This window comes from Triticum aestivum, chromosome 2A, assembly GCF_018294505.1.
Source record: "Triticum aestivum cultivar Chinese Spring chromosome 2A, IWGSC CS RefSeq v2.1, whole genome shotgun sequence".
Lineage (NCBI taxonomy): Eukaryota > Viridiplantae > Streptophyta > Magnoliopsida > Poales > Poaceae > Triticum > Triticum aestivum.
In genome coordinates, this window is record NC_057797.1 from 611,793,292 (window position 1) to 611,865,380 (window position 72,089).

Below are 72,089 nucleotides of genomic sequence, written 5' to 3' on the forward strand. Positions count from 1 at the left end.
TACCTCTCGTGGCGATCTTGGACACGTCGTCTACCCAGGCCCACGCGCAACAGCAGTCTGACTCCTGGTCAGTGAACAGCTCCTCGTCGATGGATTCGACAATGGCCGTGGGCAGCAGCAGTTGCTTGACATCGGCGATGGACCAGGCGTGCCTTGGGGCGCCCTCTAGGCAGACCCGAACCTTGTAGGGCAGGCGGACCACACCGGCCTGTAGTGCCCTGAGACCGATGCGCCAGGTGTCTTCCAGTTATTCGTCGTCGTTGCCATGTCATTTGCTTGAGTGTTGCATCGTGTCATGTCATCATGTGCATTGCATCATCATGTTTCAAAACCTGCATCCGTCCGGGTCTTTCGGTTCTCTCCGTTGTCCGTTCTGAGCCCAGACACACTTGCACGCGCCCGCGACATGTCCGAAATATTATTTTATAAGTGGCAGGAAAATGTTCTCGGAATGGGATGAAAGTTGGCATGCGGTGTTTTTATGTTGTAGGTAGGCCGCCTGCCAAGTTTCATCGCGTTCGGAGTCCGTTTGACGCCCCAACGGATAACTATAGCGGCAGTATAGCCGGTCTAACGTCGGACGTTTTCGGTCTCCGAAAACTGTTGCCGGGCTTTCCCTCTCTTTCCTCTCTAGACCGTCTACACAGCCCACTACCTACCGTTAGGTCCAACCTAACCTCTCTTGTCAGCCCACAGCCCTCCTCGCGCGCGTCCGAAAGCTGCCCCGGACCCGAACCGGACTTTCGTCGCTGTTGTGTCCAGATCATCCCCAAACATCTACAAAACGTCTCCGTTTTGTTAATTGGACTTCCTAGTCTATTTTTTTCCCGACCCTCCGATTACGATCATAGGGACGGATTAGTCCCTAAATGTCTCCCTCTTTCTTTATATATATATATATATATATATATATATATATACTCTCTAGTCTAAATCTAGACCAAACCCTAACTTCTAGGCGCTCGTCCCTACCGCCGCCGCCACACTTATTCCCCAAATCCCCATCGGGATCTCACCCACAGCCAACCACAAACCTCCCCTGGTCTCCTCCTTGTTGTCCCATCGAACCAATCCCACCGCACCAGCTCCTCCCGATCCATCGAGCACCTCCTCCTCCCCGTTCAATCCAGAGGAGTGGAGCTCCTCCGCGCCCACGCCTCCTCGCACCTTCCTTCCCTACTCCCAAAGACAGCCACGAGCGAGCGCCCGAGCCCCTGTCGAGCTCTTCCTCTGCTCGTGCAACAGCATCTCATCTTCGTCACCATGAGCCGCCAGGACCGGCCTCGTCCCTCTCCCTCCCTTCGTTCTCCTCCTCCCGTGGTCTCTCTCTCTAAGTACTCTCTCTCTCTCTCAGGTGCCCGTAGCCGCCGCCTAGGGAGTTCGCCGTTGACCCCGTCTTCGCCAGATCCGGCTGGGATCCACCGGATCCGGGGCCCTGCGAATTGTTCCCGGCCTCACCAGCGTCACCGGACCCGTAGTCGCCGGAGCTTCGTCGTGCCGCCGCTTCCTTCCTCCTGCTGCTGTGTTTTCTTCTTGAGGAAGACCAGCACCCCGACCTAAAGCCCGTGTCCCTGCCTCGCGTGGACCTCGCCCTGCCTCCGCTCGATCTGCCTATGAGGCCCAGCTCCCTCCTTCGCGCGAAGCCTAGTTACAGCAACGCCCTGCCTCCTTTCGCCTGGGCCGGCCTCGCCTCGGCCTGCTTCGGCTCCCAATGGACCTCCACGTCGCCCGCGCCTGGGCCTCCTTGCGCAAGGCCCAGGGCGCTAGCACCCCTCCGCAGCCTGCTCCTTTGACCGGGCCGAAGCTCATGGGGGAGGCCACCCACAGAGCCCCTCCTTTGTTGTATTTCTACCGTTGGGCCAGACTACAGTTTTGGCCCGAGATGTGTTTTTTTCCGCAGAACGTTTTAGCTAATTTTCCCGAGAACGTAGATACAGAAAAGCCCTTGCACTTCATGCATTTAATAACTCACCAACCGTGCATCGGATTAAAACAATTTATATATGAAACTTGCTTAGAAATTCATCTAGTTTCATAATATGTCACTCTCATCCATGTTTAACATGTTTAAAATGTTGTTTGTTTAAATTTGCTTAATAACTTGCTAAAATGATTTATTTCATAACTAAATAACCGTAACTCAGTTTGTAACAAACTTTATATGTAAATGGGGTAGAAAAATGTCTAGTTTAACATGGTGGCTTTACTTTGCATGTTTAAAAACTCTAAAATTGTGTTTAGGGCAGAACAGTACCAAACCTAATATATGCATATGAGGATTTACTAGAACTGTTGTTCGTTGCTTCCGGCCTCATTTCAGCTTGCCTAGATAGGTAGTTTTATTATGTTTCACCCTCTTGCCATGTTTAATAACATTTAATATTGTTGGGTACATAAACAAGTTCGAACCAAATAAGTCACGTGGTGTTTCGTCAATATGCAACGGAGTTGCATATTGAGCTCCACTTAATTTGTAGTATTGTTTGTGCATATTGCCATGCCATGCTTCATTAAACCGGACATGCATCATACTTGATTGTGCATCATGCCATGTTCATGTGTTGGTTGTTTACTATGTTGTTTGCTCCTTTTTCGGTGTTGCTTCTTCGGGTTGGTTCCGATAAAGTCGTGTTGTGAGGATCCGTTCATCTACGTCCATTTGTCTTCTTCATGGACTCGTTTTTCTTCCTTGCGGGATCTCAGGCAAGATGATCATACCCTCGAAATCACTTCTATCTTTCCTTGCTAGTTGCTCGCTCTTTTGCTATGCCTATGCTGCGATACCTACCACTTGCTTATCATGCCTCCCATATTGTTGAACCAAGCCTCTAACCCACCTTGTCCTAGCAAACCGTTGTTTGGCTATGTTACCGCTTTGCTCAGCCCCTCTTATAGCGTTGTTAGTTGGAGGTGAAGATTGAAGTTTGTTCCTTGTTGGAACATGGAGATCGTTCCTTGTTGGAACATTGTTTTGCTCGTTGGGATATCACAATATCTCTTATTTAATTAATGCATCTATATACTTGGTAAAGGGTGGAAGGCTCGGCCTTATGCCTGGTGTTTTGTTCCACTCTTGCCGCCCTAGTTTCCGTCATATCGGTGTTATGTTCCGGATTTTGCGTTCCTTACGCGGTTGGGTAATAATGGGAACCCCTTGACAGTTCGCCTTGAATAAAACTCTTCCAGCAATGCCCAACATTGGTTTTACTATTCGCCACCTAGACTTTTCTTTTCCCTTGGGGGTCGCACGCCCAAGGGTCATCATTATTTTAACCCCCCGGGCTAGTGCTCCTCTGAGTGTTGGTCCGACCGAGCAGATTGCGGGGCCACCTCGGGGCAACTTGAGGTTTGGTTTTACTCGTAGGATGTCTCATCTGAGTGTGCCCTGAGAACGAGATATGTGCAGCTCCTATCGGGATTTGTCGGCACATTCGGGCGGTGTTGCTGGACTTGTTTTACCATTGTCAAAATGTCTTGTAACCGGGATTCCGAATCTGATCGGGTCTTCCCGCTAGAAGGAATATCCTTCGTTGACCGTGATTGCTTGTAATGGGGTAAGTTGGGACACCCCTGCAGGGATTTGAACTTTCGAAAGCCGTGCCCGCGGTTATGGGCACATGGGAATTTGTTAACGTACGGTTGTAGAAAACTTGAAGTTGACCTTAATTAAAATGCATCAACCGTGTGTGGAACCGTGATGGTCTCTTCTCGGCGGAGTCCGGGAAGTGAACACGGTGTTGGAGTTATGTTTGACGTAGGTTGTTCTAGGATCACTTCTTGATCATAGTTTCTCGATCGTGCTTTGCCTTCTCTTCTCGCTCTCATTTGCGTATGTTTAGCCACCATATATGCTAGTTGCTTGCTGCAGCTCCACCTCATACCTTTTAATCTTCCTATAAGCTTAAATAGTCTTGATCGCGAGGGTGTGAGATTGCTGAGTCCCCGTGACTCACAGATACTTCCAGAACCAGTTTGCAGGTGCCGATGTTACAGAGCAGGTGACGCAACCAAGCTCAAGGAGGAGCTCGTTGAAGATCTTGTCCTTTGTGTTGTTCCGTTCTAGTTGATCAGTAGTGGAGCCCAGTTGGGGTCGATCGGGGGACCTTGTCGCTTTTGGGGTTCTTCTTTTATTTTGGCTCCGTAGTCGGGCCCTGATTGTATTTGGATGATGTAATGCTTTATTCATGTATTTGTGTGAAGTGGCGATTGTAAGCCAACTATGTATCTCTTTCCCTTATGTATTACATGGGTTGTGTGAAGATTACCTCACTTGCGACATTGCTTTCAATGCGGTTATGTCTCTAAGTCGTGCTTCGACACGTGGGAGATATAGCCGCATCGAGGGCATTACAAGTTGGTAATCAGAGCCTTCCCCGACCTTAGGAGCCCCACTGCTTGATCGAATTAGCTGATGAGTTGAGTGTAGAAAAATGTTTTGAGTCATTTAGGAATTATATATCGGAGAGTTTAGGAATTATTTTTACTCCCCAGTCCCCTCATCGCTCTGGTAAGGCATCCTGACGTAGAGTTTTGACTCTTCTCTTCTCAAATTTCACTAAAAAAAATTTAGGATCACGCGGGTATCTTGGAATCGTTCTGATGGTTTTGTGACGAGAACATTGTTCTTGGTGCCTCCTGTCATTTAGGGGTTGTGGCAGTGTCCCAGGGAGTTGAGCTCCGAGGTGTTGTCGTCACAATTTTATCGTTGCAGTTCTGGAATACCTGAGTTTAGTACGCCGACATCGAAAATCTCTTTTATGCAGTTGTTGGTGAAATAACCTCGACGTCACCCAGTACTGGGGCGGGAGTTCGGGAGTATTGCCATAACTCGTATAACGGATGCTTTTCGAAGATTGAGGTAGACGATTTCCGAAGGTTTCTTGGTTATGTGTTGAAGGATGGATACAACTGTGTAGGATTTGCTAGTTTGGGTGAGATATTATGCTTCCCCTGTATCCCCAACACCTGATTGCATAACCGGAAAGGTTCGGGAGTTTCATAGGTGGGAATTCAAGTAGCTCTTAGAATATCTTTTCGACAGATGTATGATATGAAATTGGGGTTCGACGTCTAGTGGTCCGCCTATTCACGGTTGGTTTTACAGTGGTCTCGTTGTGTCTTAAAGAGTCCTTGGCTATGCCGACTCGGGGACGCTTCGTATGTCATGTGCACTGCCTTGTACATGATGGTGCTGTACGATCAAGCCCGTGTAGGCCCCACCATGAAAACTTCGGACGAAATCTCTATCATATGTTTGTTCCGGCTTACTCTACAAGCCAATCCTTTGTTTTGTTTTGAGTTATGGTATTCGAGTTGCTTCAAAGTCAAATGTTGATTCCATACTTTTCCTAAGCGGTGTTCTCATACTCCAATGTGAACACTAATCCTTCATGATAATCAGGATTGACATGTCAATCCTTTTTCAACCGGCGTGTCTCTCTTCAAGTGGATCCGATCATTTCAACATCAGCAAGATCAATTACCATTTCTTCTCAACGGTGTTTGTTTTCATCCGTCTCCAAGTTGCCTTTGTTTTTCCCTCCCTCCCACCCTTGTTTCTTCGAGGACTCAGATTTCTTAATCAAGTACCCATTTTATTCATGTGAATTTTCTCCATTCCTTTTCGTTAATGTTCTTACCCGGTGGTTCTCATGTAGATGCTCTACTAGTTCAATATTCTCCATTATTTTCTTCTCCGGTGGATTCAATTCAAGCTTTTGGTGTCGATCACATCCTTTTCCTCGTTTCAAATATGTTCTTATGCCGGTGCACCTCTTAATCTTCCCCGCTTGCTATTCTATTGTTCCGGAGTGCTCAAGATATCTCAATAGGCTTGTCTTGTCATTCAAGATCCGTCCAACCTATTTCGAGGTTGTTATTTCAATTCAAGCCATTTAATTCAACTGGTGCAATCTTTCTTTTAAATCGTTCAACGGTGTATCTTTTGAGTGGGCCCTAACCCATAGGTTTTTTTTCAGGATCTTACCTGACTCTTCTTATTCTTCCGGAGTTATTCTCAAATTCATTTCAAAGTTTAACATAAGAATGAGTTATCATCAGTTAAATGCTTTTCTCCAAGATCATTCTTTTCTTTCATCGTTGGTTCAACCGTTCTAATTTTTCATCCCGGGGTATCTCAACAATTTAGTGGTGTTTCTCATCGTCATTCTCAGATTTTGGAAGACCGAAGAAGATTCTTCTTTCAATCTTGCTCTTTTCTCTTCAAGATTCGTGATTCTAGCTTTATGCCATTCTCTCATAATTATTTTCGGTTGTGAGAATTCTTTTCACCCTTCCGGAGCAATTCAGGAGCCTTTTCAGTTTGATTATCTGGAGCCCATCATCTCAAAGTTATTCGTTCTCAGCCTTTCAGCTATCATTCTCCAAATCTTACCGATGCATCATTCAATATTCTCTAATCAGTTCGTGATCCCTTCGTTCACTTGTATATAAATTCTCTAAAGTATCCTCGTTCATTTCATAATTCTTCCTGGTGTTCCTCTGTCTTTCCTTTGGTCATTTTAATTCTAACGATGGTTCGTTCAAGAGTTCCCGTCAGTCGTTATCATATTAATTGTTTCGTTGTTTCATTCCACCGGTGTTTCGTTGAAGGCATTCTCTAGTTTGCGCAATATCTACCTTAATCCTTTCTAAGAGAGTAAGTAGTATGCCAAATCCATTGCTTGTCATCAATTTAATTGGTGAAGGATATGCATAACATAATTCTTATTCTTGTTCATCCAAGTGATTAATTCCTTTTTCCGGAGTGGTTCATCATATCATATTCTCAGTTCGAGATGCTTTATCTTTTCTGTCCAGGAGTTCCAAGCTCTAATTATCACGGAGATCCATCTAAATCATGGCAAGGATTCACCTTGTGTTTTCAATTTCTCTTTCTTTTTATTCTTTTGTTACCGGAATTCTTCATGAACATTCTACATGATGGTTGATCAAGGATTTAATTCTTTCTTGAAGTGCTCATCAACATTCTTTTCTAAGGAGCTCAAGTATTCTTCTTGTTGCTATCCGGAGTGCAATTCTTTCTTCCGAATCATCGGAGGTGGTATTATGTCATTATTGATAATTTGAGTCATGTTTCATGATTCACATGTTATTAAGAATGAGGTATTTTAAATCCATCAATCTCGTCATTGGAGTTACCTTGGGTTATATTTCACCTAAAGCTTTCCCTAAGGATTGTTGCTATCTATGGTGCTAATAAATGATCCAATTTCTTCATTTGTCCTTTCCGGTGCGGCATACTTTCTCGTCAATTTGTTCATATCAATCCAATTCTTTTCCCGTGAGTGGCAGTTTGTCACCTCATAATTTGACATGTATTCCATAAGACCATATCAAGCTTATCTTTTCGTTGTTGTGTTTCCAACAACTCCGTTCGACCTTTCTCCTAAGGATACCTTTTCAAACTCTTTTGTGGCAGAAGTTGGCATTTTCTTCTCCATTCTTTTATTTCAATTATCTATATTCTATTCTTTCGTTCCGGAGGCATTGTGTTGTTGCTCTTTTCAACCAATCATCTCATTTTGTCAAAGATCATGCTCTTTTCATGCCTATCCATTTAACCGGAGTGTTGTGCCGTTTTTGCTCAAGTATCTTCTCATCTTATCAAGTTCTTATTCAATCCCTTCCCTCTTCAATCGAAGTTCTGCCCGAAGTTGTTCTTCCTTGTTCCTCTTTCTTAACGGAGTGCTTTCAACTTCATTCATCTCCGTTGTATTCTTTTCTCTAAATGGCTTAACCTTTTCAAGGTTCTTTGGTTTCACTCGTCTGTCAAAGGAGCAACTTAGTTTTACCTCTTCTCTTTCTCTTTCGTTGTCCCTCCGGTGCCATTCTAGATCTCGGGACGAGATCCTCTCGTAGTGGTGGAGTGTTGTAGCGCCCCGAGACCGATGTGCCAGGTGTCTTCCAGTTATTCATTGTCGTTGCCATGTCATTTGCTTGCGTGTTGCATTGTGTCATGTCATCATGTGCATTGCATCATCATGTTTCAAAACCTGCATCCGTTCGGGTCTTCCGGTTCTCTCCGTTGTCCGTTCTGAGCCCAGACACACTTGCACGCGCCCGCGGCATGTCCGAAATATTATTTTATAAGTGGCCGGAAAATGTTCTCGGAATGGGATGAAACTTGGCATGCGGTGTTTTTATGTTGTAGGTAGGCCGCCTGCCAAGTTTCATCGCGTTCGGAGTCCGTTTGACGCCCCAACGGATAACTATAGCGGCAGTATAGCCGGTCTAACGTCGGACGTTTTCGGTCTCTGAAAACTGTTGCCGGGCTTTCCCTCTCTTTCCTCTCTAGACCGTCTACACAGCCCACTACCTACCGTTAGGTCCAACCTAACCTCTCTTGTCAGCCCGCGGCCCTCCTCGCGCGCGTCCGAAAGCTGCCCCGGACCCGAACCGGACTTTCGTCGCTGTTGTGTCCAGATCATCCCCAAACATCTACAAAACGTCTCCGTTTTGTTAATTGGACTTCCTAGTCTATTTTTTTCCCGACCCTCCGATTATGATCGTAGGGACGGATTAGTCCCTAAATGTCTCCCTCTTTCCTTATATATATATATATATATATATATATATATATATATATATATATATATATACTCTCTAGTCTAAATCTAGACCAAACCCTAACTTCTAGGCGCTTGTCCCTACTGCCGCCGCCACACTTATTCCCCAAATCCCCATCGGGATCTCACCCACAGCCAACCACAAACCTCCCCTGGTCTCCTCCTCGTTGTCCCATCGAACCAATCCCATCGCACTAGCTCCTCCCGATCCATCGAGCGCCTCCTCCTCCCTGTTCAATCCAAAGGAGTGGAGCTCCTCCGCGCCCACGCCTCCTCGCACCTTCCTTCCCTACTCCCAAAGACAGCCACGAGCGAGCGCCCGAGCCCCTGTCGAGCTCTTCTTCTGCTCGCGCAACAGCATCTCGTCTTTGTCACCATGAGCCGCCAGGACCGGCCTCGTCCCTCTCCCTCCCTTCGTTCTCCTCCTCCCATCGTCTCTCTCTCTAAGTACTCTCTATCTCTCTCTCTCTCAGGTGTCTATAGCCGCCGCCCAGGGAGTTCGCCTTTGACCCCGTCTTCGCCAGATCCGGCCGGGATCCACCGGATCCGGGGCCCTGCGAATCATTCCCGGCCTCACCAGCATCACCGGACCCGTAGTCGCCGGAGCTTCATCACGCCGCCGCTTCCTTCCTCCTGAAGGAAATATGCCCTAGAGGCAATAATAAAGTTATTATTTATTTCCTTATATCATGATAAATGTTTATTATTCATGCTAAAATTGTATTAACCGGAAACATAATACATGTGTGAAGACATAGACAAACAAAGTGTCACTAGTATGCCTCTACTTGACTAGCTCGTTAATCAAAGATGGTTATGTTTCCTAACCATGAACAATGAGTTGTTATTTGATTAACGGGATCACACCATTAAGTGAATGATCTGATTGACATGACCCATTCCATTAGCTTAGCACCCGATCGTTTAGTATGTTGCTATTGCTTTCTTCATGACTTATACATGTTCCTATAACTATGAGATTATGCAACTCCCGTTTACCGAAGGAACACTTTGGGTGCTACCAAATGTCACAACGTAACTGGGTGATTATAAAGGAGTACTACAGGTGTCTCCAAAGGTACATGTTGGGTTGGCGTATTTCGAGATTAGGTTTTGTCACTCTGATTGTCGGAGAGGTATCTCTGGGCCCTCTCGGTAATGCACATCACTTAAGCCTTGCAAGCATTGCAACTAATGAGTTAGTTGCGGGATGTTGTATTACAGAACGAGTAAAGAGACTTGCCGGCAACGAGATTGAACTAGGTATTGGAATACCGACGATCGAATCTCGGGCAAGTAACATACCGATGACAAAGGGAACGACGTATGTTGTTATGCGGTCTGACCGATAAAGATATTCGTAGAATATGTAGGAGCCAATATGTGCATCCAGGTCCCGCTATTGGTTATTGACCGGAGACGTGTCTCGGTCATGTCTACATTGTTCTCGAACCCGTAGGGTCCGCACGCTTAAGGTTACGATGACAGTTATATTATGAGTTTATGCATTTTGATGTACCGAAGGTTGTTGAGAGTCCCCGGATGTGATCACGAACATGACGAGGAGTCTCAAAATGGTCGAGACATAAAGATTGATATATTGGAAGTCTATGTTTGGATACCGGAAGTGTTTCGGGTGAAATCGGGATTTTACCGGAGTACCGGGAGGTTACCGGAACCCCCCGGGAGCTATATGGGCCATGATGGGCCTTAGTGGAAAAGAGAAGAGGCAGCCCCTCATGGGCCGCGCGCCCCTCCCCTCCCTTGGCCCGAATAGGACAAGGAGAGGGGGCCGGCCCCTCTCTCTCTTTTTCCCCCTCCGCGAATCCTATTCCAACTAGGATTGGGGGGGGGGATCCTACTCCCAGAGGGAGTAGGACTCTCCTGGCGCGCCCTCCTTGGCCGGCCAGCCTCCCCCCTTTAGTCCTTTATATACGGAGGCAGGGGCACCCCAGAGACACACAAGTTGATCCACGTGATCTTTTCCTTAGCCGTGTGCGGCGCCCCAGCCACCATAGTCCTCGATAATATTGTAGCGGAGTTTAGGCGAAGCCCTGCTGCAGTAGTACATCAAGATCGTCACCACGCCGTCGTGCTGACAGAACTCTTCCCCGACACTTTGCTGGATCGGAGTCCGGGGATCGTCATCGAGCTGAACGTGTGCTAAAACTCGGAGGTGCCGTAGTTTCGGTGCTTGATCGGTCGGGCCGTGAAGACGTACGACTACATCAACCAAACGCTTCCGTTGTCGATCTACTAGGTATGTAGATCACACTCCCCCCTCTCGTTGCTATGCATCACATGATCTTGCGTGTGCGTAGGAATTTTTTTGAAATTACTACGTTCCCCAACAGTGGCATCCGAGCCTAGGTTTTATATGTTGATGTTATATGCACGAGTAGAACACAAGTGAGTTGTGGGCGATATAAGTCATACTGCTTACCAGCATGTCATACTTTGGTTCGGCGGTATTGTTGTATGAAGCGGCCCAGACCGACATTACGCGTACGCTTACGCGAGACCGGTTCTCCCGACATGCTTTGCACATAGGTGGCTTGTGGGTGATAGTTTCTCCAACTTTAGTTGAACTGAGTGTGGCTACGCCCGGTCCTTGCGAAGGTTAAAACAGCACCAACTTGACAAACTATCGTTGTGGTTTTGATGCGTAGGTAAGATTGGTTCTTGCTTAAGCCCGTAGCAGCCACGTAAAACTTGCATCAACAAAGTAGAGGACGTCTAACTTGTTTTTGCAGGGCATGTTGTGATGTGATATGGTCAAGACATGATGTTGATTTTTATTGTATGAGATGATCATGTTTTGTAACCAAGTTATCGGCAACTGGCAGGAGCCATATGGTTGTCGCTTTATTGTATGCAATGCAATCGCGATGTAATGCTTTACTTTATCACTAAACGGTAGCGATAGTCGTGGAAGCACAAGCTTGGTGAGACGACAACGACGCTACGATGGAGATCAAGGTGTCACGCCGGTGACGATGGTGATCATGACGATGCTTCGGAGATGGAGATCACAAGCACAAGATGATGATGGCCATATCATATCACTTATATTGATTGCATGTGATGTTTATCTTTTATGCATCTTATCTTGCTTTGTTTGACGGTAGCATTATAAGATGATCTCTCACTAATTATCAAGAAGTGTTCTCCCTGAGTATGCACCATTGCGAAAGTTCTTCGTGCTGAGACACCACGTGATGATCGGGTGTGATAGGTTCTACGTTCAAATACAACGGGTGCAAAACAGTTGCACACGCGGAATACTCAGGTTATACTTGACGATCCAAGCATATACAGATATGGCCTCGGAACACGGAGACCGAAAGGTCGAGCGTGAATCATATAGTAGATATGATCAACATAATGATGTTCACCAATGAAACTACTCCATCTCACGTGATGATCGGACATGGTTTAGTTGATTTGGATCACGTAATCACTTAGAGGATTAGAGGGATGTCTATCTAAGTGGGAGTTCTTTAAGTAAATTAACTGAACTTAAATTTATCATGAAACTTAGTACCTGATAAGTATCTTGCTTGTTTATGCTTGTTTGTAGATAGATGGCTCGTGATGTTGTTCCGTTGAATTTTAATGCGTTCCTTGAGAAAGCAAAGTTGAAAGATGATGGTAGCAATTACACGGACTGGGTCCGTAACTTGAGGATTATCCTCATTGCTGCACAGAAGAATTACGTCCTGGAAGCACCGTTGGGTGCCAGGCCTGCTGTAGGAGCAACGCCGGATGTTATGAACGTCTGGCAGAGCAAAGCTGATGACTACTCGATAGTTCAGTGTGCCATGCTTTACGGCTTAGAATCGGGACTTCAACGACGTTTTGAACGTCATGGAGCATATGAGATGTTCCAGGAGTTGAAGTTAATATTTCAAGCAAATGCCCGGATTGAGAGATATGAAGTCTCCAATAAGTTCTATAGCTGCAAGATGGAGGAGAACAGTTCTGTTAGTGAGCATATACTCAAAATGTCTGGGTATAATAATCACTTGATTCAATTGGGAGTTAATCTTCCAGATGATTACGTCATTGACAGAATTCTCCAATCATTGCCACCAAGCTACAAGAGCTTCGTGATGAACTATAATATGCAAGGGATGAATACGACTATTCCCGAGCTCTTCGCGATGCTGAAAGCTGCGGAGGTAGAAATCAAGAAGGAGCATCAAGTGTTGATGGTCAACAAGACCACTAGTTTCAAGAAAAAGGGCAAAGGAAAGAAGAAGGGGAACTTCAAAAAGAACGGCAAGCAAGTTGCTACTCAAGAGAAGAAACCCAAACCTGGACCTAAGCCTGAAACTGAGTGCTTCTATTACAAGCAGACTGGTCACTGGAAGCGGAACTGCCCCAAGTATTTGGCGGATAAGAAGGATGGCAAGGTGAACAAAGGTATATGTGATATACATGTTATTGATGTGTACCTTACTAATGCTCGCAGTAGCACCTGGGTATTTGATACTGGTTCTGTTGCTAATATTTGCAACTCGAAACAGGGACTATGGATTAAGCAAAGATTGGCTAAGGACGAGGTGATGATGCGCGTGGGAAACGGTTCCAAAGTCGATGTGATCGCAGTCGGCACGCTACCTCTACATCTACCTTCGGGATTAATATTAGACCTAAATAATTGTTATTTGGTGCCAGCGTTAAGCATGAACAATATTTCTGGATCTTGTTTGATGTGAGACGGTTATTCATTTAAATCAGAGAATAATGGTTGTTCTATTTATATGAGTAATATCTTTTATGGTCATGCACCCTTGAAGAGTGGTCTATTCTTGTTGAATCTCGATAGTAGTAACACACATATTCATAATGTTGAAGCCAAAAGATGCAGAGTTGATAATGATAGTGCAACTTATTTGTGGCACTGCCGTTTAGGTCATATCGGTGTAAAGCGCATGAAGAAACTCCATACTAATGGACTTTTGGAACCACTTGATTATGAATCACTTGGTACTTGCGAACCGTGCCTCATGGGCAAGATGACTAAAACGCCGTTCTCCGGTACTATGGAGAGAGCAACAGATTTGTTGGAAATCATACATACAGATGTATGTGGTCCGATGAATATTGAGGCTCGTGGCGGATATCGTTATTTTCTCACCTTCACAGATGATTTAAGCAGATATGGGTATACCTACTTAATGAAACATAAGTCCGAAATGTTTGAAAAGTTCAAGGAATTTCAGAGTGAAGTTGAAAATCATCGTAACAAGAAAATAAAGTTTCTACGATCTAATCGTGGAGGAGAATATTTGAGTTACGAGTTTAGTGTACATTTGAAAAATTGTGGAATAGTTTCGCAACTCACGCCACCCGGAACACCACAACGTAATGGTGTGTCCAAACGTCGTAATCGTACTTTACTAGATATGGTGCGATCTATGATGTCTCTTACTGATTTACCGCTATCGTTTTGGGGGTACGCTCTAGAGACGGCCGCATTCACGTTAAATAGGGCACCATCAAAATCCGTTGAGACGACGCCTTATGAACTGTGGTTTGGCAAGAAACCAAAGTTGTCGTTTCTGAAAGTTTGGGGCTGCGATGCTTATGTGAAAAATCTTCAACCTGATAAGCTCGAACCCAAATCGGAGAAATGTGTCTTCATAGGATATCCAAAGGAGACTATTGGATACACCTTCTATCACAGATCCGAAGGCAAGACTTTTGTTGCTAAATTCGGAAACTTTCTAGAGAAGGAGTTTCTCTCGAAAGAAGTGAGTGGGAGGAAAGTAGAACTTGACGAGGTAACTGTACCTACTCCCTTATTGGAAAGTAGTACATCATAGAAAACTGTTTCTGTGACACCTACACCAGTTAGTGAGGAAGCTAATGATGATGATCATGAAACTTCAGAACAAGATACTACTGAACCTGGTAGATCAACCAGAGTAAGATCCGCACCAGAGTGGTACGGTAATCCCGTTCTGGAAGTCATGCTACTAGATCATGATGAACCTATGAACTATGAAGAAGCGATGGTGAGCCCAGATTCCGCAAAGTGGCTTGAAGCCATGAAATCTGAGATGGGATCCATGTATGAGAAAAAAGTATGGAATTTGGTTGACTTGCCCGATGATCGGCGAGCAATTGAAAATAAATGGATCTTCAAGAAGAAGACTGACGCTGACGGTAATATTACTGTCTACAAAGCTCGACTTGTCGCAAAAGGTTTTTGGCAAGTTCAAGGGATTGACTACGATGAAACCTTCTCACCCGTAGTGATGCTTAAGTCTGTCCGAATCATGTTAGCAATTGCCGCATTTTATGATTATGAAATTTGGCAGATGGATGTCAAAACTGCATTCCTGAATGGATTTCTGGAAGAAGAGTTGTATATGATGCAACCAGAAGGTTTTGTCAATCCAAAGGGAGCTAACAAAGTGTGCAAGCTCCAGCGATCCATTTATGGACTGGTGCAAGCCTCTCGGAGTTGGAATAAACGTTTTGATAGTGTGATTAAAGCATTTGGTTTTATACAGACTTTTGGAGAAGCCTGTATTTACAAGAAAGTGAGTGGGAGCTTTGTAGCATTTCTGATATTATATGTGGATGACATATTACTAATTGGAAATGATGTAGAATTTCTGGATAGCATAAAGGGATACTTGAATAAGAGTTTTCCAATGAAAGACCTCGGTGAAGCTGCTTACATATTAGGCATTAAGATCTATAGAGATAGATCAAGACGCTTAATTGGACTTTCACAAACCACATACCTTGACAAAGTTTTGAAGAAGTTCAAAATGGATCAAGCAAAGAAAGGGTTCTTGCCTGTGTTACAAGGTGTGAAGTTGAGTAAGACTCAATGCCCGACCACTGCAGAAGATAGAGAGAATATGAAAGATGTTCCCTATGCATCAGCCATAGGATCTATCATGTATGCAATGCTGTGTACCAGACCTGATGTGTGCCTTGCTATAAGTCTAGCAGGGAGGTACCAAAGTAATCCAGGAGTGGATCACTGGACAGCGGTCAAGAACATCCTGAAATACCTGAAAAGGACTAAGGATATGCTTCGCGTATATGGAGGTGACAAAGAGATCATCGTAAAAGGTTACGTTGATGCAAGCTTTGACACTGATCCGGATGATTCTAAATCGCAAACCGGATACGTGTTTACATTAAACGGTGGGGCTGTAAGTTGGTGCAGTTCTAAACAAAGCGTTGTAGCGGGAGCTACATGTGAAGCGGAGTACATAGCTGCTTCGGAAGCAGCAAATGAAGGAGTCCGGATGAAGGAGTTCATATCCGATCTAGGTGTCATACCTAGTGCATCGGGTCCAATGAAAATCTTTTGTGACAATACTGGCGCAATTGCCTTGGCAAAGGAATCCATATTTCACAAGAGAACCAAGCACATCAAGAGATGCTTCAATTCCATCTGGGATCTAGTCCAGGTGGGAGACATAGAGATTTGCAAGATACATACGGATCTGAATGTTGCAGACCCGTTGACTAAGCCTCTTCCACGAGCAAAACATGATCAACACCAAGGCTCCATGGGTGTGAGAATCATTACTGTGTAATCTAGATTATTGACTCTAGTGCAAGTGGGAGACTGAAGGAAATATGCCCTAGAGGCAATAATAAAGTTATTATTTATTTCCTTATATCATGATAAATGTTTACTATTCATGCTAAAATTGTATTAACCGGAAACATAATACATGTGTGAATACATAGACAAACAAAGTGTCACTAGTATGCCTCTACTTGACTAGCTCGTTAATCAAAGATGGTTATGTTTCCTAACCATGAACAATGATTCGTTATTTGATTAACGGGATCACATCATTAAGTGAATGATCTAATTGACATGACCCATTCCATTAGCTTAGCACCCGATCGTTTAGTATGTTGCTATTGCTTTCTTCATGACTTATACATGTTCCTATAACTATGAGATTATGCAACTCCCGTTTACCGGAGGAACACTTTGGGTGCTACCAAACGTCACAACATAACTGGGTGATTATAAAGGAGTACTACAGGTGTCTCCAAAGGTACATGTTGGGTTGGCGTATTTCGAGATTAGGTTTTGTCACTCCGATTGTCGGAGAGGTATCTCTGGGCCCTCTCGGTAATGCACATCACTTAAGCCTTGCAAGCATTGTAACTAATGAGTTAGTTGCGGGATGATGTATTATAGAACGAGTAAAGAGACTTGCCGGCAACGAGATTGAACTAGGTATTGGAATACCGACGATCGAATCTTGGGCAAGTAACATACCGATGACAAAGGGAACGACGTATGTTGTTATGCGGTCTGACCGATAAAGATATTCGTAGAATATGTAGGAGCCAATATGGGCATCCAGGTCCCGCTATTGGTTATTGACCAGAGACGTGTCTCGGTCATGTCTACATTGTTCTCGAACCCGTAGGGTCCGCACGCTTAAGGTTACGATGACAGTTATATTATGAGTTTATGCATTTTGATGTACCGAAGGTTGTTCAGAGTCCCCGGATGTGATCACGGACATGACGAGGAGTCTCGAAATGGTCGAGACATAAAGATTGATATATTGGAAGCCTATGTTTGGATATCAGAAGTGTTCCGGGTGAAATCGGGATTTTACCGGAGTACCGGGAGGTTACCGGAACCCCCCGGGAGCTATATGGGCCATGATGGGCCTTAGTGGAAAATAGAAGAGGCAGCCCCTCATGGGCCGTGCGCCCCTCCCCTCCCTTGGTCCGAATAGGACAAGGAGAGGGGGCCGGCCCCTCTCTCTCTTTTCCCCCCTCCGCGAATCCTATTCCAACTAGGATTGGGGGGGGATCCTACTCCCAGAGGGGGTAGGACTTTCCTGGGGCGCCCTCCTTGGCCGGCCAGACTCCCCCCTTTAGTCCTTTATATACGGAGGCAGGGGCACCCCAGAGACACACAAGTTGATCCACGTGATCTTTTCCTTAGCCGTGTGCGGTGCCCCAGCCACCATAGTCCTCGATAATATTGTAGCGGAGTTTAGGCGAAGCCCTGCTGCAGTAGTACATCAAGATCGTCACCACGCCGTCGTGTTGACGGAACTCTTCCCCGACACTTTGCTGGATCGGAGTCTGGGGATCGTCATCGAGCTGAACGTGTGCTAAAACTCGGAGGTGCCATAGTTTCGGTGCTTGATCGGTCGGGCCATGAAGACGTACGACTACATCAACCAAACGCTTCCGTTGTCGATCTACTAGGTATGTAGATCACACTCCCCCCTCTCGTTGCTATGCATCACATGATCTTGCGTGTGCGTAGGAAATTTTTTGAAATTACTACGTTCCCCAACACCTCCTACTGCTGCGTTTTCTTCTTGAGGGAGACCAGCGCCCCAACCTGAAGCCCGTGTCCCTGCCTCGCGTGGACCTCGCCCTGCCTCCGCTCGATCTGCCTACGAGGCCCAGCTCCCTCCTTCGCGCGAAGCCCAGTTACAACAGCGCCCTGCCTCCTTTCGCCTGGGCCGGCCTCGCCTCGGCCTGCTTCGGCTCCCAATGGACCTCCACGTCGCCCGCGCCTGGGCCTCCTTGCGCAAGGCCCAGCGCGCCAGCACCCCTCCACAGCCTACTCCTTTGACCGGGCCGAAGCCCATGGGTGAGGCTACCCACAGAGCCCCTCCTTTGTCTTATTTCTACCGTGGGCCAGACTGCAGTTTTGGCCTGAGATGTGTTTTTTTTTCGCAGAACGTTTTAGCTAATTTTCCCGAGAACGCAGATTTACAGAAAAGCCCTTGCACTTCATGCATTTAATAACTCACCAATCGTGCATCGGATTAAAACAATTTATATATGAAACTTGCTTAGAAATTCATCTAGTTACATAATATGTCACTCTCATCCATGTTTAACATGTTTAAAATGTTGTTTGTTTAAATTTGCTTAATAACTTGCTAAAATGATTTATTTCATAACTAAATAACCGTAACTTGGTTTGTAACAAACTTTATATGTAAATGGGGTAGAAAAATGTCTAGTTTAACATGGTGGCTTTACTTTGCATGTTTAAAAACTCTAAAATTGTGTTTAGGGCAGAACAGTACCAAACCTAATATATGCATATGAGGATTTACCGGAACTGTTGTTCGTTGCTTTCGGCCTCATTTAAGCTTGCCTAGATAGGTAGTTTTATTATGTTTCACCCTCTTGCCATGTTTAACAACATTTAATATTGTTGGGTACATAAACAAGTTCGAACCAAATAAGTCACGTGGTGTTTCGTCAATATGCAACGGAGTTGCATATTGAGCTCCACTTAATTTGTAGTATTGTTTGTGCATATTGCCATGCCATGCTTCATTAAACCGGACATGCATCATACTTGATTGTGCATCATGCCATGTTCATGTGTTGGTTGTTTACTATGTTGTTTGCTCCTTTTCCGATGTTGCTTCTTCGGGTTGGTTCCGATAACGTCGTGTTGTGAGGATCCGTTCATCTACGTCCGTTTGTCTTCTTCATGGACTCGTTCTTCTTCCTTGCGGGATCTCAGGCAAGATGATCATACCCTCGAAATCACTTCTATCTTTGCTTGCTAGTTGCTTGCTCTTTTGTTATGCCTATGCTGCGATACCTACCACTTGCTTATCATGCCTCCCATATTGTTGAACCAAGCCTCTAACCCACCTTGTCCTAGCAAACCGTAGTTTGGCTATGTTACCACTTTGCTCAGCCCCTCTTATAGTGTTGTTAGTTGCAGGTGAAGATTGAAGTTTGTTCCTTGTTGGAACATGGAGATCGTTCCTTGTTGGAACATTGTTTTGCTTGTTGGGATATCACAATATCTCTTATTTAATTAATGCATCTATATACTTGGTAAAGGTTGGAAGGCTCGGCCTTATGCCTGGTGTTTTGTTCCACTCTTGCCGCCCTAGTTTCCGTCATATCGGTGTTATGTTCCCGGATTTTGCGTTCCTTACGCGGTTGGGTAATAAAGGGAACCCCTTGACAGTTCGCCTTGAATAAAACTCTTCCAGCAATGCCCAACATTGGTTTTACCATTCGCCACCTAGCCTTTTCTTTCCCTTGGGGGTCGCACACCCAAGGGTCATCATTATTTTAACCCCCTTGGGCCAGTGCTCCTCTAAGTGTTGGTCCGACCGAGCAGACTGCGGGGCCACCTCGGGGCAACTTGAGGTTTGGTTTTACTCGTAGGATGTCTCATCTGAGTGTGCCCTGATTTGTCGGCACATTCGGGCGGTGTTGCTGGACTTGTTTTACCATTGTCGAAATGTCTTGTAACCGGGATTCCGAGTCTGATCGGGTCTTCCCGCTAGAAGGAATATCCTTCGTTGACCGTGATTGCTTGTAATGGGCTAAGTTGGGACACCCCTGCAGGGATTTGAACTTTCAAAAGCCGTGCCCGCGGTTATGGGCAGATGGTAATTTGTTAATGTACGGTTGTAGAAAACCTGAAGTTGACCTTAATTAAAATGCATCAACCGTGTGTGTAACCGTGATGGTCTCTTCTCGGCGGAGTCCGGGAAGTGAACACGGTGTTGGAGTTATATTTGACGTATGTTGTTCTAGGATCACTTCTTGATCATAGTTTCTCGATCGTGCTTTGCCTTCTCTTCTCGCTCTCATTTGCGTATGTTTAGCCACCATATATGCTAGTTGCTTGCTGCAGCTCCACCTCATACCTTTTAACCTTCCTATAAGCTTAAATAGTCTTGATCGCGAGGGTGTGAGATTGCTGAGTCCCCGTGACTCACAGATACTTCCAAAACCAGTTTGCAGGTGCCGATGTTACAGAGCAGGTGACGCAACCAAGCTCAAGGAGGAGCTCGTTGAAGATCTTGTCCTTTGTGTTGTTCTGTTTTAGTTGATCAGTAGTGGAGCCCAGTTGGGTTCGATCGGGGGACCTTGTCGCTTTTGGGGTTCTTCTTTTATTTTGGCTCCGTAGTCGGGCCCTGATTGTATTTGGATGATGTAATGCTTTATTCATGTATTTGTGTGAAGTGGCGATTGTAAGCCAACTATGTATCTCTTTCCCTTATGTATTACATGGGTTGTGTGAAGATTACCTCACTTGCGACATTGCTTTCAATGCGGTTATGCCTCTAAGTCGTGCTTCGATTCGTGGGAGATATAAACGCATCGAGGGCGTTACACGGCCCCAGCGCGGCGAGACCAGGCGGCAAGGCGCAGGGTGGCACCGCCGATCCATAGTAGTCCCGGGTTGCGCAGGGCCTTGCTCTTGAAACGGGGGTCGGAGAACCTGATGAGGAAGTCGCCAGGGGAGAAGAGCGAAACGTGCATCTGTGTTCGCGGGAGGCCGAACTGGAGGGAAGCAGCCATGGATATGTCATGGACGGTGAACTCTGGGCGGTTGCCCAGCACCGTCGCGATGACAGCATGCCGCTCGAGGTCGGACTCCGCCGCAGCCCGAGCCGGTGTCCAGGGGACAGAGGCCGTGACCATGGTGGGGCGGCAACGAGCGTCAGCGGCCGGTGCCTCCATCGGGGTGACGACAGTCGTTGTCTGACCGGAAGTAGGGGGTGACGGGGGTAAGGGTGGCGGGGGGGATGAGGGGATGGGTGGTGGAGATGGTGATGGGAGGGGTGGAAGGGGAGGGGCGGCGCTGCCATTGGGGGTCTTGCAGCTGTGAGAGGTGTGGCCGGAGCGGGAGCACAAGAGGCAGGTGGGTGGGTTGGAGCAGGAAGCGACGCGGTGGTGCGGGGAGAGGCAGCGGAAACAACAGCGAGCAGCCTTGGTCTTAAAGAGGTGCTGAATGCGTGTCAATAGGAGCTGTGGAGGAGCACGCGGGTTCCTACCATTATGGCGCGGCAGGGCATGGCGGTCTTCTCTCCACCAATACGGCTTGCGAACCTGCTGCCACCCATCCCCGCATTGAAGCTCGGCAGCAGCAGGGCGGCCGCAGGGTGTGGGTGCGACATTAACCGCATCTAGCAGCGGCCCAACCACCACCGAGCGGAGGCGAGGCGTAGTCGAGGGCGGCGGTGCAGGGGATGAGAGCAGCGCGTCGATGAAGGAGGCGCAGCGAGCTGCTGACGGTGGCGGGAGGCCTGGCGGCGGCGGGGGTAGGAAGCAGGAGGAGGAAGGAGGGGTCGGCAAGAGGCCGGCCATGGTTCCGCAAGCACTTCCCTCAGTCAACCAAAGATGGGATAAACGACAAGATTTCACAAGGGTAGATGGAGGCATGGAGCTGAAAGCTCTTCAAAGCGAAAATAGGCGCAAAAGAGCAAACAAAACAGAAGATAACTGTTGAGTGTATGTTGTCCAATGCATGTGTATAGGACTTGGGTCTGTATTTATACCGTTGTATCTCCACCCCCCTCCCCCCCATTGTATATTTGTACATCTTGAAAGACAAGTAGAGGCTGGTCCACCCTGTACCTATATATGTGCATCATGCACATGGTCAATGATTTATCGATGCATGCAATCTCCTCCTTCCAACTAACAATAACAAAAGGATCCGGAAACGGGGAGGAGGAAAAATAAAAACCCACGGCATATCATGCAAGCGGTAGTTTGACTTGTCCTCCTTTTCCATAATGGAGAAAAATCCATGGCGATGTTATTAGTCTAGTCTATCAAACACTCCACCATCGTCCAGTTGGCTGGCACTGGCAGGCAGAGGCAAGTGCAACGGCAAGCCGCTCATGCTTTCGGAGTCTGCTGCCCTCCGTTTGAGAACGGACTAACTTCCTGGCGTGGAAGACCGATCATGCTGTTGGAGTGTGCAGTGCTCATGCGCCAAGCAGCCTCACCCTAACGCGTTTCCCGTCACGTCATCCATCCTTGCACCGACGGAATAAGCAATGCCGGTTGAGGAAACGGGGGAGGTCGATCCGGTGGTTGGGACCCGGTTAAGTTGCCCGATGCAGGTGAACCACCACCGAGTTACATCGTCACACACTCACACTCACACCAATTTCATGCAGCTGTTGGGTCGTCTGCTTCAGCGCGCTCAACCAACAGAAATACTCCCTCCGTTCCTAAATATAAGTTTTTTAGAGATTCCAATAAAGAACTATATATGGAGTAAAATAAGTGACTCTGCACTGTAAAATATGTTTATATACATCCGTATGTACTCTCTCCGGTCCTTTTTACTCTGCATATTAGAATTCTGTAAAGTCAAACTTCACAAAGTTTGACCGTATTTATATGAAAAAATATCAACATCTGCCATACTAAAGTTATAAAATATGAAATTTTAAGGCATGACACATCCATTGATATTGATTTCAGATTGTTAATGTTGGTACTTTTTTTCTATAAAGTTGGTCAAGTTTTACGAGGCTTGACTTCAGTCAAATCTTATATGCGAACTAAAAAGGACCGGAGGGAGTAGTTCATTGTGAAATGTTTAAAAAACTTATATTTAGAAACGGAAGGAGTATAATAATAATTATTCATCGAATGCATGCATGCGCTACTCGATTCAAGGCACATAGTACATCCACGCTTATTATAGTTTGATGAAAGGACTCGTAGGGGGACGTACGTGATGTATCGGGGAAAAATAATGGTGCACCTGCTGCGTTGACGAGCGGATTTTTTTAGGGTGGTTCTGCAGAGCGAAGCACGCAGTGCACCTTCATCCGCGACCAAGAGTACCAGTAGTAAATGCTAGCAGCCTGCTGCCCTTTTCACGCTGTAAATTTCATTTCAGCCGTAACCGTAAAGCGGGCATGATATCTCTTTGGTGCTGGTAGAAAGAAAGAAAGCTTGGTAATGGTAAACTTACGGGCTGCGGAAAGGCGCGTCCCGTCCCAAAAGGCGACCACCGCCACACGCACACCTTTGGCAAATTGCGTCCGAAAAGCATTGGACTTTATGGCATGCACGCACGCACCCACGCACTTGCTAACACAGAAAGAAAGACCCAGATCAATCGGCTGGCGCTGCCACCTTCCTCCGGCCCGGCCGGCTATAACTGCGCCATGAGCGGCCGGTTCACGGGCGGTGCCGGCGCGAATCATGCACGCAGCTGACTGATGAATCGTGCATAAACCCACCCCCTAGGCTAGGCTAGGGGCCCGGCTGGAGCACTGCTGGCTGCTGCCTTTGTAAACGGTGGAGCAGAGCCTGGTGCGGCGGAGGAGCAAAGCAGGCAGCGTGATGGCGAGCCATGTCGCTGTCCCTCCGGGACGGGACGGGGCAAAAGTCCACTCCGGTGTGTGTCATCATTGCACGAGCTCCATGGCCCACGGGCCGCATCACCCGCGCGCAGCAGTGCCGGGCAACAACATTATCAGACTTCAGAAAGCTGCAGGGGACGGCGACGGTCGCGCACTGCACCTGCACGTCCAGCGCCGCCAACCTGGCGGCCATCAGCACCGTCTCCATCTCGGGCCCTGCTCCAGCAGTGACCGTCGTGAGTCGTAACGCTCGCTGGACAAACGTTTCGCTTCTCCGCCTGCAGTCCTACGCCTGTGCAAAGCATTACTACTCGACGTCAAGGTCAAGCATGGCCTCCAGGGGAAATACGGTGAGCCCTTGCACTGTCAACCAACAAGACGATGCAATTGCCAGTCCCCATGCCGTGCGGGCCACCGACCACATCACGGAGAAGGTTTTAGAAACTTATTGGCAACGATTCGTGTATCACATCACAAAAAGGAAACAATTTCAAATTCAGTATGCACCATGTCAAAACAATTCAAATGCAAATTCGATCCATAATGGCAAACCAAAGAATAATACACTAGTTGAACGCTTCTTTCTACTGGGCTGATTCTCACACGGCACAACGGCTTGTTTTTCTGCGCAAAAATGGCAGATCTCATGTATCTCACCTAGAAGAAAGCTGTTTCTATGCAAGTTGCCCCCGCGGTGGCATGCCAAGCAAACACACAGGCGAAGACACTGAAGAAAATAACATATATTGATCTTGCTTCAGAAAAAACAGCAAGAGCTACCAGGTTTCCATTCTTCACGTCGTACATTCCTCAAGTCTCTTCTCAACGCAACGCTCTACTCTCAGCACCTCCACCTCTAACTGCATCAATAGCTTAACTAGCTAGCACAATCTAACAAGAGGTGCCAACAAAAGGATGCCAGGTGTTATCTGTACACCGTTCGATTGTCCAGCAATACTGTCATCAACGTCAGGGCACCAGAAAGCTTACAACAATGCGTAGCTCCGACTCAAAAAAAAGGATCAACACCTGAACAATGCACATGATGGCGGCGTCTCTACCGAGATGAACTGCACTGACTCTCGCAACCGGGGCAGTTATGCAAGCTCTCATGGATGTAAATATCACAGTCGAAGCAGAAGTGGTGCTTGCATTTTGGACAGCAGACATGGATATTAGACTGGCCACCTGCAATGTTCACGGAGGTATAGTCAATGAACCTGATGATTACAGCGCATAAGAATATATAGGATACTCATACTAGCGTAACATAGAACAAAAACATAAATGAGATTGTCAAGAAAAGGGAATCATGTGAATTCAGAAGGATAATAATTTCCCCCACTCTCAAAACTGCAGAACTAAGTTATGTTCCATTGACAGTTCGCTTCTAAATGCTGAAAGAATTTAAGGCTGGTTTTCACATATGTTGCCCTCTATGCTATGCAACTTTGGTCGTGGGGTTAAGTTGATGATCCACACTTCACTCTCAAGTGACAATAGCATGGATAAAGAAAGCACCCCATGGTATACACAATAACAACCACTAAATGTTAGGACAGAAAATAAATAAGGCAACAAAGACTGGAAACTGCTTCATTATGATAATTCCTCCTTTTTCTAACACAGAGACCAAGGACATTAAAGATATATTTCCTCATTTGAAGAAAATTAACCGAAGCAAGACAGCATATTTGGGCGGAGATGTGTTTAAGCATACCGGTGTTAATGAGACTCTGCTGGCAGCCAAAACAATTTTGTCCTCCCTTTTGACCTAATTTGAACGTCACCTCATCAAATGGCGCTACAGGGAAGAGATGGTGATAGGATCGTGCCAGATGTGGAGAACTAACAAGTGTTAGACCACATGTTCGGCACTCCGTCGGAAGCTCACAGACATTAACTTTGCATCTGGGACATATGTAACCTTCAGCACCAGATTTAATTTTCTTATGACAAGAGCAGATGGAGATAAGATCCTCTGCTCCCCTCTGTGGAAAACCCATCTTAATCAAATTAGCTGCAGCATACTCTGCAATGGCAGGTGGTGGAGGAGCATGTTCAAGCAGCAATTCCTTGAAGTGGGACTGCCAAAAGAAAGAAACATTATTTCATCATCACAGGATTTGAATATCAAGAGTAAAAGCTACAAACACAAACATATTTTAGCACCTCGTCTAGTGCAACCGTATATGATCCACCAGTCTCTTCACAGAGATGCTTGCAAATGAAAATTTCTGCAGCAAGCCCAATAACCGAACATCTAACTTTGGATTTCTTGCATTTTTCTATTGTCTCCATGATATCACCAGGATCACATGTATTCAGTGCGGAGTACAAAAATAATACTTCCTTGTGACCATAGGAAGGAATCTGGTTCAAGTAACCATTGACAAGTTCTAGAGCATTCTGCAGAGATGAATCACCAGAACACTCAAGCTTGCCCATCAATGCGTTAATCTGTGACTCTGGACTCCCTCCAATCTCCGTAAGTCGATGAGAAATGCCATCTTTAATTGTCACTAACCCAACATGGCTCAAGGGATTCTGATCGAAGAATTCCCTTATGAATGCCTCAGCACACTTAGCAACAACAGCCATTCGACTAGGGCGATAATCCATTTCTGAAGCTGCCTAAATGAGCAAAATACAACCAGACAAAAGGTGATTACAAGAGAATGAAAAGAAGAAACGTAAGTTGTGAACAGTATAAAATGCAACGCACACAAATTACCAACAACAGATTTTGAGGACAACTAAATTCCTAATTGTTCAAACTAGACAATATATGCTGCTCAAATATTATGTTATCAGCTACACTGCAAGAGCGAAAGGAAATAGTGATGAAGAGAAAACAACATGAACATTTTCTAAAAGAATACATGCACAAGACATATAAAATTCTGTCAAACCAACATAAACTCTTTACTATTATGTTAAGTGATACTCAACAGTAAAGCTGTTATTTTCTTATGGCATAGTTTTGACACTAGCTGGCTAATTCCTTGCACTAAATGATTCAAATCCCTCCATTAATTTTTTTGGTTTTCCCCCTAGTCTGCCCCTGATAACTGCCATATCAACAAACCCTACCAAATGCCCTAACGCCCACCAACTATAACATGTCAACACCAACATTCAGCTATTCAAAGAGAACATCAAGGGAGAAGGCAAGCTGCCAGATATGCATGAACTCTCGTAGGATCAGCACAGCTAAAGGACACGAATCAGATCGTCTACGAGCTCTTTCTACACAAACAAAATGAAGCACCACTATTGGATATGGACCTACATTCTCGCTACAAATAACCACAGGCAGCTTGGTGAAACAACTAACATACAAATCAATCCAAAGCATTAGCTCATTGCTCAGATGGTCACCAGTTCACCAATGGTGACTCTGGTCCACATCTCGACAGACAGTGTGCAAGAACACCAGATCACTCTCGGTAGGGTTGTCATAATAAACAGTCCTAAACAATACAAAGGGAGATTAGCCCGATCAGCATTGCTCGCCAGGCCCATTGATCCCGAACCAGGTGCTTGACCGGAATGGCTAACCTAACAGACAGGAGATCAAACTAGGGCGTGGCAACTAACCTTGGAGAGGTCGATGACGATGTAGAGGTAGCGGATGAGGCCCTTCTGGATGCGGGCCGCGGCGGCCGCGGAGCGGAGCAGGAGGCGGCGGCGGTACTGCGAGTGGACGAGGTTCTTGGTGTCGATGGGGCGGAGCAGGCCGGACTCGTCCTCCTGCAGCGCCTCCCACGAGCGGTCGTCGGCGTAGGCGCGCTCCCACGCCTCGAGGACGCGGCCGTCGCCGGTCTCCTCCTCCTCCTCGTCGTCGTCGTCCTCCTGGTTTTTGCGCCGCCCGGAGGCCGTGGACGGCGCGTTGAACCCGCCTCCGCCGCCGCCGACGCCGACGCCGTACATGGTGGGGGCGGCGGCGAGGTGGAGCTGGAGTTGGATGCTGGGATGGGGAGTGCGAGGTCGGGACCAGGAGATGATGGGCCTGTGTTTGGGTTTGGGGCTCCTGGGCCTTTTGTGGGGGGCTTTTCTTGACCTTTCTGAGCTGTCTCGGCGTTTGGGGTCAGGCGGGACGCTCGGGACTCGGGGTTCGGAACGGAGATGGGGGAGGCGAGAGGGGGCCGGCGGCGGGACACGCACCGGCGGGCGGCGGGGGAGGAACGTCGCCGGACGGACAGGGTGCTCGAGGCTCGGCCGCCGCCGTGGTCTGGCAGAGAAAGCGTGCGGTCAATCCCTAGCCGCCGCCTCGAGTCCTCGACTCCTCCCTCTGCGCTCGGGTGTGTGGCGTGATGTGCGCTGGCGCTACAGCGCTAGGCCGCTAGATGACCGGGCTGCTGGGGCGACTGGGCCTAGAATGGCTGGCGAAATGTGCCAAAGTGGGCTGGGCCTAGATAGGCTGGCGAAATTTAACGTGCTAAACGAGTTGCTCGTGAAGCTCGTTTTGCTCGAGCTCGTTAATCTTAAAAAGCTAAAACCTAAATACTCAATCGTGCAGCTGCGCCATATGGGCGTCACGAGCGCACACGAGCTAGTGCAGTGAAGTTGCTTGTATGTAGCACTAAAGGCACCTCATGTTTTGTGTGATTTTATTGTTTTGACGAGATCAACCTAATAGAAAGTCATACCAGGCCAAAAATAAGAACATGATGCTAAGTGAGGCAACTTTAGTGCTAAGTAGGAGCTACTTTGATGCTAGATGAATTGAACCGTATCTATTAGTGAATTCACCTAATAGCCTCCTAATTAAATGTGCGCACTAGTGTAATAGGTGGTATAGAGTTAAGATACTTGCTACTTATGGTATACAACCTAGAGATGAAGCTAGTCAATTTGATAGTTGTGATAACCAACTTAGAAGAATTTTTTGTTGATAGGCGGTCATACTAGAAAAAAAAAGTTGCTTTCTTATAGCACTATAGTTGCCTCAATACAACCCAAAGTTGCCCGCGAAAAAAGTTTGTCAAAATGTACACATATGGGATCAGAATTCCGATGCACGAATCAAAAGTTATACCTTTTGAATTTTTTTGAAACCCAAATAAATGCACGCGGGATAAGATCGTAGGTGATTTTCTGAGTAGCGTGAATACGTGTAGTTTTCTTGTAAGATGTCAGTTGGTTTCGAAATCACGTGGGCTGAGATGATGGTGTGAGAAACTGATTTGCTTTTGGGGGAAAGTGACAGTCCGCCTTCCTTTTGGGGAGAGCGCTCGACCCCGCGAGCAAGCGCTCGGGCGCCAGATGCCACGTCCAATCTAAAAACGCTGATCAGCTCGGCTCATTAACTTACGAGCATGAGCGGAAAGAGCTATAGAGCGCTTATTATGTTCACGAGCTTCGAGCTTTCCGTTGTAAAATAAAATATCTAAAAAAATATTTAAATCTATGCAATATGATGCTTATGCAAAAATAACAATCAACTTCTAATTTTGGATGACCCCGGATTGCTACGTTCGACCCTCATAAACGGTAATCCTGCCCTGAGATTCCAAGGTGAGGCAAGAGGTACAAGGTTACGAACTTAACGAAAACTTATCCATCCATGTTGCTCTCATGCTACCAATTCGAAAAAAAAGAAAATCAAATTTAGTGATTAAAAAATTATGAGAAAAAATGTGAATGCTCACAACACATGTATCTACAACTCCTAGAAAATTCAGATCCAAATTCAAAGTAGACACATAGAGAAACAAAAAAGACAAATTCAACATGAATAGTGTGAAAAAAAAACACTATTCACAATTGGATTTGTCTATTGTTTCTCAATGTGTATGTCAAATTTGGATATCAGTTTTGTAAGAGTTGTAGACACATGTGTAGTGAACATTCATGACTTTTCGGATCTTTTTGAAACATTTGAACTTGAATTTTTCAAAATGGTATCATGGGAGCATCTAAGTGGTGGTGTCATCTTATACTTTCCCTGTTGGTGATGAAATTTTTACTTCATTTTGTCCAATGCGGAGGACAGGAACTTTTTAACATTTTTCTGTGTATATTTATACAAGGGTTAACTGTAGTATGAGTATTTAAATTTAAGTGATGGATGGTGTGTGGGCACTCGATCTTAAGAATTTAAGATGGTGCCTAGTCTTTGCTCTTGCACGGCTCAATCCTAATCCCAAACCGAAATCTTGAATTTACAGATGAGATAGCTTCAGCGAGTCGGTGAGCCGAAACCAAGTACAGCTGGGTCTATTCAGCCCCCCTTTGCCTCTTGAATGGTGCATTTGGTCCGGCGCACGTACTAGGCAGCGTACCATTCGCTTTCATGCGCTCATGCGTGCGCGTCCATGTCCATGTGCGGGCTCAGTTCTGCTAGGGCGCGGAAATCATGATCCCTGGACTTGGGATCCGCCAACGATTACAAGGATCGATCCATCGCAACCTCGGCGCTGTAGGGTCATCACCAGTTCAGTTCAGCGCTGCTTGTCCACTGTCTACTCAACATACAGCAATCTACTCCTACTATCTACTACTCCCTCCGTTCCTAAATATAAGTCTTTGTAGAGATTTCACTATGAACCACATACGGATGTATATACATGCATTTTAGGGTGTAGATTCATTCATTTTGCTCCGTATGTAGTTCATAGTGAAATCTCTACAAAGACTTATATTTAGGAAGAGAGGTAGTAGCACTTTTTGAGAGCGACTCCGAGCTGGTGGTGGTTGCGGCTTAAGTGCTCCGGGAGGTAGGTTCGATCGATGCGTGGAGCCAAATGTTTTGGGTTCATCCACAGGTTTGTGATGATGCCATTATTTGTTTGTTTGTTTATTATACTACCACTAGAAGTCATGTACTACCTTGGATGAGCACGACTTGGAGCCAAATTGCGGGTGTCTGATGATCAGTGCTTGCTGCCACGGAAGAAGTGAAAAAATATGAACGTATATGGTTGACGCGCGATCGTCTGTTTTCACCCCAAATTCGGGTTAAGCTGGCGACACACACACTGTCGGCTCTGTTTCTCTGCCACCTGAGATTCGCCTCTTTTTTTTTTTACCTGCTCGCAGCCGCGTAGGCGTAGGCGTCGATCCACCACGCGCCTATTGCTGCTCGTCCACTTTGGTCGCCGGTGCGATTCCTGACCGGCGCACGGGACAAGGGGTGACCCACTTGCCTTTTTTATTCTACCAATCGGATCAGAGGGTGAGGGAGGAGGAGGAGGAGTAAAGCGCCGACGTTTCCTGCCTTGCAAGTTTACCTCGCCCGGCGGCCAGCCAAACCAAAATCAATTGAGACACACTCGATGGATGGATCGATCGAGACGTGAGCATTTCACCCTCCGGTTCCTTTCGGGAACGGCAATGGCGGGAGAGGCAAGGCCGAGCTGACGTCTGACCACGGGACTTGATTGTCCTTGACCAGCTTGAAATGGATGAGGTGGTGGGCCTGCTCTGCTGCTTGCTTTAAGCTTACTTCTCCGGGATGGTGTGACGGCGTCAGCATTGGCTGGCAAAATCCAGGATAGGATCAGCACGGGTGGCGGCACCGCTATGTTTGCTCATCTCTCGTGAAGATAAAACCCACCGTAGTACAGTTTGTTATATCTGCTACAGTTCCACGGTGGGATCACAGGTCACATAGCAGCACTCTCTCGAGTGGCATCACCTATGCTATCCAAAAACATTTTTTTCCTTTTCAGATGGAGGCAAAAGGTAGGATCCAAGACCACCAAGGAAGGGGTACTGGGCAGAAAAAACTTGCACCGGGCCGCCGCACCATCAACCAAGGCCGGCAGCAAGGGTGGTGGCAGGGCCGCAGCGGCCCTGGCGATGGCAGATCGCCATCCCATTGCTCCGGCGACTCGTACCTCGTCTCCGACGATCCCTACACCCCCTCGTCCAGCATGTCCGACCACCGCCAAGTGGTTGATGAAATGTTGGAGAGGTAAAACTTTGCGCCTTTTCTTTTCGCTCGATACATTGCTGATTGCTTGCGGAGATATAGTGATGGACTTATTGTTGTTGATTACAGTGTGGAGGAGTTGACTGCGACCAAATTCTTGTCTGAATTGAAGGAGTCACTCATGCTTGGCCTTGATGATCGACACTATGAAGAGTCGATGTTTGCTCAACAAGAAGAGGCTGGGGAGGATGATGATCCCGAAGTGGAGGAGAAGGTCAATGATCCAATGAAGACACACGGAAGCGTAAAGATATCGATGAGACGCAACTATTCCCAAGAAGAAGACGTTGCTTTGTGTCATGCTTGGATGAACGTGTTGCTCGATGCATTGGTTGACATGGATCAATCAAAGGATAAGTTTTAGCGTAGGATTGAATAGTACCGTAGCAACATCATGGATGTCTCATCAAGCTGCACTCAAGGCTCTCTTGGGCACCTTTGGGGCACCATCCTAAAGCAATGCAACCGATAGTCCACTTGTATTGATCGAGTCAACCATTCACCATCGAGTAGGGTGCAAAACACGGTCTATGGCCCCATCATCAAAGATCTATACAAGAAACACAACAAGAAGATGGTGGCCAGGGCTTCACGTTGCACCATTGTTACAAAGAACTTTGCAACAGCGAGAAGTGGATTAGGAGGAACTCCGAGACGACACTGAAGAGGTCAATGATTGGCATATCCGTTGAAACCGATGACGATGACGATGACGATGAAAATCCCAACAAAAGGCCAGACGGTAATAAGATTGCAAAAGAGTGGAAGAAGAGAGGAGGCTTCGACGCCTATAGGGAAGAGCTTTTGGCTATGATCTAGACAAAGAAAGCATTGATGGACGAACACAAAGAAGAGAAGGTGGCAAGGTAGGATGAGCTCAAGTCCTTGGAGGACGATAAATGGTGGTCCAAGTTGGTAGCCTAAGAGAGGAAGGTGAAGGCGGAGGAGCGTAGGCTTGCACTCGAGGAGGAGAGGCTTATGAAAGAGAAGAAGGCCAAAGAATGTGTATCGTGTTTACGGACCCAACCATGATGGATGCCACAGCAAAAAGGTATTGGAAGCTCACTCGTGTAGATATCATGAACCAATCGGGGGATGGTGGTGGTGGCCGTGGGAATGGCGGTGGAGAAGGAGGTGATGATGGTGGTTGCGGGGATGACGGTGGATGAGGAGGTGATGGTGGTGGACAAGGAGGTGATGGTGGTGGCCTTGGAGGTGGTGATGGTGCTTGAGTTCATGTAGTATGCATTTGGTAGGGCTCGATCCACGACAATGCATGCCATGTTGTGGTGATTTTGGATCAAACTTGACCGATGTGGTCGTTTTGGATGAACTCTATGTATGTTTTAATTTGAGTTGCTCGATGTCAATGATATGATATGTATGGTTGATTTGTTGCGTGTGTTGAATTTCAATCATGATGAAATATGGTGCAATTGTTTGAAATGTATGTGAAAAGGTTAAAAGAATTGAGTGGAAAAACAGTAAGGAGTTAAATATAAGGGATCGACTAGGAACATCCACCCTTTAACTCCTTAAATTGCAAGCAGTTAAAGACAAGGGCAGGCTATGGAGTTAAGTTTTACGGGATCAGTTAGAGATGCTCTTAGGATTCTTCTGGCTAGGTGATACGTAGAATTTGTAAACAATAGTTTTGCAGCATGTTCAACTCGAATCCGAATGTTGATCAGTGTGCCATCTTAGAAATCTTCAAAATTGGTCGAGGCATAGGAACAATGGATGAAGTTGGTGGTGGAATCCACGAATTATGATAACGTATTGATGGTGAATGAGAGTCGAGGATGGTTGTCAAACTTGTGATGGCGGTGACTGGAGTCATGAACGTAAACATGATTAGAGTTGACGGATGACATGGAACCGATGCTTATGGGCAATACTCGGCATTGACCATCATCATATAATTTCAATAGTGCCCATCAATGGGCATGTGGTGGCCAAGTAGATATTTTCGTGGCACTGGTGTGGAAGATATTAGGAAATAGTTTGTTGAGAGGAAAAGCCAAGTCCATGAAGCATTTTTTTGTATCACATCAAAAGTGGGTAAACAGAAGGAGATCGTACGTAGGAGTGAAACTGTGTGGACTTTCTACGATATAGATGATAGAGCAGACGAAGGAAAAGATAATGTGTCGGTTGCTATGAGATACCTTTATTGTTGTAATAAGAATGGCAATAAGATTTTTATGAGATCAGAGGTTGTAGATATGATGTGGTGCACACGATGTTTTACTTATGCCAGATCCTCATGGAACCATGGTTAAAATCTAATATTGAATTCATATAATCTAAACAATTTTGAAAACATTGCTCCTGTTTAATTAAATTCCGCAATATTGGATCTTATCAAAACTTTTACTAGTAGCATGAAGTATGGTGTCAATAGTCAATACACAAGGTACAATAGCCTAGATAAATAGGTCGATGCCACTATGCCAAGGTCCATAGACCCGGTGTCAAACAATGGCTCCAGAGTTGAGACCAATGCCATAGTAACTTGTGAAGCCTCTAAGGCCGGTCAGACCTCTCACAATGCATTGGTGCTAAGAGGGTGTTTGTTTCCACAGACTTATTGGTTTAGGGACTTAAATAAGTCCCTATAAGTCCCATCTAAACCAAACAGGAGGGACTTATAGGGACTTAAAGTGGGCATTTGAGACTTATGAAATAAGACTCTCAAGGAGGGACTTATAGTTGTATTATGGTCTTATAGAGACTTATAAGTCCCAGGAACCAAACAGGTAGGGATTTTTTAGGGACTTGAGACTTATAAGTTGGGACTAAAAAAAGTCCTAGAACTTATGAGCCAAACAGGGTCTAAAGTAAGGTGCTAAGTGCGTTAAAATGTTAGCAATTAATATCCCCAATGCATGGGTGCTTAGTTTTCGTAGCTAAGCCTCCTTTACTTAATTATTTAATGAGAAAACTCCTTCACGTATTAGTTGGTAGCCTTTTTGCATAGGTTCACGTGCTTAGCATTGGTTCTTCTTGGGGTCACTATAATACTCTTTCTCCTCTTTAATTACTTTGCCACCTCATTTTTCTGCCTATGTGGCACCCTTAGCACCTATCCACCATGGAGCACTGGGAAGGGCCTCATATAGTGGTAGTAACATAACATATCCCAAGAAAAGTTTACTTATGTGGCTTGTAGTTAATGAGGAGAGATGTGTTTGGAGTAACATAATATGTTACCGTAACGTTGCGCATCCCAAGTCACAGTAAGTCACAATAAGTGATTACTTGCACGATACCACACATATGTTATTCCCCACAGTGAAAGTAATACTAGTAACATCCTAAGTCACTTCCCACTATGACTAGCCTAATCCAGTTCTCACTAGAGCCGTCAAATATTGTGGATCTGGTCAAAAGATGATTCTTTTTGAATCTCAAATGTTTGAGAGAGGAATTTAGTGTGAACGGCAGAGCACGTGGTAGACACGTAACCACGTTAGTTGTAAAAACTGCCTTCAAAGGCAATTTTGCTATTATGTCGATTATAAGTGACATGATAACTCCACGTAACCAATTGATTGCACTATAACCATACTGTAATAATCCAGCTCTTACTATAGCCTTCTAATGTTGAGGATCTGGCGCAAGATAGAAAATTTACAACTACTGAAGAATTGTGTCAATAGTCAAAAGGATCATGAAGAAAGTTGAGGATACGGCGCAAGATGAAGATTTGGAATCAAACGAGAAGGGAATTTACTGTGGACGGCAGGGCAGGTGATGGACACGTGGCCGCGTCAGTTAAACCAGCCAAACAGGAGTAAAATTTTTTTTTGCACACACGCATTCGGAAAAGGTTCAAAGACCCCGATGCATCTTCCCACCCGCCAATTAATGCCCCCTCGGGACCAGCGCATCACTTCAATGCGAAGAACCAAAAAGACCCGAGACGGAGGAGCAGAAGAAAAAAAAGAGAGAGCTTCCACCGCGGGCAGAAGGAAGCAGCAGCAGCAGAGCTAGCGCGAGGCGGGCCGCGGGATCCCGCGCGCATGGCGGCGCCCTGAGGGAGCCCGCGCCGCCCACCGGGCTCCGGCGGAGATGCGGCCGCGGGGAGCCGCCCTGCTCCTCCTCCTCGCCGCGCTCTCCTCCGTTTATGGTACGCACGCTCGAGATTTTCTCCCCTCCCCTCTCCGCTGTTCTTGCACGGGTGGTTTATCTTGCTTTTTCTTGGATTCGACATTCGAGCCGCAATGCCGGGTGGAATTCTGGCCTCGGCTCGCGGCCCTGCAATGGGATCGCCCGGGGAAAGCGGCGGCCATGGCGTGCGTGGCAAGTACCCCCATGGCCATGACTTGTGCGGGGGAAAGGTTTTTGCCTTTGCTTCATGGAGCTGGCCCCTGCGATTTGCCTGAGCGCATCTGAATCCAGGCCGGGCGGACAAGGCAGAGGTTGCCGTCTCCGGCCTCCTTTTCCTAGCTGCTTTTCATGAACCAAATCAGGCTCTGCACATCAAACCTGTAATCTGGATGCAAATTTGTGATTCGGATTTGTTGCATCGTCGGTGCCAGCAAGCATCGGTACCGAAATTTCTAGGTTTTGGTGCAATGCTGGCGAGGGGTTTTGGCCTTTTGGGCAGGTTCCGTTCGGTCGGTCCTCATCTTCTTGCATAGAGCAGCTGGCATTGCACTCGGCGGCACCCACTCGACTTTATGCATAATGCCAAGCTCCAACCGATGAGGAAAACATGCCTACGTTTTCATTTTTGAGCCCATTAAACACATTGCCGTTTCAGCTATAGTGAATGCAAGTTTTGTATTATCTATTTTGGTGTTTGTATATGCATTGCATGAGTTCAAAGTTCAGACACCTTTCCTGAATACCCTTACCCTGTGCAGTGCCACTGGGAACGGCAAGCTCAACAACCATCACGGCCTATTTACTTGGATTATGGAGTAGAAATCATCGGCATTCGGTTCTTTCCCCTGCACCAGCCCCTTCTCCGGGGCCTCAAAGTAAGTAGAACTACTCATGAGGTTTCTACATATAATTGGTAATTACAGGTGTAGCATAGCAATCACATACTTTTTCTGTCCGTGACATAAGATCATTATTTTCCCATTTCAATTATCCTGTTTATTTTGAATTGTTTGTATCACTTATCTATGCTTTTGTTTATCAGGTGCCTCTGTTTATCACCCAGTGCATAGGCATCACAGAAAACGGCCTCGTGTCGCCCCACCGTCTTCGTCACCATCATTCGAAAGACAAGGTTTTACTTTTCTCCTCAGACCAATAGAAACTGCATCTTCCTACTCTTAGTACTGAACATCACATTACTAATAGGCCTGCCTGTCACTGAAAATTAAACAGATTGCAGTGGGATAACTTGTTCCGCTCCGCTCACTTCTACTCCAATCGGTTCCCCTTGTGGTTGTGTATATCCTATGCAAATTCAGCTCGATCTTAGTGTGGCGCCGTACCAGTTGTTCCCTAGAGTTGATGAGCTAGAAATCGAGATTGCAGCAGGTACATTCCTGAAACAGAGTCAAGTTCGGATAATGGGTGCTGGGGGCAGTATTCAAGATCCAGATAAGACTACGGTCACCATCGATTTGGTGCCACTAGGTCAGAAGTTTGATAGGACTTCAGCCTTGCTGATTAGCAACAGATTTTTGCGAAAGAAGGTTCCTATAAAGTCATCTATTTTTGGTGATTATGATGTAACATATGTTCATTATCCTGGTGAGTGACATGATTGTTGTTGACACATCCACTTCGCTAGCGTAATGGCCCATTAGTCAAGTTTTGCTTGCTTTATTTGATCACAAAAACATTGCAGGCCTTCCTTCTTCAGTACCTAATATCCCAGGATCCTTGGGTCCAATAAGCAGCAATGAGTATCCCTTTGGTGCAAATGTACACAATGGAAGCCATCCGAAGATTAGCTCCAAAATTGTCGCCATAATTGCTCTGTCAGCTGTTGTGTTTGTTTTGACATGTTTTGGCATCTGCATCATATGCAAATACAAAGGACGCCAAAAGCCTCATGGAATTGGTCATGCTTCAAATTCCTCGAACACCAGAAAAACAGGTAATTTTGTTAGCAGCTATTGTATAATACACTACACCTCTAATTTCTGCATTATAGCAATTTGTACTAAGTTAGTTAAGCTGAGAATTAAACACCAGGCCTTGACTGTACAAATTCTAATCTTGCTACAATTTCCTAGTGACTATGCACCAGGGACAACAAAGCTTCATTTTCAGATCGTTTAATATCCGAACAGTTTGTAATAACACCTTGTTACTAACGGACTGTTTCAGGTATGAGGTCATCGTTCTCCAGTATGACTAGCTCGACAGCATCTTTTCCTTCGACTATAGCAACCTGCCCGCGCACGGTTAAGACATTCTCAATTTCTGAGCTTGAGAAGGCAACAGACAAATTTAGCTTCAACAGAATAATAGGTGAAGGAGGGTATGGACGTGTTTATCGCGGCATAGTTGAAGATGGAGTTGAGGTAGCTGTCAAATTGCTCACTGGGAAACATCAAAACAGAGACCGTGAGTTCATCGCAGAGGTTGAGATGCTAAGTCGTTTGCATCACCGCAATCTCGTCAAGTTGGTCGGTATATGCGTTGAACGGAGCACGCGGTGCTTGGTATTTGAGCTTGTGCCAAATGGAAGCGTGGAGTCACACCTGCATGGTATGTGAACTATGTTGACCTGCATAACATGTCCGCGTTCATAGTGTTTAAGAAACTTTACCTCCAAAGCGTACAACACCATATGCATATATGATCTGGTCTTTTTTGTTGGCATATAAAAACCCCAGGAAATTCTCTACTGTAAATATGTACTCCTAATATACTTTCTGTTTTGATATTTCAGGTCCAGATAAAATATATGGCCCACTTGACTTCGACACCAGAATGAAAATAGCGCTGGGTGCAGCAAGGGGTCTGGCCTACCTGCATGAGGATGCCAATCCCCATGTTATTCACCGTGATTTCAAGGCTAGTAATGTTCTACTGGAGAACGATTTCACCGCCAAGGTTGCGGATTTCGGGTTGGCGAAGGAAGCATCAGAAGGAATTGAGCACATTTCCACTCAGGTCATGGGAACTTTCGGGTAAGAATCCTGCTGTTACTGCCATCGTTGTAGAGTAATACACCGCGCTAAGTTTCTTTGAATCCTTGTGGAGTTTTGAAACGGATCATGGATCATTTGCAGGTACGTTGCCCCGGAGTATGCAATGACGGGGCATCTCCTTGTCAAGAGCGACGTGTACAGCTACGGCGTGGTGCTCCTGGAGCTCCTGTCGGGCCGGAAGCCGGTGGACATGACCCAGCCGCCAGGTTCCGAGAACCTGGTCACCTGGGCGCGCCCGCTGCTGACCAACCGGGAGGGCCTGCAGCTGCTGGCGGACCCGTCCCTGCCGGCGGCGAGCCGCGACATGGAGAAGCTGGGCAAGGCGGCGGCCATCGCGTCCATGTGCGTGCACGTGGAGGCGGCGCAGCGGCCGTTCATGGGCGAGGTGGTGCAGGCGCTGAAGCTGATCTACAGCGGCGGCAACGAGGAGACCTGCAGCGGCTCCCTGGGCGGCGGCGGCGGCACGCCCACGGAGGAGGAGGAGGAGTCCCCGTGGAACGACGGCGGCAGGAGCTGCTCGTGGCACGACGACAGCGACGCGCCGTCCTGGCCGCGCGTCCCCGGGGCGCCCCGCGCGAGCGCGGCCGCGGGCTACAGCTCGGACCTCGCGGAGGAGCCGTCGGCGCGGCGGCCGCGGTCGACGCCGAGCGCCGTGCTGGACAGGATCGAGTCCCTGGCGGCGTACGACTGGTCCGGCCCGCTGAGGACCAGGGCCAGGAACTTCTACCGGCTGAGGGGCAGCATGAGCGAGCACGGCCACCGCCCTTCCGACGACGGCAGCGTCGAGGGCGACTGGATATAGCTAAGCTAGCAGCCGAGAGAGAGAGAGAGTTCCATTCCATCCCGTTGTGTAATTGTATAGCCCGCGCTAGGTAAGGTACTTCTTCTCGATCCGATTTTGATGCGAAGAAAAGAACCCCTGGTTCTAGATCATTTTTAATCTAGTGGATGATGCATCGTGCATGCGTTTTGGGCCAGAAGTTTGTTTTCTTCTTTCCCGAGAGCCGAGAGGACACGAACTGAGTATTTACTTTGCACTAGTAAAAAGCCCGTGCGATTGCCACGGTCATCTAAAAAAAATCTATAGATAGCATATGTAAACATAACTATAGGTTAAAATGTCCGTGCCGTAGGAGGTTTAGTCCCATCTTGTCATGCGAGGAGCGAGTCGACCGGCTTAAATAGCAGTGTCGTCCAAAAGTGATAAGCATTGATGGCGGAAGGTTATTGCGTGTCATTGTTGACAATATCCCTCAAAAAGGAGCATTGATGGCTGCCCGACACTTTTTGCTTCGTAGGTGCAGTGTGCAGTCCGACAGTAGAGGGAAGGTCCGGTGCAAGGGTGGCGGCGAAGGTAGCAGACATCTGATGGGAACACGGTCATAAAGAAGAACTTTTTTTAAAAATATATATGAAGTCCTAAAGGAGTATGCATCTGACTTGTGAGCATTGTATATGCATATCCCCCTTTACTTCCTTGACTATACACTTAGATTAACATCTCTATGCTACAAATTAAGAAAATACAAAAATACTTTATGTAAACAATACAAATTCACGATATCTATCTTGGGTGGTATCGTAGGACACTACATGAAACAATATCATAAATAAACATCTTTGTTGAATGTAACTTCGCCGAGAAAAATAGGATGGCCCTCTTGTCTTATATGAAGAATATAAGTATATATGTCAATACAGAAGATAAGAGGGCCATCCTATTTTTCAAAGATTAAAAATTAGGAATTTACAAGAGAGTTCCAACCCTAAGGCAAAAGGGAAAAATAACAACAAGATGTTGTATAGGATGTGCTGCCTCTCACAAGCATCTTTAAACTGCTTAATGTCACCTTTTGTGAGAAATGTGCTAAGAAATCGCAATGCAAATTTACATGTTCAAATTTATCAAAAGAAAGTACTCACGGGACTTCAGATAAGAGCAAAACCTAGCATGCAAATACCAAAGTCATATTCTTTTCCATCAACAGTTCATTCTAAACTCCCGAGATTCTTGATATGGTATGACATACTAATGCATCAATATAGTGCTCACATTTTCCCCTTGGATCGATTAATTGAAAATAACACTCAACCATGGACATGTACTATTTGTATTATTATTTTTTGAAATGGACGTGTATCAACCATCTAATTCCCAAAATTGACCAAAAATCTAATTTCTCTTCATCTCAATCTTTAGCATAAAGCTATTCTATTAATCTAATGTCTTTTGCCCAGGATACTCTCTGCGGGGTCCCCCTCACGTCGTCTCCCTGAGTGAGGCTCCCCTCCCTCCCTCCAGTTCCCCCTACCCCTAACCCCCTCTCTCCGCCGCCGGCGTGCGCCACCGGGCCTTGCTCGCTTGGTGTTAGCGCGGCAGCCCTGACATTCCCCGCACGCGATGCCCCTGCTCGGGAGGTGGCGCCTGGCGGCGGTGCTCCTAGGTCGTCAACGGGTCCGGTAGCGGCGCAATGTCTCAGGTTGTGCAGCACCGAGTGGTGAGGTGGCAATGGCGTGGCTGATTGGCTGCCTATTTCGGAGGAAAAAAGACAATTGCTAGACCAGATAAGAATCTACTTACTGCTCACTCTCTTCCTCGAGTACTCCTCTTCTTCTCTCGTTTCTCTACAACCAGTCAAGCTCGCCTGACGGCACCGCCGCCTGATGGCTCGACCCCCTTCATCACAAAACCTTATACTTGAAATGATATTGAGAGTACACCAAACTACACAGTAGGATTCCAAACCGAACCTTTATATCTAGCATATCATATCTATTCCATATTTCAAAATGCAGGAATATGCTGCAACTCTGCAACAGACAACACCATGTATTTGTTCTGTTACGCTACATTGCCATTTACTCTTTACATGACCTTTTGTTCATCAATAACTAAACCGTGCCCAAAAGAACTGGATTCCTTTTAATTCACAATATGGCAATCCCATGTAAAGCTTGCATTACTGAGATAAAAAGGAAAGCGATCGACCTCCTTAATTAATTAGTAGGACCTTGATCCAGCGCTTAGAAGCTTGCATACTGTGATAAAAATAAAGTCAACGAGCCTGTTGTATGCACAAGAAGCAAGCAAACAACCAACTTAATTAATTATTAGGACATCCATCGCTAATAATGGTTCAAAGTACAAACAACTCTTGAACCATTTGTTATTAATCGGAGGAACCTGGTTCAGTGATCAACCTTGTAAAACCTGACATACTGTTACATATAGAAAAACCATGGGAAACAACATAATTGAAAATATTCATAGATGAGGCCCAATATAGAAAACCAAAGGTGACAAAAATATGGCAATGGAAAATGCTCTCTAAACTGAACTAAATAACCCCCACCAATTCTGATCCATGAACATTTTGCCAAAGAACCAATTCATGCCATAATATTATGCACCTACAAATTGTGTCTTCCTCTTCCTCTATCACTTGGAGGAAGTAGATAGTGATCCTTATTAAAAAATATCATAATATATCATGAAATAAACATGAATAAATATACGTAAACAGAAGGTACGGTAACACAATCATAAAATGAAAGGCATGGTTCTTCATTTATTTTCTATCTGCTTTGCTCCTCGTGTCTTCTTCCTCTATTGCCTCACCCCCATCCGTCGTTGTTGTGTCATCACGTTCCTCAGTACTGAGGGAACAAAACACAAACAAGTAATCGAGCAGAGTATTTTTTAGAGAGGCATGCGGACATTGACATATCAGGGAAAACGTCAATGACTAAACATTCCTATCAGGATTGCTAGCTTTACTCTTGGAATGTTGGAAATGGGTGTTGAATGAAATATATATACTGTCTCATAAACTTCTTCACTTTTTGTTCAAGGATTTACCTTCATCAGCTACTGAATTCAGATTCAAACCAACCTACCCAAAGCCACCAACACATAAATCATGCAACATAGCCTAAATCACTATATTCAACTCGGGGTGATGATTCGAACTGCATCTACTCATTCAGGACGGTTGGATTCCAAGTTTCTAATCACCAAAAAATCATTAATGTGCAACTATATATCACAACAACCTGCAAATGTTCAAATTTCATATTAGTCGGGTTCCATGCAAACCTTGGCATGCTACAAGTAACGCAATAAATTTGAAATTAATATGTTTGGAGTTCCACAAATCTCAGCCACGCACAACCAAAACTAAGAAGCAATGAAAACTCACCGGGGAAACGATTGAGGAAGAGATCGAGCCCGAGCCCGTGACACGAAGCAGCCCTGGCCGCCAGGTGCCGTTCCTTCCGCCTCCCCATCATGCACAATCATGTAAGCAAGCTGCACAGAGGAGTCGGCTCCGGGGCCTCCACATCTCCTCCCAGCTCCAACAGGGTGCCGCTAGTATCTCCAGTAGCAGCTCTGGCGGCGTCCGTTTCCGTCGGGAACCTCCACATCAGCGCCTAGCTCGAGCAGCAAACGCACATCCACCACACGGGCGTCCCCGCCACGACGCGCGCAACAACGTCGATGGTGCACTTCTTGTCGCCTACATCCTCCTAACCAGGCGAGTGCACACATGCACCCCTCGGACCACCCTACCACAAACTAGATCGTCGTGTGCCCGACAGTCCCGCCCATCCTCCACATCAGACTTCTTGGCATGAAATCTCTGCATTCGTGTATATATCCATGGCCACAATGTGTTTGTGGGACAGAATCAAATTCTCCAAATTAGTGGATCGAGCACCAGACCCCATGGCCACAATGTGTTTGTGGGACAGAATCAAATTCTCCAAATTAGTGGATCGAGCACCAGACCCGGCAACTGACAAAATTCATTGGCATCAGTGGATCATTGTGTTTGTCCGCCGAATCGCCGATGCTGCGGCGGCGCACGCTTCCCTAGTCCGCCCAAATCACGGACGCCGTGCACAGTGCCCTTGCGCTTGCGACGCCCACTGCACCGCCTTCGGCACCGTGGGTGTGCTCACGCCGCTGATGCCCATGGGTCATCGCTGCTGGCCACGCAGCCAGGGAATCGCACCGCCGCCGTGAATGATTCGAACCATTCCAAGACTACAATATGAGCGATCTGGGAGGAGTACGTACAGGGAAGTTGCCCTTCCCATTCCAGGATTACAAAGAGTGATTTCTGGTTCGAGTAGGTACAGGCAGAAAATATGATTTCGCTATGAGAAGATTGATGGTATGGGATTTGCATCTACTTTTGTCAGGCCTTGGCGTCAAGGGAAGAAAAAGGTTGTGTTCCAATTTTTACATGAGAGATGTGCCCTGAATTAACTCGAACTATGGTAGGTGGGGATTGCATGCCGATTTTTTCTGTCTTCTAAGGAAAGAGGAGAGACAACCGAAGTAAGGAATAAAATCGTTGGGGGTTGATTTTGATCGATCGATGGGACGGGTTGTGAACGAACGAACGAACGACTTACAGACTGCTCCATTAGGAGTAGAGATATTAGAGTTGTCTGAAAGTTTGACTAAGTTTATAAAAAAGTATAAATATTTACCATAAAAAATCTATATTATGTGAAAGTATATTCAATAAAAAATCTAATAATATTGATTTGTTGTTGTATATGTTATTATTTTTGTTTATAAGCTTTGTCAAAATTTACAAAGCTTTGACTTTGACCAAAGCTAATATGCGGGCTAAAAAAAACAGAGGGAGTACTTCAACCGATTTTTTTGGAACAGATAAGAATCAGCCTACCGATCACGTGTACACTTCCGCCGCATGCGCAGACGTCAGATACGAGTTTGGCCAGCCGACGCACAACCGGCCAGGACCTCGAAGTTTGATCAGCCAACGTGCACCCGGCCAGGACCTCCACCACTGGACGCGTACTTCTGCCACTTAACAGTTTTTCTGCAACATCTGTTTTGCAAAAGTTCTTCCGCAATATCACCCATGCTACAAAAATGCTAAGATAAAAAAAAATCTACAACACCAGCTGTGTTACACAAGTCCTTCTACAATAATGCCCATGTTGCAAAAAAATTAAGACAAAAAAAATCTGCAACATCATTTGTGTTGCAGAAGTCCTTCCGCAATAACACCCATCTTGTAAACAAGTTAAGATGAAAAAATTCCGCAACACCGTCTATGTTGCAAAAGTCCCTCCTCAATGATACTCATGTTTCAAAAAAGTTTCAGACGAAAAAAAATCTGCAACAGAACCTCTGTTGCAAATGTCTCTGCAACAAGAGACCTGTTGCAAAGATTTCTGCAACACTCGCTTTGTTGAAATGGCGAGGAAGGGGTCGGGCCGCTGGATGGCCCCATATCAAACGGATGCGGAGGCGGCTGATTTTTTAAAAAGATCCGTTGGCCGATGCGTGGTGTCGCCTTTTTTTGGAAAAAGAAACATAACTATTATAAAGATTCACCAGAAGTACAAAACACCTCAAATATAATAAAAATTACATTGAGGTCCATGGACCACCGAACAACCGTTGCAGCCGCCAGAATGAGCTGCCGTCATGTCGCTGTCGCCGCTCCCATAGCAGAGCCGGACTGACCATGTCGATGACAGCAGGGAAGTCTTCATGCACGTGCCCCTAAGGACCAACACCTTGGAGCCGCAGCCGTTGCCGTTGAATCCTTGAATCTATTGAAGAACCTGACACCAAATATCATCGTTGCATATGCGTTGCGAGAAACCCTAACCTTGTCGCCCCAAGGAGTTGGCAGGAATATACGCCGGAGCTCCGTCTAAGCTGTCCCAATGAACGAACTTGAGGAGAATCGGAGACCGAAAGGCCGACTCGAAGAAGTAGTGCTTCCATCCATCCAAACACCACCCCTACGAGTACTAAAATCCTACCTATCTACTAGCAGGAGTCGAGACACCAGGATTCTTCTGCTCACCACCTGTTGGGGATATTACTACTGGGCGTAAACTGGCCTATCTGGTCTGGGTTAACTTCATCAGTAGTTAAGTATGTTAAAGCCCAAGAAGACAGAGGAGGGCTCAAGGCCCATGGTCGGTTCAAGGCCTGTAGCCATAAACCGGCGTTAGTAGTTAACCTGCATTGTAAGTTAGGAATAAGTAGAGACCAAACCGGACACATCTATGAGCCGGTATTGGGACTCCGTAAGCCGACGGGAGTCACCCGTGTATATAAGGGGACGACCCGGCGGCGGTTCAAGGACAACAGACAACAACTCGAGACATAGGCGAAGCTTGTTGGCTCCCTAGTCATCGAAACCCCATCAATTCCATAACAACTAGACGTAGGCTTTTACCTTCATCGAAGGGGCCGAACTAGTATAAACTCTCTTGCATCCTTGTGTCCGCTTTAACCCCTTCAAGCTAACCCGTCGCGATGGCTCCACGATTAAGTTCTTTCTCTAGGACATCTGCCGTGACAAAACCACGACAGTTGGCGCCCACCGTGGGGCTGTCGCACGATGGTTTCCGGTTCTTGGAGGGCCGCTTTGAAGGACTCGAGGGCTACGTTGTAGGCCGGATGACTAAGAGTCGCCGCGGTAAGCTTTACATCGACGACGCAGGCTGGGGCCCCGAGGCCGGCTCAATTGAGTACGGGTATCGGGTCCCCTTTGGTAGCATTCACGTTTTCATTGGCAAGATCGATGAACCGGGCCCTGAGCCGGACATCTGCACCAACCTCGTCGAGACGGCTCAGCGTGCGCGATCCGCCCGGGTTAAACCGGCCATGAAGCGTGCCTTTGTGGGAGTCATCCATGGAGGAAGTTATGAGGATGGATCGGAATTTCGTGGCGCGACCGTCGTTTGTTCCGGTGACGAATCTTCGACCGGAGAAACCGAATCTCTTTATCAGCTACAAGATGGCCGGATTGGGAGTTGTTGCGATGGCGATAGTATTCCGGACCCCTCTGATCTGCCCAACCGGGTTGGAATATTCATGGCCGGAACACAAGCGGCGCTTCATTCTTCGACAGCTGTGGCAACGGTCTCCGGTTCAGCAGCGGCGACGGCTGCCGGGGCAGGAGGCCCTGTGCGCCCGCCGGCTCAGGTTCTATCAGAATTTGATGTGTTGGCTGTGCTTATGGCGGAAGTTAATCCGCTGGATCAGGACGTTCACAACGCGGAGATTGCAAAGGTAAAGGAACAGATCACCCAAGCCAAGGCGGATCTGGCGGCTGAGGACACCAGGATGGCCGCAGAGCGGGTCGCCTTAGATGCACAGGCCTACAAGCTTATGTTGGACCAGAGCGTGTCGCATGAAGTCATGAGGAGGAAGCACCGATTCCGCTTACCTCCGGTTTTCGAGGCCAGAGACCTTTTCAACACTCCAGGACCAAGAGCCGGCAATCCGCTGGAGGGAAACCGAGCAGAAGCCCCTGGGATCGGTGCACCGGTTCAGCCTCGTCAGATGGACCCGCCTCGTCAAAACACCATTGTACCTCAGGCTGCTTTAACACCTCCGGGTCACTACTCCAACCCAATGGACAATCTTGTTGCCACTGCTGCACGGCTGGAGGCCATTCCAATTGAAGGTGACTCGCCGCAGGCAGTAGAGACACGACGGGTCAAGGAACTTCCGAGGACAGCTTTGTCCCAACAGGAAGCGTACTCATACAGCCGCGATCGGATCCACTCGACCCCCCGTCCAAGCCGGAGCTATAGCAGACACATGGATGAACCGACAGTGTCAAGTAATGAACGGTGTGGGGCACCCCGTGACAACAACCCGGCGGGTGGTGCTGATGACGCTCAGGGAGTGGTGGACCGGGCCCGCGCACGCAGGGAGGCCGAGTTAGCCACACAGCATCAGGCTCGGCAGCTCACGCCGGTTCGTCCAACCACCTTGACTGAACCTGGTGTTACTTCTAGTTCTTTGGGGGTGCCTTGCCTTATCCCCGCTTTATGCAACGTGCGCCTGCCCAAGGATTTCAAAGGCCCACGCAAGGTACCAAATTACACGGCGGATCAACCTCCAGAGACATGGGTGGAGAGCTATGAGATGGCCATGGAGATGCTTGATGTGGATGACGCGGCGTGTGCGAAATACTTCACCATGATGCTCGAAGGAACGACCCATACTTGGTTAAAAAGCTTGCCGGCTAATTCTATCAGTTCATGGGCCCAATTACGAGCCCGGTTTATCAGCAATTTCAAAGATACCTGTAAACAGCCTATGTCGATAGTGGACTTAGCTGCATGCGTCCAGGAGGAAGGAGAATCAACGACTCATTGGGTGCGCCGGGTTTCACAAGTGTTGCACTCCTCATACCGCATCAACGCTGACACCGCAGTATTAACCCTAGAAGGCAACTGCCGGTTTGGACCCCTGAAGCTGAAGTTGGGACGGATGAAGCGTCATTGCACCGACATGGGGACCCTCATGGCCGCTTTGGTGAAATATGCTGATTCTGATAGCACCAAGGATCCCGAATCTGATGATGACAAGACAGGGAAAGGGAAGAAGAACAACAGCTCCAAAGGTCAGCATCATCACTAGGCAGGCAATGGTGGAAGAGGCAAGCGTAAAGCGGATGGTAACATGGACTTTGTGGCTAATACCAACGCACAGGACAATGGCCAACGATGCAAGGGTAGGCCAAAAAATCATAATGGAGCGCCCAACCCTAACCCAAACCGCCTAAACTATCTGCTAAGCCAGCCCTGTCCAAGACATGGGACGAAGGAGGCGCCGGCAAACCACCTTTGGAAAGATTGCTTTATTATGCAGGAGTTCAAGAATTCTAATAATTTCCGGTATGATCACGAATCTGGCGGAGGCTCGGGATCCGGGCCGGGTTACGGAGGAGGAAGTTCCGTTTCAGGATTCAATGGTAATCCGGGAGGACATAATGGTCAAAATAGTCAGAACAACCAGGGTGGTTACAACCAACAGCAGCAACAGTCAGGTTACCAGAGCAACCCAAAGCAGTTGAGTAATGGGCAGTACCATGTCTTCACCACTAGCTTGGACAAGCGAGACCGGAAAGTTCAGAGGCGGGCGGTCAACTCTGTTGAACCGGCCATACCCCGTTATCTACGTTGGTCTGAACAACCAATCATATGGAGCAGAGAAGATCACCCTCCCCAGATCGATAATCCTGGTCAGTTGGCTTTGGTGGTGGCGCCTTAGGTGGGAGGTTACAAGTTCACCAAGGTGCTCATGGATGGAGGGAGTAGCATTAACATCCTGTACTATGAGACCTTCCGTCGTATGGGACTAACAGATAAGAATCTCAAACCGTCTAATACAGTATTCCACGGTGTAGTGCCTGGCAGATCAGCATATCCCGTTGGTAAGATAGCTCTGGAAGTGGCCTTTGGGGATGATCATGATTCCAGGTCGGAGATATTGACGTTTGAAGTGGTGAAAATCCAAAGTCCATATCATGCCCTGTTTGGGCGACCGGCCTATGCCAAGTTTATGGCTCGGCCCTGTTATGTGTATTTGCAGCTCAAGATGCCGGGTCACAAGGGGACAATAACGGTTCACGGAAGCCGCAAAATCGCTTTGGAATGCGAGGAAGGAGATGCGGCTTATGCAGAGTCGGTTTGTGCCACCGAGGAGTTGAAGTACTATAAAGACAATGTTGATCCGGCGGACATGACTCCGTTGAAGAAGCCAACTACGGAGCATGATCCGGCCCTGAAGTTCAAATTGGCAGCAGAAACTAAGCTTGTTGACTTCGTACCTGGTGAATCGTCCAAGCAGTTCAGCATCAGTGCCAACTTGGATCCGAAATAGGAAAGCGCGCTCATCGAGTTCATCCGTGAGAATCGGGACATTTTTGCATGGAAGCCCTCTGACATGCCAGGTGTACCGAGACAACTCGCTGAGCACACACTTAATGTGGATCCTAAATATAAACCGGTGAAACAGTTCCTCCGCCGGTTTAACAAAGAAAGACGCAAGGCAATTGGAGAAGAGGTAGCCAGGCTCTTAGCAGCTGGCTTTATTGTTGAAGTTTTTCACCCTGAGTGGCTTGCCAATCCGGTGCTGGTCCTCAAGAAAAACGGCACCTGGCGCATGTGTGTGGATTACACAGATCTTAATAAGGCTTGTCCAGCAGATCCTTTTGCTCTCCCCCGTATTGATCAAATTATTGATGCTACGGCGGGCTGTGAGCGTTTAAGTTTTTTGGATGCGTATTCTGGCTATCATCAGATCAAAATGGCAGTTAAGGACCAGGAGAAGACGCCATTTATAACTCCCTTTGGAGCCTTCTGCTATGTGTCTATGCCCTTCGGGCTCAAGAGTGCCCAAGCGACTTACCAACGGTGTGTACAAAATTGTATTCACAAGCAGATTGGCCGTAATGTACATGCTTTCGTAGATGATATCGTGGTTAAGTCCAGGAAGAAGGAGACTCTGATTGATGATTTGAAGGAAACCTTTGATAACCTGAGGACATACAAGATGATGCTTAATCCGGACAAGTGTGTCTTTGGTGTACCGGCGGGCAAGTTATTAGGCTTCTTGGTGTCCAATAGGGGAATTGAGGCTAATCCGGAGAAGATCACAACCATCACCTCCTCGCTAAACCGAAGTGTATCAATGATGTTCAGCGCCTGGCAGGCCGGATTGCTGCGTTAAGCCGGTTTATCAATCGCCTCGGTGAGAAGGCAATCCCTTTGTATCAGATGTTGAAAAAGACGGATCAGTTTGTCTGGAGTTCTGCTGCTGATGAAGCATTTGAGGACTTAAAACGGCAATTGGCCAATCCGCCTGTGCTCGCTGCTCCCATTGACAAGGAGCCGTTGCTGCTATATGTTGCTGCTAATGCTCGAGCGGTCTGCGTGGCTATTGTGGTAGAGCGAAAGGAGGCAGGTAAGGAGCATCCGGTTCAACGTCCGGTCTATTATATCAGTGAGGTGCTCATTGAGTCCAAGCAAAGGTATCCGCATTGGCAGAAGCTGGTGTATGGAGTTTTTATGGCAAGCCGGAAGCTTAAACAATACTTCCAAGGGCATCCAATTACAGTGGTCAGTTCTGCTCCTTTGGGAGATATCATCCAGAACTAGGAAGCAACTGGCCGGATTGCAAAGTGGGCTATAGAGCTGGGGCCGTACGATTTGAAGTATGTGCCTCGGACAGCGGTTAAGTCTCAAGCACTTGTTGATTTCATCAATGACTGGACGGAAATGCAAGCACCTGAAGAAAAGCCGGATCATACGTATTGGACCATCCATTTTGACGGATCCAGGCAATTGGAAGGCTCGGGGGCTGGAGTCGTATTAACCTTCCCACGAGGTGATAAGTTTTGTTATGTTCTCCACTTAATGTTCCCTTGTACTAACAATGCAGCTAAGTATGAAGCCTTGCTCCATGGTCTCCGGATTGCTAAGGAGATGAATCTAAGTCGAGTTAAGTGCTTCGGTGACTCGGACCTTGTGGCTCAGCAGGTGTCTAGCACTTGGGACTCCAAGGACCCACTCATGGCAGCATATCGTCGTGAGGTGGATATTGTTGTAGGTTATTTCAGAGGCTATCAGGTGGACCACGTGGACCGGCGGAAAAATGAAGCAGCGGATGCTTTAAGCCGGCTGGGCTCTCAGCGCAAACCGGTCCCGCCCAATGTTTTTCTGGATGTGCTGCACAACCCATCGGTGAAGATCCCTGGTGAAGAGGATTTGGCTATTTCTGATCCGGAGGCTCAATTGGTGGCAGCTCTTCATGTTATTCCGGATTGGATGCTTCCTTACCTGGCGTACAAGAACCGGGGCGAGTTGCCAGAGGATGAGATTCTGGCCCGGCAGATAATCCGGCGATCCAAGTCCATGGCTATCATCAACGACGAGTTGCATCATTGCAGTGTATCAGGAGCTTTTCAACATTGCGTGTCCCCTGAAGAAGGCCGTGAAATTTTGCGTGAGATCCACGAAGGAGATTGTGGTCACCATGCCGGTTCAAAGTCTCTAGTGGCTAAAGCGTTTCGCCATGGCTTCTATTGGTTAACTGCTCATGCTGATGCGGAGGATCTGGCCAGACGATGTGATGGTTGCCAAAGGTTTTCAAGACGTGCTCATGTACCGGCTCAAGAATTGAGAATGATTCCAATTACTTGGCCGTTTGCGACTTGGGGGCTGGATATGGTTGGGCCTTTCAAAAGGTCCAAAGATAAGAAGACCCACCTCCTGGTGGCGGTTGACAAGTTTACAAAGTGGGCGGAGGCAGAACCTGTTAGCAACTGTGATGCGGCCACGACATTTCAGTTCATCAAAAAGGTGATTTTCCGGTTTGGCTTTCCGCACAATATTATCACAGATAATGGTACCAATTTGTCCAAAGGTGCTATGAAGGAGTTCTGCGAACGGGAGCACATCCGGCTCGACGTTTCATCAGTGGCACATCCACAGTCCAATGGTCAAGCAGAAAGAGCTAATCAAGAGATCCTGAGAGGCATCAAGCCCCGGCTCATGGTTCCTTTGCAGAGAACACCGGGTTGTTGGGTAGAAGAATTACCATGTGTGCTATGGAGCATCAATACAATACCCAACAGATCAACAGGATACACACCGTTCTTCATGGTTTATGGAGCGGAGGCGGTTCTCCCCAGTGATATCCGTCATGATTCACCTCGTGTAACGACTTATATTGAAGCGGACAACGAGACAACACGGCAAGATGCTTTGGACCGGTTGGATGAAGAGCGTGACATTGCAGCCGCCCGATCGGCGATTTACCAGCAGGATCTTCGTCGTTATCATAGTCGCCGAGTCCGAGCCAGAACCTTTCAGGAGGGAGATTTGGTGCTTCGGCTCATCCAAGATCAGACTGGTATGCATAAATTATCCCCACCTTGGGAAGGGCCTTTCATGGTCAGCAAGAATCTGCATAACGGGTCATACTATCTGATCGATATTCGAGAACATAAGGACTCACGTACATCAGAGGAGGAGACCAACAGGCCGTGGAACATAGCTCATCTTCGGCCTTATTATACCTGAGCCATTGGTTCTACTTATGTACATATTACAGCGATGTATATATTAACTATAATAAACCGGAACCTCAGCTAAAGCGGGGTATCTGTTCTTTTACATCATGTGTGGTTACGCGGAGTTGTTTTAAAGCGGCTTCCAGTTTACCCCTTGAGTTTGCTTTGCTAAAAGCATCGTATTATATCACTTGGAGGATTGGTCGTGTCCGAACCAATACCATGCCTCTTGATAGGCGAGAGCCACCAGATCACTTGGGGACTTGGTCATGTCTGAACCAGTCATGCCTCTTGATCGGCCTAAGGCCACAGAATCACTTGGGGGCTTGGTCGAACCCGAACCATGACCATGCCATTTGGTCGGCATAAATGCCACGGTTTCATTTGGGGACCTGGCTGACTAGAACCATAGTTACACCTAACGGGAGCTTGGTCGTGTTTGGCCATGGTAACGCCATTTGATCAGCTTAAATAAACCTTTTTTGGCAAACGGTTTTGTCATTGCTTTTTTCTTCACACTTTTCTTTGAAGGTTTTTTTTGCTTTTTATTGCGTTTTTAAACCGACAAAGTTTTTTAACCAATCAATTGACGGAACACAGTTCACGTCAATCCGGAGACTATTTGCCCGGTTTGATCCTTGTTGTTAACATCCTCTTATGGAGTAACACGGTGTTTATTATAACCCGACATGGTTTACATGGTAAACCAGCGTCATATATATATACAGGAGCTGTTATCTCCTCCAATAGTGTGGGTTTGCAAAACTCCGCTTCAAGATTGGCCAAGCCAACTTCACACTCAACGATGGCAGGTATTATGTATCTCAAAAATTTGATCATATATTTAAAATTTCGTTTTGGATGTTTTGACATCATATTCCGCCTGACGGTACAACCGCGGTGGCACTTGACGAATTTATCATTTTAGAAAGTATTTTGGAAAGTTCATTACCACAGGAAGAACAAATTATGCACGAAGGCATATCAACATCAAAGGTATCAGCTAGCCTATTACAAGGCAACATGGTGCCCATAATAATATAATTGTTTTTCACAAAGGAGAGGCAGTTTTAAAACCGGCTTCCGGTTCAAGCTTGGTCACCAGCCTGGCCTGATGGTTGTGGGTCATCCTGCGCTGCTTCAGCCTCCGTTTCTCTAGCCAGTGGCTGGAAATCCACAGTTGTCCAGTTGATTCCCATTAATGCTTGAAAAACAGCTTCATCATGGATCAGCAATGACGGGTCAATATCGGGAGCATAAGTATGCTTACGTATTGGAGGGATCAGATTTTCCGATTCATGGATTGTTGCAGCTATTTGCTTGTTCTGACTGTCATATTGCACTTGATAATGAGACAAGTCTGCTTCCTCAGCCAACTGACAAGCTAGCGGACATACCTCCCGGTTTATTGCTCGCAGATCCGCTTCACCAAATTCTGACCCGTCTTCCTTCAAGCTGGGATAGCCCTGATCCGCTTCAATAGGATCAAAATCCGGCACCCAGGCTTTTGCCCGGATTAAGGCATTGATTGCACCGGTTCGAGCAGCAGATTTCTTCAGCTCTTCAACCCGGGCAGGAAGCACTGACAGTTTCATCAGAGTATCTTGAATCAAAGTGGGCGCCGGTTTGTTATGAGACGCGGTACAGATGATCCGTTGGGCACCAGTATACAATTGTTCAACCAATGTATAGGAGGCTTTCAATTTCTTCCGCACATCTGACCCCAAGTGACCAATGCATGTCCCTAAAATACCATAAAGGGTTAATAAACCGGTGACTCTGTAAGAAGGCAGAGACGATTCAGAAGGCAAGCTGGCTTACCAAAGATAGCAATGGTCATGGCATGCACGTGCCACTTTATGCTGGTCAGTTCATCCGTCACTGGTTTTAGTGCAGCCTCAGCATCCTCTGCTCGTTTGATCAAAGCGGACTTTTCAGTGGCCCAATCCGCCCGTTTCTTCTTGAAGTTCTCCTTAAGTTGTTCCATGGCGCTTAAAGCGCTCGCCAATTCCTCTTTTGCTTTGGAGGTTTCAGCCTGTTGGGTTTTCAGGTTTTCTTGAAGATCGATGACTTGGTTTTCTTTCGTCTTCAGCTCCGCCTGCATGTATACAGATATATGCTTCAACAAATCGGTATAAGGATTCAAGCACCAACCACGTAACAAGTTATGCGCTTAGCACTTGGGGGCTAATGCATATTCGATCTTCATCTTTCAATTGTTTACAAAGTCCCAAGATCAATACAAGTATTCAGCTTGGCACTTGGGGGCTAATGGCTATTTGATCATATATATTCTGATGCGGCAGTTTCAATTACTTAAAGTACCAGTTTAACTACGCTAAGTTGAACCGGCCCTTGGGGGCTACGTCAGCGAATTTCAAAGCATCAAGATTTATATTATTAAGTCCCGGTTTGAAAGAATATTTCAAACCGGCCCTTGGGGGCTAGGAGAGTCAGCAAGAATGGAAGCATACAAGCAGGAAGGAGCATATGGAAGTTACCTCATATTTATCTTTCATCATATTAACCAGACCGGCTTCATAGTCACGACTGGTATACAGCCGGTTCAGATAGCCGGAATGGATATCTTGGGCGTTCAGGCAGCGTAAGTCGTCAGATCAGTGTTCCACTTGCCTTTGCCAAAGGTAGCAAATTCTTCCTTGGCAGAATGTTTGGATAAAGCGACAGGATTCCTTGGCTCAGTATGGCCAGTGCCAGTAATGACAACCTCATCATCCTTGGTACCGCCGGTTTGCACTGGAGCTGTTGGCTTGTCAGTAGGTTTTGCTGGACCGGTGGAGCTTTCAATCCGGATGGAACCTGTGGGCTGATGGATAGGACCTGAGGTATCAGTAGGTCTCTCTTCAGCAATAAGATCATCATCTTGCTGCGGTGGATCGTTGGGAATATCCTCAGGAATAGCCGCTTCAGCATTGGGTGTCTTGCCTGCTTCAAGAACGACATCTTCTTCGGTCGTTTTGTCCAGGCGGGCCTTCTTGCTTGGCCTAGGTTTAGCCCTGAGAAGAATAATAAATCAAATACAACATATGTTCTAAGGCGATGTACTGCAAACATCACAATAAGTATAGCTTACCCAATCACCGTTTTAAGTGGTGGGAGCTGAGTAGCCGATGACTCGCCAGAAGATGAGTGGGAAGTAACCTGGTAATCGGAGTCAGAAGGATTAAGAGGTTGACGAAAGCAGCCCGCTTTAGGACAAGCACTGACAAGCAAATTAGAGACCTCTGAATGGCGTTTCCGAACCGGACTATTCGGTAAACCGGCGGAGGTAACTACCTGGCCGCTGTGCCGGGTTGTGCGACGAGCTTCGTGTTGTTGGGTCTTCATAAGAAATTTAGGATCCAAATAAGCAAGAGGATGAGAAAATTTAACTTTCCAGTTTGCCTGGCAGATTTTTTGTGAAGGCAAAGTTTCTAAATCGGAAGAGAGAATAGTTACCTCTGCAACATCCGCGTGGCTGGCTTCGGCACCATCCTGACAAATATCATCATCAATAAGACGCATGAAATATAAACCAAGTGAGTCAAGCTCTACCTCAAAGTCCAGATTATCCACATCATCATTAGGGGACGGATTAGAAGATGCAGTGGTTCTTTTCCTGTGGGCAGTCTTCTTCACAGCTTTAGTCTTTTGCCGGGTTGCTCTTTCCGGTTTGTCTGGTTTTTCTGGTTTCTCCTGCGGCAGTTTTTTGCTCCAAAATGGATCATTGCCCTGATTATGCAGACACTGATATTAAACAATGACCAGACATATCAATAACAGATTCAGCAAAGAGAAAAATCAAAATCTTACAGCTGGTGGTTTGTTGGTGGCACAGAAGGGAAGCATGCCGGTTCTAGCGCAGACGTGTTCCGTTTCATTTAGCATCTTATTTACAGCCTCTGTGATTTCTTCATCGGAGAGCTGGATTTTTGAATGTCGCAGTGGGTCATCAACATTGTCAGTATACTCGCACATCAAACCGGAGCGCTGACTAAGGGGCAGTATGCTCCATGATATCCAACAGCGAGCGAGATCAACCCCTGTTAAACCGTTGGCCATAAAGGCTCTAAGCTTTGACAGTTGGGGAGCATATTTGCTTCTCTCCTGGGCAGTCAATCTTTGAGGAAAAGGGTGTGTATTGCTGAGCCGCTCCGGACGAAAGCCAGGCAAGGGATTCTCACCAGCAGGGGAGGTGTCTTTGCAGTAGAACCATGTCTGATTCCACTCCTTGGGGTGACTGTGCAGCTTGGCGTGAGGGTATGTGACCTCTTTCCTTTTCTGAATCGCCACGCCACCCAACTCTGTATTAGAGCCATCATTAAACTCAGTACGGCGGTTTAGATGGAAAAGGTCTCTGAACAATTCCACTGTGGGCTCCTCTTGAAAGAACACCTCACAGAGCACTTGGAAGTGACACATATTTGTAACAGAGTTGGGGCCAGTGTCTTGCGGATGGAGTTGGAAATCGGCTAAAACATCCCGGTAAAATTTAGAACCAGGCGGCTTAAAGCCCCGGGCTAGGTGATCTACGAAAACAACAACCTCTCCTTCTCGAGGTGTGGGAGGGCATTCTTTTCCAGGAGTCCTCCAATGGATGGTGTCTTTGCTGCTTAAAGCGCCAATCAGGACTAAATCGTCCAGTTGATCCTCTGTGACACGAGAAGGAACCCAATTGCACTCATATACTTGCTTGGCCATGATGGAATCTGCAAGGTAGAAGGTCTCGGTTCAAAAATGCATTTGATCAAGGTACGTTGGTATGTGCACTGTTAAACCGGAGACAGAACTATCTGAACCGGAGTTTCATGAAGCAACCAACATCTGGCGGTTCAACAAGGGGACTAATGCATATACCGGTTTGGACAATTTTCTATAAGGTTAAACCACCTAATCTAAGCATTGAAAAGTTGAGATTGCGGATGGACAAGTACGCAGAAACAGGTTTCACAAGATTTCTTTACAGCATTGGATCTGAAGCAAGTTCAGAAAATAGATAAATGCTTAGAGGTTCAAAGGAGCAGTACTGAACCAATGAGCAAAACGTTCATATAGATCTATGGTTTGAGATGCATAAGTGAAGGCGAAGGTCAAACAACTATCGTTGCACAGAGTAAAGATTTGCAGATTCATCTAAAGATCTATCATATGAGCAACATGCAGACGATGAACACTGACGAACTGCGAAACCCTAGGCCAGATCTGCGGGGGAAAGGATAGAAGATTTACTGGATCTGAGGAAGATGCGGAAGGTTGCCGCGATGTTCTGGTGCGCTCAGGTTGATGCAGCGGCCAAGGATGAGGCAGAGGTCGACGGCGGCGGCGGAGCTCCGAGGCTGGCGACGCGAGGAAGACGAAGAAGGCACGGAAGGAGAAAAGAAATGACCCTTCGGTCCTATTTATAAGGCGAAAGAACATGAGTCAGGCGCGACAATCAAGGGGCCACAAACCGGAGCTGTCGCCTCGATTTCTGCCGATCTATTAAACAAAGAAGCATAATGGATAGCTTCGTTATGATAGGTGACGTCACTCCGGTTTACAGCAATCAGAGAAGATGACATCATGGTGGTTTACCAATTTATAAAAAGATGTTGAAAATGAAGCTTTTATTAAAGGATTGACATGAACCCGTTCAAATCAATCTGGAGCCTAATGTTGGGGATATTACTACTAGGCGTAAACCGGCCTATCTGGGCCAGGTTAACTTCGTCAGTAGTTAAGTATGTTAAAGCCCAAGAAGACAGAGGAGGGCTCAAGGCCCATGGTCGGTTCAAGGCCTTTAGCCGTAAACCGGCGTTAGTAGTTAACCTGTATTGTAAGTTAGGAATAAGTAGAGACCAAACCGGACACATTTATGAGCCGGTATTGGGACTCCGTAAGCCGACGGGAGTCACCCGTGTATATAAGGGGACGACCCGGCAGCGGTTCAAGGACAACAGACAGCAACTAGAGACATAGGCGAAGCTTGTTGGCTCCCTAGTCATCGAAACCCCATCAATTCCATAACAACTAGACGTAGGCTTTTACCTTCATCGAAGGGGCCGAACTAGTATAAACTCTCTTGCGTCCTTGTGTCCGCTTTAACCCCTTCAAGCTAACCCGTCGTGATGGCTCCACGATTAAGTCCTTTCTCTAGGACATCTGCCGTGACAAAACCACGACACCACCGGTCATCGGAGCGGCAGGCGGAGGGAGGCGAATCCACGGGTTCGCCGACGGAGATCGAGGGGAGGAAGGCTTTCCCAAGTCACCTTGGGAGAGAGGAAAAAAGCTTATCCCTAAGTGATCCTTGCGGCCTCCAAGGAGCAAAACTTTTACTTGCCTCGACTCTCAAATATACTCGGCTGCCCATCCGTGGAGTATAATTTTCCTCTCCACCCCGTGCCAGCACCCTCCCCACCCCGCTCTGCATCGTCAATAACTTTGCCTCTAGAGACCACCCTTTGCCTCTGCCAAGACCCCGTCGCCTGCACCGCCCGCCCACCACACTCTGAGACGCTCACTAGTAGTTTTCGTCGCCGAAATCAAGCTCTGTCGCTGCCACACTGCATCGATCACGTCATCGGAAGCACACACCACATCTTCTTCCTCCGAGCCCCTCCGTCGACTGCCAGGCATCTCGAAGCCCCATCGACCAATAGCAGCTTGGGCATCGGCTCAATGCTGTCAGCCGACCATGACTCCTCTTCAGTCCTTCAAGTGTTCGGAGGATTGCCTAGGTGAGTCTGTGCTTTTTCATCTTTTTTTCCTTTTAGCAATTAAATTGGACCTAGTCATTTCAACTATAGATGAAGAGGTTGAGGGAGATGATCTTCGACGAGTCCTTGTCATGGTTGAAATGTTGTACGTAAATTAAAACTAGGAAGGTTTGACGAAAACAATCTTAGGGAGTTAAGTTTAGAAGATCGGCTAGGATCCGTCATTTTTTGGAGGAGCAAATATAAGGAGTTAAAGAATAAGGGGCCATTTAAGGGCCTAAATTATAAAGGATCATGCTCTTAGCTCATCCTTCACCGAGTTGCAAAGTTAAGCTTCACATAGGGAAACAGTCACATGGAGTTTCTGCTCCTAATCTCAAATGCATCTCATGGATAGTAGAATAAAAAAACAGTTCTGATTATTTTGACAACAAATATTATTGAATGTTCTACATACGTGCAAAACTCCGTGAATAAAAACATTTCTAATACTTTTGTAAAAATCGATGCTCAAAAGACTATTTCTGAAAGCATTTTGGAGTACTAATTTTGAATTCTGATTTGATGCTGATGAAGTGTTTGTGTAGCCATATTTGTTGGCTCTTTTCGGATCATGGCGGTTGGTGTGTCTATCAAGGGAAGCAATTAAGTGGTTATTGATGCAGTGGCGTTTGCATATTCTTTCATGGTATTCTATGGCATGGTCTGGTTTCTGCAACTCTCTGGACCGGTGATGCTTGATTGCGGGTCTGTACTGCATGGGGTGATTCTCTAACCGATGTTTCTTCAACGACTTCTAGATCTATTTTTTTGCGGGAGCCTAGTAAGGCCAGGGCGTTTGTAGGCGTCCCTTTTCTCTACCGTTGGTTCAATGCAATTTTAATTCTCCGGTGACGGTAATCGATTGGAGGAAGAAAGGGCCAGTATTATTTTCCATGTAATTTTATTTTTTACTTGTCATTCTACGTCTAGTTGTCTTTCAATTGTACTAGTTTTTTTACTTGATAATTATTAGATCTAATATGCCCTTTGACCGTCTTTCTTTCGAACATATTCGATATCCTTGGAGTATACGTCAAGTCTTTGGCGGAGTCTGATATGATCACATGCATAATGTCTGTGGATTCCAGAGTCCTTCCTTGATTGTGGGCCATCAGTTCGACCCATGGACTAGACCAGCTTGGCTAGGACCCCCCAATCTAGGACACCGTCACCCTGGCAACGAGCCAGGGTGGCCAGATCACGGGAACAATTACGACGCCCGACAATGCTTAATCCATGGCTCGCATCTAGCAAGCGGGAGAAGTAAGCCACCGCACCCACACATGGCACACTGGTTCTGTTTGGGCAGACCTTTTTTGGCACGCGGCGGGTGTGTAGGCGTGCTAGGAGAGTTATAGCAGTGTAAAGGGTGATCCACCCCGTCTCCTACCAAACAGTGGACTCCTGTTTTAGTGTGTGTCATACTAACACCAGGTAAAAACCCTAAGCGGTTGTGATAAGATGTGTGTCTGTTCCCGGAGGCCATAAGATGGTGACACATAGCTCAGCATTCAATGCACTCACCTAACTTATCAAAGTTAGGTATTGACTTGATACCTAATGTGGTACCCCTTGCACTATAAAAGGATGGCTAAGCTACAAATAAAAGGGTTGGACACCTGGTAAAATACACTCAGTAGCTTCAAAGCAGTATTTTGAAAGGTTTGTAGCTCGTAGTCCACCACATAAACAAAGAACACACAGGCAAGAGATGGGTATTACGCAACCATGTGGCCCAAACCTGGGTAAACCGAGCGTGCTTTAAGTTTATTTTCTGTTGTTAGTGTTGCTCCACGCTTTGTGCCCCACACACCGAATAGGTAGAGAGACACCTTTATGTCCTTGGTGTTTTGCATGTGTTCTGCACACATGCAAGGATAAAGATGATATCCTTCAAAGCGATCTTTGGAGGAACACACCTATATGAGCCCGACTGCTAGTCACAGTCTATAAGATTTGGGTGATCTCTTCTAAGTTCATGAAAAGGCCATGGGTGTGTCTAATATGCTCCACCCGAGGGGTTAGCCTTTGTTACCCTTGTACCGGTAAGAAATTTGGTGAAACTCTCCTTTACGCCAAACTCGCAATTCAAGGTATAGTCCATTGTTCAGTTTGTGAAGGAGTGTATCTACTTTCTCTAGGATGGATGTTCAACCTTAACAGGTCTCCATTGAAAATACTGGTATATCAAAACAACATTTGGAGCAGAAGAAAATACAAGGCCTTCGGGATTTGGTGGGGGATTGTTGAAATATGGGGTGGGCTTTAGGCCCATCCAACAATTTTAGAAAAATCTCTAAGGTCCCATATAGGTGTCACGACAAGGGAAGTTGTGGAAGTTTAATACCTCCCCAGATTTGGAGAAAGAGTTGAACCTATTTATATGGTTCTTATTTAACATGTTATTGGATCTTGAGAATGGTTCCCATGCGATCCTCCTCCACCGCCCACCTCGCTTCGCCTCACCTCGTGCACGCGTGCGTCATGCTTGTGAATGAGCCGAGTTGAGCTCAGACCTATGACATGTGTTCGTTTATTCTTGTCGGTCAGAAATGGAGAGTCCATAATAGACACACCATGAATCTGAGGCATTAGTTTGGCTGTCACTGACTCAGACGTGGATCCATCCCATGCCCTCCTACCTGATGGCGCATATATAGTAGGGCTTCAACAACCCTAGTCATGACCAAAAGAGATAAGATCACACCGCCCACAGTCGTTCCTCTTGACGCTGATGCCTGTGATCCCAACCCGTCCACCACGTGTACGGTTCATGAGAGAGGAGGCCTCTGAAACCCCGCTTCTTGAGATCCTGCATGGGAGAGGGCCGATTAGGTTTTTTTGGGGGGCATCTCCTACGTGACTGCTAGCCACCGATCGTCTACTTCGTCTATGACTGTGTATCCTTTGTTACCACCATGGAGTGAAGGAAATATGCCCTAGAGGCAATAATAAAGTTGTTATTTATATTTCCTTATATCATGATAAATGTTTATTATTCATGCTAGAATTGTATTAACTGGAAACTTGATACATGTGTGGATACATAGACAAAACACAGTATCCCTAGTAAGCCTCTACTAGACTAGCTCGTTAATCAAAGATGGTTAAGTTTCCTAACCATAAACATGTGTTGTCATTTGATGAACGTGATCACATCAGTAGGAGAATGATGTGATGCACAAGACCCCATTCCTTTGACTATGAGATTATGCAACCCCCGAATACCGAAAGAATACCTTGTGTGCTATCAAACGTCACAACATAACTGGGTGATTATAAAGATGCTCTACAGGTATCTCCGAAGGTGTTTGTTGGGTTGGCATAGATCGAGATTAGGATTTGTTACTCTGAGTATCGGAGAGGTATCTCTGGGCCCTCTCGGTAATGCACATCATGATAAGCCTTGCAAGTAATGTGAATAATGAGTTAGTTGCGGGATGATGCATTACAGAACGAGTAAAGAGACTTGCCTGTAACGATATTGAACTAGGTATGAAGATACCGACGATCGAATCTCAGGCAAGTAACATACAAATGACAAAGGGAATGACGTATGTTGTCATTACGGTTTGACCGATAAAGATCTTCGTAGAATCTGTAGGAACCAATATGAGCATCCAGGTTCCACTATTGGTTATTGACCGGAGCGGTGTCTCGGTCATGTCTACATAGTTCTCGAACCCGCAGGGTCCGCACACTTAACATTAGATGACGATTTGTATTGTATGAGTTATGTGATTTGGTGACCGAATGTTTTTCGGAGTCCCGGATGAGATCACAGACATGACGAGGAGTCTCGAAATGGTCGAGAGGTAAAGATTTATATATTTTATGATAGTATTCAGACACCGGAAGTGTTTCAGAATGTATCATGCACATATTGGAGTACCGGGAGGGTTACCGGAACCCCCTGATGGTAGCTGGAACTACGTCGGTATTTCCCCAAAGAGGGAGGGATGATGTAGCACAGTGAAGGTAGAGTATTTCCCTCAGTTATGAAACCAAGGTATTGAACCAGTAGGAGAACCAAGCAACACAACATAACGCAACCTGACGTGTTAAAGGGGTTGTCAATCCCTTTCGGGTAACAGCGCCAGAAATTGGTGCGTGACGGTAAAAAGGTTGTAATAGATTGGATCAATAGATCAAAAATAAAATAAAGTGCATCAAACTATTTTTTTATTTTTGGTTTAATAGATCTGAAAGTAAAAGCAAGGAAAAACTAGATCGCAAAGGCAAATATATGAGAAATAAGACCCGGGGGCCGTAGGTTTCACTAGTGGCTTCTATCGAGAAAAATAACAAATGGTGGGTGATGATCCACAAGTGTAGGGCATCTATTGTAGCCTTTTCGATAAGTAAGAGTGTCGAACCCACTGAGGAGCAGAAGGAAATGATAAGCGGTTTTGAACAAGGTATTTTCTGCAAGCACTGAAATTATCGGTAACAGATAGTTTTGTGATAAGGTAATTTGTAATGGGTAGCAAGTAATAAAAGTAAATAAGATGCAGAAAGATGGCTCAATCCTTTTTGTAGCAAAGGACAAGCCTGGACAAACTCTTATATGAAGGAAAGCGCTCCCGAGGACACATGAGAATTATCGTCAAGCTAGTTTTCATCACGCTCATATGATTCGCGTTCGGTACTTTGATAATTTGATATGTGGGTGGACCGGTGCTTGGGTACTGTCCTTCCTTGGAAAAGCATCGCACTTATGATTAACCACTATTGCAAGCATCCGCAACTACAACCGACGTATTAAGGTAAAACTAACCATAACATGAAACATATGGATCCAAATCAGTCCCTTACGAAGCAACGCATAAACTAGGGTTTAAGCTTCTGTCACTCTAGCAACCCATCATCTACTTATTACTTCCCAATGCCTTCCTCTAGGCCCAAACAATGGTGAAGTGTCATGTAGTCGACGTTCACATGACACCACTAGAGGAAAGACAACATACATCTCATCAAAATATCGAACGAATACCAAATTCACATGACTACTTATAGCAAGACTTCTCCCATGTCCTCAGGAACAAACGTAACTACTCACAAAGCATATTCACGTACATAATCAGAGGGGTATTAATATGCATAATGGATCTTAACATATGATCTTCCACCAAGTAAACCAACTAGCATCAACTACAAGGAGTAATCAACACTACTAGCAACCCACATGTACCAATATGAGGTTTGGATACAAAGATTGGATACAAGAGATGAACTAGGGTTTGAGATGAGATGGTGCTGGTGAAGATGTTGATGGAGATTGACCCCCTCCCAATGAGAGGATCGTTGGTGATGACGATGGTGATGATTTCCCCCTCCCGGAGGGAAGTTTCCCCGGCAGAACAGCTCCGCCGGAGCCCTAGATTGGTTCCGCCTCATGGCGGCGAAGTTTTGTCCCATGAGCTAGCTTATAATTTTTTCCTCGACGAAAGACTCCATATAGACAAAGATGGGCATCATAGGGCCACCAGGAGGCCCACGAGGCAGGGGCGCGCCTAGGGGGCTAGTGCGCGCCCCACCCTCGTGGACAGTGGGTGGCCCCCCTCTGGTACTTTCTTCGCTCAGTATTTTTTATATATTCTGAAAATAATTCCCATGGAGTTTCAGGACTTTTGGAGATGTGTGGAATAGGTCTCTAATATTTGCTCCTTTCCCAGCCCAGAATTCCAGCTGCCGGCATCTCCCCTTTATGTAAACCTTGTAAAATAAGAGAGAATAGGCATAAGTATTGTGACATAATGCATAACAACAGCCCATAATGCAATAAATATCGATATAAAAACATGATGCAAAATGGACGTATCAACTCCCCCAAGCTTAGACCTCGCTTGTCCTCAAGCGAAAGTCGAAATCGAAAAATATGTCCACATGTTTAGAGATAGAGGTGTCGATAAAAATAAAATACGGACATGAGGGCATCATGCTCATTATTATAACAGCAACATATGTATATTGTCATATGATCTCTTGTGCTAAAGTAACAATTCATTCACAGTTTCAAGTATGAATCATAAACTTTATTGAAAACTAATAGACAATAATTGCAGTCATTGAAGCAATTGCAATTTATCATAACATCGGAAAGAGTCAATATAAGAGCTTTTCAGCAAGTCCACATACTCAACTATCATTTAGTCTTTCACAATTGCTAACACTCATGCAATATTTATGGGTATGAAGTTTTAATTGGACACAGAGAAAGATAGGGGCCTATAGTTTTGCCTCCCAACCTTTTACCTCAGGGGTAATGTCAACAATAATAGTTCATGAAAACTCACATCCAATTAGCTATATATATCAGGATCTTTCCAACACATTGTGCTTGCCAAAGGATAAAATGTAAAAAGGAAAGGTGAAGATCACCATGACTCTTATATGAAGTATAAGACAAGAATAAAAGATAGGCCCTTCGCAGAGGGAAGCAGAGGTTGTCATGTGCTTTATGGTTGGATGCACAAAATCTTAACATAAAAGAACGACACTTTATATTGCCACTTGTGATATGGACCTTTATTATGCAGTCCGTCGCTTTTATTTCTTCCACATCACAAGATCGTATAAATCTTATTTTCTCCGTGCTAATAAATCATACATATTTAGAGAGCAATCTTTTATTGCTTGCAACGATGACAACTTACTTGAAGGATCTTACTCAATCCATAGGTATATATGGCAGACACTCATGGCAAAACTGGCTTTAAAGATATTTGGAAGCACAAGTAGTATTTGTACTTGGTGCAAAGAACTTGGCTAGCATGAGAGGGAAAGGCAAGCTCAACATGTTGGATGATCCATGACAATATAATTTATCTCAGATGTAAGAAAACATAACCCATTACGTTGTCTTCCTTGTCCAACGTCAACTCTTTAGCATGTCATATTTTAATGAGTGCTCACAATCATAAAAGATGTCCAAGATAGTATATTTATATGTGAAAACCTCTCTTTCTTTATTACTTACTATTAATTGCAACGATGACCAAGATTATGCTTGTCAACTCTCAACAACTTTTATTCATCATACTCTTTATATCTGAAGTCATTACTCTCCATAAGATCCACATGATCTCTTTATTTCCTTTTTATTATTTCTCCTTTATTTTTATTCTTATTCCCTCTAGATCATAGCAAGATAATCAAGCCCTTGACTCAACACTAATCTTTATTATATAAAGCTCATAGACTCGATTACATAGAAGCATCATAAAGCAAAACTCAAAACTAGATCATGCTAGAACTTTATGCTACTTGATCAAGATATTACCAAAAGGATCGAACTAAGAAAAACGTTAAAGATAAAGGTGTAGTGGTGATACGATACCGGGGCACTCCCCCAAGCTTGGCAGTTGCCAAGGGGAGTGCCCATACCCATGTATTTATGTCTCCTTCTTCAGATATGGTGTCATGATATTCTTGGCGATGATACCGTTTAGGATACGTTCTCCTCCTCAAGCTTATTGACTTGCTGCTTGAGGTCCATTATTTCCTTACGGAGCTTGTCCATGACGGCTAAAGCACCTTTCACCCAATGATGTTGCATAGCTGCAGGAGGACAAATTACACTCTTTTTCATATTTTCATAAGAAAGAAATCTAACGTTGGAAGGGATGACCGAGTTTGGAATAGTCGAGCTCCGTAGTTCCCCCATCGTGAATCCGGCTCGGAGACGAGAAGTAACTTCTTGATCCTCCTCCATGGCATCTATCCTTTTCAAGTTTGCCTCCATCTCTTCCTCAGTTGATGGCCCAAAGTGGCCAGCATCACTGTTTGCTCTTGGTCCCGGTGTCGGATGAGACACTTAGCTCTCCCCGATTGACTCTTGAGAAGACATCTTGTCCTAAATCTGCAGCAGAAATAGCTCGAAACAAAGACAGAGGATATTTGCGTGATACGATGGTTAAAACCTTCGGGAGATTATATAATGAATTTTTACCGACCAAAAGAAGTATCCTGCAAGAAAACGGAGTCCGGAGGGCACACAAGGTGCCCACGAGGTAGGGGGCGCGCCCAGGGGGTAGGGCACGCCCTCCACCCTCGTGGAAGCCCCGTGTCCTTTCTGGACTGCTTCTTATTTTCCTATTTTCTTAAATATTCCAAAACGGAGAAAAATTGCCATTAGAACTGTTTTGGAGTCGGTTTACTTACCGTACCACGTACCTATTCCTTTTTGGAGTCTGAAATGTTCTGAAAAGTGTCCCTTATGTATTACTCAGGGGTTACGGTTTCAATAACATTAGTTTCAACATTTATAGGATTACCTGAGACATAATATTTGATTCTTTGACCATTCACCACCCTCGGATTTGTGCCTTCGAAGTTGTTGATTTTTATGGCACCGGAACGATAGACCTCCTCGATGATGTAAGGACCTTCCCATTTAGAGAGGAGTTTGCCTGCAAAAAATCTTAAACGAGAGTTGTATGGCAATACATAATCACCTGCATTAAACTCACACTTTTGTATCCTTTTATCATGCCATCTTTTAACTTTTTCTTTAAACAATTTGGCATTTTCATAAGCCTGGGTTCTCTATTCATCAAGTGAGCTAATGTCAAAAAGCCTCTTCTCACCGGCAAGTTTGAAGTCATAATTGAGCTCTTTAATGGCTCAATATGCCTTATGTTCTAATTCGAGAGGTAAGTGACATGCTTTTCCATAAACCGTTTTATACGGAGACATACCCATAGGATTTTTGTATGCAGTTCCATAGGCCCATAATGCATCATCAAGTTTATTGGACCAATTCTTTCTAGATCTATTAACAGTTATTTGCAAAATTAATTTAAGCTCTCTATTACTCAATTCTACTTGACTGCTAGACTACAGGTGATAAGGAGATGCAATTCTATGATTAACATCATACTTAGCAAGCATCTTACGAAAGGCACCATGAATAAAATGTGAACCACCATCAGTCATTAAGTATCTAGGGACTCCAAACCTTGGAAAAATAACTTCTTTAAGCATCTTAATAGAGGTGTTATGATCAGCACTACTAGTTGGAATAGCTTCTACCCACTTAGTAACGTAATCAACAGCAACTAAAATATGAGTATACCCATTAGAGGAAGGAAACAATCCCATATAATCAAAGCCCCAAACATCAAATGGTTCAATAACAAGTGAATAATTCATAGGCATTTCTTGACGTCTACTAATATTACCTATTCTTTGACATTCATCGCAAGACAAAACAAACTTACGGGCATCCTTGAAGAGAGTAGGCCAATAAAAACCGGATTGCAATACCTTGTGTGCAGTTCTATCTCCAGCATGGTGTCCTCCGTAAGCCTCGGAGTGACACTTGCGTAGGATCTATTCCTATTCATGCTCAGGTACACAACGTCTAATAACACCGTCTAGCCCTTCTTTATAAAGATGTGGGTCATCCCAGAAGTAATGTCTTAAATCATAGAAGAACTTTTTCTTTTGCTGGTATGTGAAACTAGGTGGTATAAACTTAGCAACAATATAATTAGCATAATCAGCATGCCATGGAGCAGTACGAGAAGCATTTATGACAGCTAATTGTTCATCAGGAAAGCTATCATCAATAGGTAGTGGGTCATCAAGAACATTTTCTAACCTAGACAAGTTGTCTGCAACGGGGTTCTCGGCTCCCTTTCTATCAATAATATGCAAATCAAATTCTTGTAGCAAGAGAACCCATCTAATAAGTCTAGGTTTAGCATCTTTCTTTTCCATAAGATATTTAATAGCAGCATGATCAGTGTGAACCGCCACTTTAGAATCAACAATATAAGGCCTGAACTTATCACAAGCAAATACAACTGCTAAAAATTCTTTTTCAGTAGTAGCTGATACGTCTCCAACATATCTATAATTTTGATTGTTCCATGCTATTATATATTCTGTTTTGGATGTTAATGGGCTTTATTTTACACTTTTATATTATTTTTGGGACTAACCTATTAACCCAAGGCCCAGTGCAAATTGCTGTTTTTTTGCCTATTTCAGTGTTTCGCAGAAAAGGAATATCAAACGGAGTCCAAACGGAATGAAACCTTCGGGAGTGTGATTTTTGGAACAAACATGATCTAGAGGACTTGGAGTGGACGTCAAGAAATCAACGAGGCGTCCACCAGGTAGGGGGCGCGCCTACCCCCTAGGTGCGCCCTCCCCCCTCATGGGCCTCTCGTTGCTCCACTAACCTACTTCTTCCTCCTATATATATTCATGTACCCCCAAAACAACCAGGAGCACCACGAAACCCTATTTCCACCGCCGCAACCTTCTATACCCAAGAGATCCCATCTTGGGGCCTTTTCTGGAGCTCCGCCGGAGGGGGCATCGATCACAGAGGGCCTCTACATCAACTCCATGGCCTCTCCGGTGATGTGTGAGTAGTTTACTTCAGACCTTCGGGTCCATAGCTAGTAGCTAGATGGCTTCTTTTCTCTCTTTGGATCTCAATACAATGTTCTCCTCGATCTTCTTGGAGCTCTATTTGATGTAACTCTTTTTGTGGTGTGTTTGTCGAGATCCGACGAATTGTGGGTTTATGATCAAGTCTATCTATGAACAATATTTGAATTTTCTCCGAATCTTTTATGCATGATTGGTTATCTTTGCAAGTCTCTTCGAATTATCAGTTTGGTTTGGCCTACTAGATTGATCTTTCTTGCAATGGGAGAAGTGCTTAGCTTTGGGTTCAATCTTGCGGTGCTCGATCCTAGTGACAGAAAGGGAAACGACATGTATTATATTGTTGCCATCGAGGATAAAAAGATGGGGTTTATATCATATTGCTTGAGTTTATCCCTCTACATCATGTCATCTTACCTAATGCGTTACTCTGTTCTTATGAACTTAATACTCTAGATGCATGCTGGATAGCGGTCGATGTGTGGAGTAATAGTAGTAGATGCAGGAAGGAGTCGGTCCAGTTGTGACAGACGTGATGCCTATATACATGATCATGCCTAGATATTCTCATAATTATTTGCTTTTATATCAATTGCTCGACAGTAATTTATTCACCCACCATAATACTTATGCTATCTTGAGAGAAGCCACTAGTGAAACCTATGGCACCCGGGTCTATTCTCATCATATTAATCTCCCATTATCAAGTTATTCCTTGCACCGTTTATTTTGCAATCTTTACTTTTTTCTTTATTATAAAAATACCAAAAATATTATCTTATCATATCTATCAGATGTCACTCTCGTAAGTGATCGTGAAGGGAATGACAACCCCTTTATCGCGTTGGTTGCGAGGTTCTTATTTGTTTGTGTAGGTACGAGGGACTTGCGTGTGGCCTCCTACTGGATTGATACCTTGGTTCTCAAAAACTGAGGGAAATACTTACGCTACTTTGCTGCATCACCCTTTCCTCTTCAAGGGAAAACCAATGGAGTGCTCAAGAGGTAGCAAGAAGGATTTCTGGTGCCGTTGCCGGGGAGTCTATGCACAAGCCAAGACATAACAAGTACCCATCACAAACTCTTATCCCTCGCATTACATTATTTGCCATTTGCCTCTCGTTTTCCTCTGCCCCACTTCACCCTTGCTGTTTTATTCGCCGTCTTTTTCCGTTCCCCTTCTCTTTTCTAGTTAGTCTCCTTTTGCTTGCTTCTTGTTTGCCTATGTGTTGGATTGCTTGCTTGTCACAATGGCTGAAGATAATACTAAATTGTGTGACTTTGCCAATACCAACAACAATGATTTTATTAGCACTCTGATTGCTCCTCTTACTGATGCTAAATCTTGTGAAATTAATGCTGCTTTGCTGAATCTTGTCATGAAAGATCAATTCGCCGGCCAGCCTAGTGAAGATGCCGCTACCCATCTAAATAACTTTGTTGATTTATGTGATATGCAAAAGAAGAAAGATGTGGACAATGATATTGTTAAACTGAAGCTATTTCCGTTTTTGCTTAGAGATCGTGCTAAATCTTGGTTTTCGTCTTTGCCTAAAAATAGTATTGATTCATGGAATAAGTGCAAAGATGCTTTTATCTCTAAGTATTTTCCTCCTACTAAGATCATCTCTCTTAGGAACGATATTATGAACTTTAAACAATTAGATCATGAGCATGTTGCACAATCTTGGGAAACGATGAAATCAATGATCCGTAATTGCCCTACTCATGGTTTGAATCTTTGGATGATTATACAAAATTTTTATGCCGGATTGAATTTTGCTTCTAGAAATCTTTTAGATTCGACCGTGGCATGCACTTTTATGCAAATCACTTTAGGAGAAGATACTAAACTCCTAGATAATATTATGGTTAATTATTCTGAATGGCACTGAGGGAGTCCTGGATTAGGGGGTATCCGGACAGCCGGGCTATATCCTTTGGCCGGACTGTTGGACTATGAAGATACAAGATTGAAGACTTCGTCCCGTGTCCGGATGGGACTTTCCTTGGCGTGGAAGCAAGCTTGGCAATACGGATATGTGGATCTCCTCCCTTGTAACCGACTCTATGTAACCCTAGCCCCCTCCGGTGTCTATATAAACCGGAGGGTTTAGTCCGTAGGACAACAAACAATCATACCATAGGCTAGCTTCTAGGGTTTAGCCTCTACGATCTCGTGGTAGATCAACTTGTGTAATACTCATATCATCAAGATCAATCAAGCAGGACGTAGGGTATTACCTCCATCAAGAGGGCCCAAACCTGGGTAAA

The 72,089-nt window shown here is 45.8% G+C and overlaps 2 protein-coding genes across 2 annotated transcripts; one reads left to right on the plus strand and one right to left on the minus strand.

Annotated features, from left to right (window-relative positions):
• Window positions 1–24,453: 24,453 nt before the first annotated feature.
• LOC123189742 (general transcription factor IIH subunit 2) lies at window positions 24,454–28,012 on the minus strand. Its single transcript, XM_044602221.1, has 4 exons — window positions 27,326–28,012; window positions 25,898–26,359; window positions 25,446–25,812; window positions 24,454–24,913 (listed from the first exon to the last, which is right to left on the minus strand). Exons 1-4 carry the CDS (start codon window positions 27,656–27,658, stop codon window positions 24,783–24,785), a joined length of 1,293 nt encoding a protein of 430 aa, XP_044458156.1. The 5' UTR covers window positions 27,659–28,012; the 3' UTR covers window positions 24,454–24,782.
• A 7,537-nt stretch (window positions 28,013–35,549) lies between these two features.
• Window positions 35,550–39,774, plus strand: LOC123189743 (receptor-like serine/threonine-protein kinase ALE2). The gene is made up of 8 exons (XM_044602222.1): window positions 35,550–35,796; window positions 36,536–36,652; window positions 36,820–36,909; window positions 37,011–37,382; window positions 37,480–37,731; window positions 37,965–38,348; window positions 38,533–38,773; window positions 38,876–39,774. The coding sequence occupies exons 1-8, from the start codon at window positions 35,739–35,741 to the stop codon at window positions 39,594–39,596; spliced, it is 2,235 nt and encodes a 744-aa protein (XP_044458157.1). The 5' UTR covers window positions 35,550–35,738; the 3' UTR covers window positions 39,597–39,774.
• The last annotated feature ends 32,315 nt before the right edge of the window (window positions 39,775–72,089 follow it).

Bases quoted from the DNA above. Each gene is read 5' to 3' on its own strand.
- LOC123189742 (XM_044602221.1), bottom strand. From the start codon at position 27,658: ATGTACGGCGTCGGCGTCGGCGGCGGCGGAGGCGGGTTCAACGCGCCG. The intron at 26,360-27,325 runs GTTAGTTGCCAC...TTGCTCATTTAG, and splicing joins TCGTCATCGACCTCTCCAAG to GCAGCTTCAGAAATGGATTA. The intron at 25,813-25,897 runs GTGCTAAAATAT...TTCTTTTGGCAG, and splicing joins ATACGGTTGCACTAGACGAG to TCCCACTTCAAGGAATTGCT.
- LOC123189743 (XM_044602222.1), top strand. From the start codon at position 35,739: ATGCGGCCGCGGGGAGCCGCCCTGCTCCTCCTCCTCGCCGCGCTCTCC. The intron at 35,797-36,535 runs GTACGCACGCTC...TACCCTGTGCAG, and splicing joins CGCGCTCTCCTCCGTTTATG to TGCCACTGGGAACGGCAAGC. The intron at 37,732-37,964 runs GTAATTTTGTTA...GGACTGTTTCAG, and splicing joins CTCGAACACCAGAAAAACAG to GTATGAGGTCATCGTTCTCC.